Below are 72089 nucleotides of genomic sequence, written 5' to 3'. Positions count from 1 at the left end.
GTAGGGAATTGAAGAATGCAGGTGAACAGAGGGATCTGGGAATAACTGTTCACAGTTCCCTGAAGGTGGAATCTCATGTAGATGGGGTGGTAAATAAAGCTTTTGGTGTGCTGGCCTTTATAAATCAGAGCATTGAGTATAGAAGTTGGGATGTAATGTTAAAATTGTACAAGGCATTGGTGTAGCCAATTCTGGAGTATGGTGTACAATTTTGGTCGCCTAATTATAGGAAGGATGTCAACAAAATAGAGAGAGTACAGAGGAGATTTACTAGAATGTTGCCTGGGTTTCAGCAACTAAGTTACAGAGAAAGGTTGAATAAGTTAGGTCTTTATTCTTTGGAGCGCAGAAGGTTAAGGGGGGACTTGATAGAGGTATTTAAAATGATGGGAAGGATAGACAGAGTTGATGTGGACAAGCTTTTCCCATTGAGAATAGGGAAGTTTCAAACAAGAGGACATGACTTCAGAATTAAGGGACAGAAGTTTAGGGGTAACATGAGGGGGAACTTCTTTACTCAGAGAGTGGTAGCTGTGTGGAATGAGTTTCCAGTAGAAGTGGTGGAGGCAGGTTCGATTTTATCATTTAAAAATAAATTGGATAGGAATATGGACGGGAAAGGAATGGAGGGGTATGGTCTGAGTGCAGGTAGATGGGACTAGGGGCAAATAAGTGTTCGGCACGGACTAGAAGGGCCGAGATGGCCTGTTTCCGTGCTGTAATTGTTATATGGTTACATGGTTAATATCTTCTTCATTTGACCTCAACTGAGTGTTACGACAATATTTACTTAGCGAGGTCATAGATCACCTTGCAAGAAGCTCTAGCCATCATGGTTAGAGTGAAAAGGGTTTTTTTTTTTTTGAATTGAGAAGAGCTATCTATCATCTTATGTATTGATCTCAGGTGGATTTACCCACTCTGGTCTCAGAGCCGGTGATTCCAACCACGGCAGCCTCTTGAATGCAGAGATGTTCGAGTTTACTGAGACCAATGTGATGAAACAATTGGGTCTGGTTTAGGTTTTTAGTTCAGAGTCAATGCCGAAGGCAGACCAAACATCTTAAACAGATTGGTCAGATACAGTGAGAAATCATGTGAAATAATCACTGAATTGTATTTTAAATGAATGACCCTGCATGTTATACTGTTTAGTTTGGAGATACAACCAGATAGTCCACTGTACCTGCATGTTATACTGTTTAGTTTGGAGATACAACCAGTTAGTCACTGAGTTCGCACCGACCAGCGATTTTATTATTTTCCTATTTGTCAATTTGTGCCCGATTATTTGGTAGCCAATCAACCGCTGTCTCTAAGGGGGGTTGCGTCCAATCACCAACCAGCTTGCCTTACATTTCCCGTCCAATAAGCAATTCGGGTTCCTCCCGTCCAATCAACCGCTGTCTCCAAGTGCATTGTGTCCAATCACATAATGCAGTTTTATGGTAATTAGCAGCTACGGTGAAGGTTGGAAGCCAGTGGAGCTACTGACAGGCAAACGGGAGGAAGCAGGAGAGATTCACACAGTGTAGAATCCATAGCACCTAGTGTACAATTTCATAATATATACAAAATAACTGGGCTGACACACCTTGGCTGGGAACCTGGGGCCCACCAAAATTGTTCCCAATTGGGCCCCGCACATCCTAAGGCCGGCCCTGCCCCCCTTACCTAACCTAACCCCATTGAGATAATAATCTGTCCCCTTGTTTTTACCGCCAAAATGGAGAACCTCACATTTATCTATATTATACTGCATCTGCCACGCATCTGCCCACTCACTCAACCTGTCCAGGTCACCCTGCAACCTCCTAACAACCTCTTCACAGTTCACACAGCCACCCAGCTTTGTGTCATCCGCAAACTTGCTAGTGTTGCTCCTAATTCCCTCTTCCAAATCATTAATATATATGGTAAACTGTTGTGGCCCCAACACCGAGCCTTGCGACACTCCACTCGCCACTGCCTGCCATTCTGAAAAGGACCGTTCACTCCTACTCTTTGCTTCCGGTCTGCCAACCAATTTTCTATCCATGTCAACACCCTACCACCAATACCATGTGCTCTAATTTTAGTCACCAGTCTCCCGTGCGGGACCATATCATAGGCTTTCTGAAAGCCTAGATACACTACATCCACTGGCACCCCTTCATCCATTTTACTTGTCACATCCTCAAAAAATTCCAGAAGATTAGTCAAGCATGATTTCCCTTTCATAAATCCACGTTGACTTGGACTAATCCTTTTACTGCTCTCCAAATGCCCCATTATTACCTCTTTAATAATTGACTCCAGCATCTTTCCCCACCACCGAAGTCAGGCTAACTGGTCTGTAATTCCCCGTTTTCTCAATCTCGCTACTTTCTTGAAAAGTGGGATAACATTAGCTATCCTCCAATCCACAGGAACTGATCCTGAATCTATTGAACATTGGAAAATGATCACCAATGCGTCCACTATTTCGAGAGCCACCTCCCTGAGGACCCTGGGATGTAGACCATCAGGCCCAGGGGATTTATCATCCTTCAGTCCCATTAGCCTACCCAATACTATTTCTCGCCTAATGCAAATTTCTTTCAGTTCCTCTATCCCCTTAGATCCTCTGTCCTCCAGTACATCTGGGAGATTGTTTGTGTCTTACTTCGTGAAGACAGATCCGAAGTACCTGTTCAACTCTTCTGCCATTTCCTTGTTGCCCATAATAATTTCACCCGTGACTGCCTTCAAGGGAACCACATTTGACTTTGCTACTCTTTTTCCCTGAACATATCTAAAGAAGCTTTTACTGCCCTTCTTTATATTCCTGGCCAGCTTCCCTTCGCACTTCATCTTTTCAGCCCGTATTGCCCGTTTTGTTTCCTTCTGTTGTCCTATGAAAGTTTCCCAATCCTCTGGCTTCCGGCTACTCTTTGCTGTGTTATACATCTTTTCTTTTAGTTTTATTCTATCCCTAACTTCTCTTGTCAGCCACGGTTGCCTCCTACTCCCCTTAGAATCTTTCTTCCTTTTTGGAATGAAATGATCCTGCGTCTTCCGGATTATGCCCAGAAATTCCTGCCATTGCTGTTCCACCGTCAATCCTGCTAGGATCCCTTTCCAGTCTACCTTGGCCAGCACCCCTCTCATGCCTTCATTGTCCCCTTTGTTCAACTGCATCACTGACACTTCCGATTTAACCTTCTCCTTCCCAAATTGCAGATTAAAACTAATCATAATATGATCACTACCTCCAAGCGGTTCCTTTACCTCGAGTTCTCTTATCATATCTGGTTCATTGGACAACACTAAATCCAGAATTGCCTTTTTTCTGGTCGGCTCCATTACAAGCTGCTCTAAGAATCCAATCCAGGTGTTAAATTCGGGGCAAAGCCTCCCCCAGCGGGGAATAGCAAGTGACTGAAGAATCGGTCAGCGAGATGTTTGCAACCAGCCAGCATGGCGATATTAGCTTTAAAATAGTTATGGATAAGGACATGGCGGGTCCAAGTCCAAGTTCGGTAATGGGCCGAGGCCAGCATTGGTGGTATTAGACAGGAACATGTTAGGACATGTGCAAATCCCTCAATGACAATTTATCCCCTGTCTGACCCCGGAGAAAAAACGAAAGCTCGAGATCGGAGCAGTTAATGAAGGAATCTTGAGGATAGTTCATGTTACTGACCCAGCAACGCACGTGACAATAGTTATTTAGTTTAGTTTAGTTTAGTCTAGTCTAGTTTTGTTTAGTAATGCAGCATGGAGACATGTCCTTTGACCCACCGAATCCAGGCTGACCACTGATCAGATTAGTTTTATATAATGACACGTTTGAATTGCATCTTGTGAGTAGGGAAAGGATGAGAAAGTGAGATTATATAGACCAATGTGACCGGGTGATCAGTGAACTCGGTGGGACGAGGAGCCTGTTTCTGTGTTTCATTATTAACCTAAACTAAACTATTGTCAGTAGAAGGACCTCGATCGGAAACGTCACCTATCTGTGTTCTCCAGAGAAGTTGCCTGAGCCGCTGAGTACCTCGAGTGTACTGTGTCCATTAAACTATTGTGATGTATGGTGCTGGGTCTGTCAAGTTCCTGTCAGTTATTAGACACAACAATGCTGGAGTAACTCAGCGGGACAGGCAGCATCTCTGGAGTTTCAGGGTCGAGACCCTTCTTCAGACCCCACCCATCACACATAAACGCCACCCATTCCTTCTCTCCAGAGATGCTGCCTGTCCCACTGAGTTACTCCAGCTGTTTGTTTCTATCTTTGGTTTAAACCGGCATCTGCAGTTCCTTCTTACACATCCTGTCTGTTACTGACTGATATATTCAGTTTATATTTCCCTACAGCGATGCTGTTTGTGTGGGCAATGCCGTGCGGAAATGATTCTCAGCAGCAGCAGCTCTGATATAATCTTTGCAACTCTGCCGTGGCAGCTAGCCAGGGGTTTCATGAAACATCCTGCGACCAGTGAAACGCTTGAAGAAATGGTAAATATTCAACATTAATGTCCCGCACCGGGTAAAACCGTTCGATCCAGATACACGACCATGAAGATACTTTATAGATGTCGACATGGTGTATAATAATCTGTAATATCAGCGTGGAGTGTGCCTCTCACTGACTGAGGGGCGACAGGAATTGTGTTGCCAGTTTCATGTTGTTTTCTACTGACAGGAAGCACCTGTAATTGTGGTCTTTCCCCGACTCGTGTTACACTTGCCTGCACTCCTGAAACATTCTCACCTTGAGTAAACTCCACCCCGTGTTTTGTTTATTTCCGAGGCATTGACATTAAACTTAAAGCCCATCCAGTAATAATGAGCAGAAGGATAAAACATACCCCCCACTGGAGAGCTGGGGTCGCTTGCTACACAGTACCATCCCTTTACATCCAAAATCATTGCCAGTTATTATGGAGCATTTTGGATGTGAAGGGGAGCTCAGGTCAACGATTAGTTCATATGGATCTGTAGCATGACCGGTTCTATCTTCCCATGCCTAGTTTTATCCAAATAACTTCCTATTTGTACAAACAAAGTACAGTAAAAAAGCACAAAAAACAGAGAAGGTTCACCAGACTGATTCCTGGGATGTCAGGACTTTCATATGAAGAAAGACTGGATAGACTCGGCTTGTACTCGCTAGAATTTAGAAGATTGAGGGGGGACCTTAGAGAAACTTACAAAATTCTTAATGGGATGGACAGGCTAGATGCAGGAAGATTGTTCCCAATGTTGGGGAAGTCCAGAACAAGGGGCCACAGTTTAAGGATAAGGGGGAAATCTTTTAGGACCGAAATGAGGAAAACATTTTTCACACAGAGATTGGTGAATCTGTGGAATTCTCTGCCACAGAAGGTAGTTGAGGCCAATTCATTGGCTATATTTAAGAGGGAGTTAGATGTGGCCCTTGTGGCTAAAGGATCAGGGGTTATGGAGAGAAGGCAGGTACAGGATACTGAGTTGGATGATCAGACATGATCTTATTGAATGGCGGTGCAGGCTCGAAGGGCCGGATGGCCTACTCCTGCAACTATTTTCTATGTTTCTATGATACACAATGCTGGAGTAACTCAGCGGGTCAGGCAGCATCTGTGGAGAGGGTGACAGGGAGACAAGTTACAAGGTGACTGGGTGACAAGGAGACAAGAGACAGGGTGACAGGGTGACAGGGTGACAGGGAGACAAGGAGACAGGGAGACAGGGTGACAGGGAGACAGGGTGACAAGGGACAGGGTGACAGGGTGACAGGGTGACAAGGGACAGGGTGACAGGGAGACAAGGGACAGGGTGACAGGGTGACAGGGTGACAAGGGACAGGGAGACAGGGTGATGGGGTGACAGGGTGACAAGGGACAGGGTGACAGGGTGACAGGGTGACAGGGTGACAAGGGACAGGGTGACAGGGTGACAGGGAGACAGGGAGACAGGGTGACAGGGTGACAAGGGACAGGGTGACAGGGTGACAGGGTGACAGGGAGACAAGGGACAGGGTGACAGGGCGACAAGGGACAGGGTGACAGGGCGACAAGGGACAGGGTGACAGGGTGACAAGGGACAGGGCGACAGGGCGACAAGGGACAGGGTGACAAGGGACAGGGTGACAAGGGACAGGGTGACAGGGTGACAGGGAGACAGGGAGACAGGGAGACAAGGGACAGGGTGACAGGGTGACAGGGTGACAAGGGACAGGGTGACAGGGAGACAAGGGACAGGGTGACAAGGGACAGGGAGACAGAGGGACAGGGTGACAGGGAGACAAGGGACAGGGTGACAGGGTGACAAGGGACAGGGTGACAGGGAGACAAGGGACAGGGTGACAGGGAGACAGGGTGACAGGGTGACAAGGGACAGGGTGACAGGGTGACAAGGGACAGGGTGACAAGGGATAGGGTGACAGGGTGACAAGGGACAGGGTGACAGGGTGACAAGGGACAGGGTGACAGGGTGACAGGGAGACAATAGACAGGGTGACAGGGTGACAAGGGACAGGGTGACAAGGGACAGGGTGACAAGGGACAGGGTGACAGGGTGACAGGGAGACAGGGTGACAAGGGACAGGGTGACAAGGGACAGGGAGACAAGGGACAGGGAGACAGGGAGACAAGGGACAGGGTGACAGGGAGACAAGGGACAGGGTGACAGGGAGACAATAGACAGGGTGACAGGGTGACAAGGGACAGGGAGACAAGGGACAGGGTGACAGGGAGACAAGGGACAGGGTGACATGGTGACAAGGGACAGGGTGACAAGGGACAGGGAGACAGGGTGACAAGGGACAGGGTGACAAGGGACAGGGTGACAGGGAGACAAGGGACAGGGTGACATGGTGACAAGGGACAGGGTGACAAGGGACAGGGTGACATGGTGACAAGGGACAGGGTGACAAGGAGACAGGGTGACAGGGTGACAAGGGACAGGGTGACAGGGTGACAAGGGACAGGGAGACAAGGGACAGGGAGACAGGGAGACAAGGGACAGGGTGACAGGGTGACAGGGAGACAAGGGACAGGGTGACAGGGAGACAGGGAGACAAGGGGCAGGGTGACAGGGTGACAGGGAGACAAGGGACAGGGTGACAAGGGACAGTGAGACAGGGAGACAAGGGACAGGGTGACAGGGAGACAGGGAGACAAGGGACAGGGTGACAGGGAGACAAGGGACAGGGTGACAGGGAGACAAGGGACAGGGTAATCCGCTACCCGCCAATCCTCAGGAACTACTCCAGAATCTAAAGAGTTTTGAAAGATTATTACTAATGCATCCACTATTTCTGGAGCTACTTCCTTAAGTACTCTGGGATGCAGCCTATCTGGCCCTGGGGATTTATCGGCCTTTAATCCATTCAATTTACCCAACACCACTTCCCGGCTAACCTGGATTTCACTCAATTCCTCCAACTCCTTTGACCCGCGGTCCCCTGCTATTTCCGGCAGATTATTTATGTCTTCCTTAGTGAAGACGGAACCAAAGTAGTTATTAAATTGGTCCGCCATATCCTTGTTCCCCATGATCAACTCACCTGTTTCTGACTGCAAGAGACCTACATTTGTTTTAACTAATCTCTTTCTTTTCACATATCTATAAAATCTTTTGCAGTCAGTTTTTACGTTCCCTGCCAGTTTTCTTTCATAATCTATTTTTCCTTTCCTAATTAAGCCCTTTGTCCTCCTCTGCTGGTCTCTGAATTTCTCCCAGTCCTCCGGTATGCTGCTTTTTCTGGCTAATTTGTACGCATCATCCTTCGCTTTGATTAGCGACCATCCAATCCTCAGGAACTACTCCAGAATCTAAAGAGTTTTGAAAAATTATCACTAATGCATCCACTATTTCTGGGGCTACTTCCTTATGTATTCTGGGATGCAGCCTATCTGGCCACCAGCAATGGACTGAATACATCACGGGGGAGAAACAAGAGAGACACCAAATGCTGGAGTAACTCAGCGGGACAGGCAGCGTCTCTGGAGAGAAGAAATGGGTGACGATTCGAGTTGAGACCCTTCTTCAGACTGGTCAGGAGCGCGGGAAATACATAGATAGGGAAGTGTAAGGTGTGAAAATGGGACAAAGGGGATGGAGACCAAAGAAAATGTAGAATAGAACATTGTTAGCTGGAAGAAGGGAACAACAAAGCAATCAGAGATAAAATGTAGTCGGAGATAGAGACTGGTTGGAGAACTGGGAATGGGAAAGGATGGAGAGAGAGAGAGGGAAAGCAAGGGTTACTTGAAGTTAGAGAAGTCAATGTTCATACCGCTGGATGTAAGCTGCCCAAGCGAAATATGAGGTGCTGTTCCTCCAATTTGCTCTGGGGCTCACTCTGACAATGGAGGAGGCCCAGGACAGAAAGGTCAATGTGGGAATGGGAGGGGGAGATAAAGTGTTTCGCAACCGGGAGATCAGGGAGGTTTAGGCAGACTGAGCAGAGGTATTATAGACCGCCAAATGGGGAGCAAGAATAGGAAGAGCCAATATGTAAGCAGATAACAGATATTAGTAGTAAGCACAAGGTAGTGATTGAGAGGAGAGTGGGGGAGAGGAGAGGGGGGGAAGGAGAGGGGGGGAGAGGAGAGGGGGGAGAGAAGAGGGAGAGGAGAGGGGGGGAGAGGAGGGGGGGGGGAGGAGAGGGAGGGAGAGGAGAGGAGGGGGGAGAGGAGGGGGGAGAGGAGAGGGGGAGAGGAGGGGAGAGAGAGGGGGGGGGGAGAGGAGGGGGGGAGGGGAGAGAGGTGGGAGGAGAGAGAGGGCGAGGAGGAGAGAGGGGGAGAGGAGAGAGGGGGGAGAGGAGAGAGTGGGGAGAGGAGAGAGGAGAGGGGGGGCGAGAGGAGAGGGGGAGAGGAAAGGGAGGAGAGGAGGGTAGGAGAGGAGGGGGGGCAGAAGAGGGGGAGAGGTGAGGGAGGGGGGAGGAGAGAGAGGGGGGAGAGGAGAGAGGGGAGAGAGGAGAGGGGGGAGAGAGAGAAGAGAGGGGAGAGAGGAGAGGGGGGGCGAGAGGAGAGGGGGGGGAGAGGAGAGGGGGGGGAGAGAGAAAGAGAGGGATAGGGAGAGAGAGAGGTGGGGAGAGAGAGGAGGGGAGAGAGAGAGTGCCTTTATAATTCAACCCAAACAACCATTTACAGGCAGTTCTTTTTTACTTCAAACTAACTATATTTTCATTTTCAAACCAAATTAAGTTTATTCACAGTGCTGTAGACATTTGTTCAGTGTCATTCAGAGCTCAGAGTGACAGGGACTAATTGACAGACTTCCTGGTTTTATAGTTTTTTCCCGTGCACCAGTTCCTCAGCCACACGTTCAGGTCCTGTATCTCCCTGTTCCTGCTCTCGCCAGCACGAGGAACTGGAAGCAAACCGGAGATAACAACCCTGGAGGTCCTGCATTTCAGCATTTTTCCGAGCTCTTTAAAGTCACGCTGCAGAATATTAATCCTCTTCTTTCCGACATCGTTTGTGCCGACATGCACTACCACTTCCGGATGTTCACCTTCGCCCTTGAGGATTTTCTGCACTCTGTCCGTGACATCCTGGATCCTGGCACCTGGAAGGCAGCACACCATCCTCGCATCCCGTCTGTTGCCACAGAAACCCCTGTCCATACCTCTCACAATGGAGTCTCCCACTACAATGGCGTTGCCTGCCTTAGGCCTTTTTGGTTTTGGCTCAACAGCCCTATTCGCATCACAAGCCAGTCCACCGCCCAGTGTAAACACCTCTTCTGTCCCGACAGCTTCTAAGTGGGTGAACCTGTTCACAAGAGGTACAACACCCGGGGACGTTGGCATTCCATGCTTCCCTCCCGTTCTCACTGTCTCCCACCTTCTCTCTTCCAGTACCTTAGGTGTAACAATCTTACTGTAGGACTTGTCGAGGAACGACTTTGTTTCTCGGACGAACCGGAGGTCATCCACTTGCTTCTCCAGTTTCCCAACACGGCCCTTCAGGAGCTCTACCTGGATGCACTTCGTGTGGCTGAGGAACTGGTGCACGGGGCAGGGATTTAGATTCTTAGATCACTGGGATCTGTTTTGGGGTAAGGGGGAACTGTACAAAAGGGACGGATTGCATCTTAACAGGTGTGGGACCAGCATTCTGGCAGGCAGGTTTGCCACTGCTACATGGGTGGTTTTAAACTGAATAAGGGGGGTGGGGTGTCGAATGGGCTAGTGGAGGATGGAGTTAAAGGGAAAGGGTTTCTTAAATGTGTGAGCGTAGAGACAGAGGGGTGTAAAATGAGGGTAGAAGCAATAGGTAGCAAGGTGAAAAGTAAAAGTGGCAGGCAGACAAAACCAGGGCAAAAATCAAAAAGGGCCACTTTTCAACATAATTGTATAAGGCGTAAGAGTGTTGTAAAAACAAGCCTGAAGGCTTTGTGTCTCAATGCAAGGAGCATTCGTAATAAGGTGGATGAGTTGAATGTGCAGATAGCTATTAATGACTATGATATAGTTGGGATCACGGAGACATGGCTCCAGGGTGACCAAGGCTGGGAGCTGAACATCCAGGGATATTCAATATTTAGGAGGGATAGAGAGAAAGGAAAAGGAGGTGGGGTAGCGTTGCTGATTAGAGAGGAGATTAACGCAATGGAAAGGAAGGACATTAGTTTGGAGGATGTGGAATCGGTATGGGTAGAGCTGCGAAACACTAAGGGGCAGAAAAAGCTGGTGGGTGTTGTGTACAGGCCACCTAACAGTAGTAGTGAAGTTGGAGATGGTATCAAACAGGAAATTAGAAATGCGTGCGACAAAGGCAAAACCGTTATAATGGGTGACTTCAATCTACATATAGATTGGGTGAATCAAATTGGCTGGGGTGCTGAGGAAGAGGATTTCTTGGAATGTATGCGGGATAGTTATCTAAATCAACATGTAGAGGAACCAACGAGAGAGCAGGCTATTTTAGACTGGGTATTGAGTAATGAGGAAGGGTTAGTTAGCAGTCTTGTTGTACGTGCCCCCTTGGGCAAGAGTGACCATAATATGGTTGAGTTCTTCATTAGGATGGAGAGTGACATTATTAATTCAGAAACAATGGTTCTGAACTTAAAGAAAGGTAACTTTGAGGGTATGAGACGTGAATTGGCCAAGATTGACTGGCAATTAATTCTAAAAGGGTTGACGGTGGATATGCAATGGAAGACATTTAAAGACTGCATGGATGAACTACAAAAATTGTTCATCCCAGTTTGGCAAAAGAATAAATCAGGGAAGGTAGTATATCCGTGGATAACAAGGGAAATCAGGAATAGTATCAAAGCGAAGGATGATGCGTACAAATTAGCCAGAAAAAGCAGCATACCGGAGGACTGGGAGAAATTCAGAGACCAGCAGAGGAGGACAAAGGGCTTAATTAGGAAAGGAAAAATAGATTATGAAAGAAAACTGGCAGGGAACATACAAACTGACTGCAAAGGTTTTTATAGATATGTGAAAAGAAAGAGATTAGTTAAAACAAATGTAGGTCTCTTGCAGTCAGAAACAGGTGAGTTGATCATGGGGAACAAGGATATGGCGGACCAATTGAATAACTACTTTGGTTCCGTCTTCACTAAGGAAGACATAAATAATCTGCCGGAAATAGCAGGGGACCGGGGGTCAAAGGAGTTGGAGGAATTGAGTGAAATCCAGGTTAGCCGGGAAGTGGTGTTGGGTAAATTGAATGGATTAAAGGCCGATAAATCCCCAGGGCCAGATAGGCTGCATCCCAGAGTACTTAAGGAAGTAGCTCCAGAAATAGTGGATGCATTAGTAATAATCTTTCAAAACTCTTTAGATTCTGGAGTAGTTCCTGAGGATTGGCGGGTAGCAAACGTAACCCCACTTTTTAAGAAGGGAGGGAGAGAGAAAACGGGGAATTACAGACCAGTTAGTCTAACATCGGTAGTGGGGAAACTGCTAGAGTCAGTTATTAAAGATGGGATAGCAGCACATTTGGAAAGTGGTGAAATCATTGGACAAAGTCAGCATGGATTTACAAAAGGTAAATCATGTCTGACGAATCTTATAGAATTTTTCGAGGATGTAACTAGTAGCGTGGATAGGGGAGAACCAGTGGATGTGGTGTATCTGGACTTCCAGAAGGCTTTCGACATGGTCCCACAGAAGAGATTAGTATACAAACTTAAAGCACATGGCATTCGGGGTTCAGTATTGATGTGGATAGAGAATTGGCTGGCAAACAGGAAGCAAAGAGTAGGAGTACACGGGTCCTTTTCACAATGGCAGGCAGTGACTAGTGGGGTACCGCAAGGCTCAGTGCTGGGACCCCAGCTATTTACATTATACATTAATGATCTGGATGAGGGAATTGAAGGCAATATCTCCAAGTTTGCGGATGACACTAAGCTGGGGGGCAGTGTTAGCTGTGAGGAGGATGCTAGGAGACTGCAAGGTGACTTGGATCGGCTGGGTGAGTGGGCAAATGTTTGGCAGATGCAGTATAATGTGGATAAATGTGAGGTTATCCATTTTGGTGGCAAAAACAGGAAAGCAGACTATTATCTAAATGGTGGCCGACTAGGAAAAGGGGAGATGCAGCGAGACCTGGGTGTCATGGTACACCAGTCATTGAAAGTAGGCATGCAGGTGCAGCAGGCAGTGAAGAAAGCGAATGGTATGTTAGCTTTCATAGCAAAAGGATTTGAGTATAGGAGCAGGGAGGTTCTACTGCAGTTGTACAGGGTCTTGGTGAGACCACACCTGGAGTATTGCGTACAGTTTTGGTCTCCAAATCAAGGAAGGACATTATTGCCATAGAGGGAGTGCAGAGAAGGTTCACCAGACTGATTCATGGGATGTCAGGACTGTCTTATGAAGAAAGACTGGATAGACTTGGTTTATACTCTCTAGGATTTAGGAGATTGAGAGGGGATCTTATAGAAACTTATAAAATCCTTAAGGGGTTGGACAGGCTAGATGCAGGAAGATTGCTCCCGATGTTGGGGAAGTCCAGGACAAGGGGTCACAGCTTAAGGATAAGGGGGAAATCCTTTAAAACCGAGATGAGAAGAACTTTCTTCACACAAAAAGTGGTGAATCTCTGGAATACTCTGCCACAGAGTATAGTCGAGGCCAGTTCATTGGCTATATTTAAGAGGGAGTTAGATGTGGCCCTTGTGGCTAAGGGGAACAGAGGGTATGGAGAGAAGGCAGATACGGGATACTGAGTTGGATGATCAGCCATGATCATATTGAATGGCGGTGCAGGCTCGAAGGGCCGAATGGCCTACTCCTGCACCTAATTTCTATGTTTCTATGTTTCTATGTTTTCCCTGCCTCCAGCGGGGGAAGCAGAGAGAATGGGGAATTTTGTAAAAACACTAATATCTCTGTCATTTATTGACCTTTTTAAAAAAAAAAATTTTTTTATTAGAAGTCCATCAAATTACAGTAATACACATCAGATATATCTTATTACATTTGTTGTACCACTTCGTTTTTCGAGCTTTAAAAAAGGTAGAAATAAAAGAAGTATGGAAAGTGAGCAAAAGTCGTGAAGGTGCAGGAAAGTGTTGGGAAAAGAAAGCCCCTTAGAGAAGAAGTTAGAGAAGGAAGTAAAGAAATGAAATAGACCCTAGAAAGAAAAGAAAAAAAAAGGAAAAACAATCGCTCTATTATAACACAAAACTCCGCAAAAAAGAATATACCAACCGTGTTTTTTTTTACCCCCCCCCCACCGTTACCAGATCCTGGTACCATTTATTTTTTAAATTACTATTGCACCTTAGTGATTGATTGATTATACCTTTAATAATCCTTTACAGGAAATTACAGTGCCACGACAGCTTCAAGACAGACATAACACCACACATTTCCTAAAATAGCTTCCATACTTAACGAGTTAAAATACAAGTTAAAATACAATTAATGAAAAAAAGTGCAGTTATTTTTGCGCATTATATAACCTTATAGCAGCTGGTAAACAAGACTTCCTATGTCTCTCAGTTTTGCACATTGGTGCAATCAGTCTCTGACTGAAGATGCTGCTCTTGATCACCTTCAGGGCATGGAGTGGGTGAGTGGGGTTGGTCATTATTGAACCCAGTTTGTTCAGAGTTCTGGCCTCTGCCACCTGCTGGACCGTTCGTTGCTCAGCCCCGACCACTGAGCCGGCCTTTCTGATCAGCTTGTCCAGTCTGTTTTTGTCCGCTATGCGGGCGCCATCTCCCCAATAGGCCACAGCAAAAAACAGAGCACTGGCCACCACTGAATGGTAGACACTGCACCGTAGGGGTTGGCAGATGTTAAATGACCTCAGCCTCCTTAAAAAATACAGTCGGCTTGTAATAGGTCCATAAATGCAGACCACGTCTTTTGGAAGTGGTCTGCTTTGCCTGCTAGGAGGAGTCACATCTCTTCCAAGTGTAATGTTTCGAACATGTTTGAAATCCACATTTTTATTGTTGGTATTGGAGCATTTTTCCAGAATTTGAGTATAAGCTTTTTCCCCATTATTAGCCCGTAATTAAGTAAGTTCTTTTGCTTACTTAATTACGTGCTAATAATGGGGAAAAAGCTTATACTCAAATTCTGGAAAAAAGCTCCAATACCAACAATAAAAATGTGGATTTCAAACATGTTCGAAACATTACACTTGGAAGAGATAGTTCGGGGTTACCTTCCGACATTCCAAAAATGATCCACTCTGCTTTTGGTACAAGTTTTATTTTAATTAATTTTGTGAAGATTTCAAATATTTTGTTCCAGAATTTTTGGATTTTTATACAAAAAACAAAAGAGTGCGCTATGGTAGCTTCTTGTGACCGACATTTATCACAAATGGGTGAGACGTTAGGGAAAAGTTTATTTATTTTGGTTTTTGAATAGTATAGTCTACGTAATGTTTTGAATTGAATTAGAGTATGTCGTACGTTGATCGAGCATTTATGCACATATAGTAAGTGTTTATCCCAGCTCTCTTTTGAAAATTTTATAGTTAGTTCTTGTTCCCAGTCTCTTCTAATACCATCAGTTGTATGTATTTCTATATTTAAAATAGTGTTGTATAAGTATGATATTAGATTTCCTGATTCAGCCTTTGTCTTCATGGCTTCGACCAATAAGTCTGGGGACATGTTATGATAGTCTTTTGTGTATTTTCTCAGATAGTCACGGATTTGAAGAAATTTAAAATATTGATTATTTTTCAAATTATATTTCAGTTGTAATTGTTGAAATGATAATAATTTTCCTAATTCATACAAGTCTCCGAGCGTTTTGATTCCCATTCTTTCCCATTGTGTAAATGATGTTTCTATAATTGAAGGTTTAAACGACGGGTTATTGACTATTGGCATTAAAAGAGATAGATTTCTTAATTTTAGATTCTGTTTTATTTGTTTCCAAGTTCTAATTGTACTATGTATAATTGGATTTTTATTGTAATTTTTGTTATTCAGATTCATTGGTGAGAGGAAAGTCGCTCCTGTATTACACGGAGAGCAGTCCTCTCTCTCCATTACAATCCAGTTTACCTGCTGGGCAGAGTTGTCCAGCAGGTGAATCATATTTTTAATATTTACTGCCCAATTATAGTACATAAAATTAGGGAGCGCTAGACCACCCATCTCTTTTGGTTTACTAAGTTGTGCTCTTTGTATTCTGTGGGATTTATAATCCCATATAAAATTTGTGATGTCTGAGTCTAGTTTTTTGAAAAACTTTTTTGGAAGGTATATCGGAATTGATTGAAATAAATATAGGATTTGTGGTAAAATGATCATTTTTATAGCATTTATTCGACTTATTTAGTTTCTTAAGTAAGGGGCTATAATTGGCGTTAAACATAGCGTGATAATTTCTAGTGATTTCAATTCCCAAATATTTGAATTATTCTGTGGCTATTTTAAAGGGGAATTTCAAGAGATGTGTTGAGTCATTCGGGTTTTATCGACATAATTTCACTTTTGTTCCAGTTTATTCTGTATCCTGAGAAAGATCCAAAGTCCTCAATTAGATTTAATATGTTTGGTATACTGATTTGGGGTTTTGTGATATACAGTAGTACATCGTCTGCATATAAAGATATTATGTTATTTGAATATTTTGTATTATAACCGTGACTATCCGGGTGTGTTCTGATGCCGTGTCAAATTATACCATGCATGACACAGTCATGTCACACACAAGCACCACTTGTCATGCATGTGGTAAATACCCGAGTGTGGAATATAGTCACAATGTTACAGCTCCATATTTACAGCGACAGTTCAAGTTCAAGTTCAAGAGAGTTTATTGTCATGTGTCCCTGATAGGATAATGAAATTCTTGTTTTGCTTCAGCACAACAGAATATAGTAGGCATTTACTACAAAACAGATCAGTGTGCCCATATACCATTATATAAATATATACACACATGAAAAAATAAACTGATAAAGTGCAAATAACAGATAATGGGCTATTAATGTTCAGAGTTTTGTCCGAGCCAGGTTTAATAGCCTGATGGCTGTGGGGAAGTAGCTATTCCTGAACCTGGACGTTGCAGTCTTCAGGCTCCTGTACCTTCTACCTGAAGGCAGCAGGGAGATGAGTGTGTGGCCAGGAAGGTGTGGGTCTTTGATGATACTGCCAGCCTTTTTGAGGCAGCAACTGCAATAAATCCCCTCGATGGAAGTGAGGTCAGAGCCGATGATGGACTGGGCAGTGTTTACTACTTTTTGTAGTCTTTTCCTCTCCAGGGCGCTCAAATTGCCGAACCAAGCCATGATGCAACCGGTCAGCATGCTCTCGACTGTGCACCTGTAGAAGTTAGAGATAGTCTTCCTTGACAAACCGACTCTCCATAATCTTCTCAGGAAGTAGAGGCGCTGATGAGCTTTCTTGATAATTGCATCAGTGTTCTCGGACCAGGAAAGATCTTCAGAGATGTGCACACCCAGGAATTTGAAGCTCTTGACCCTTTCAACCATCGACCCGTTGATATAAACGGGGCTGTGGGTCCCCCTCCTACTCCTTCCAAAGTCCACAATCAGGCCAAAAGTGCAAATACAAAAAATGCAAGGTCTGCAGTGAGGTAGGTTGGAAGATTGGGACTACACCCTAACTTATGGCAGGACTGTTCAATATTTTAATAACATGGTGGGCAGCACGGTGGCACAGCGGTAGAGTTGCTGCCTTACAGCGTTTGCGTCACCAGAGATCTGGATTCGATCCTGACTACGGGTGCTGTCTGTACGGAGTTTGCACGTTCTCCTCGTGACCTACGTGAGTTTTCTCCGAGATCTCCGGTTTCTTCCCACACTCCAACACGTACAGGTTTGTAGATTAATTGGTTTGGCGGATGTGTAAATTGTCCCTAGTGTGGATAGGATAGTGTTAATGTGCGGTGATCGCTGGTCAGCGCGGACTCGGTGGGACGAAGGGCCTGTTTCCGCGCTGTATCTCTAAACTAAAGAGCCAGGAAGAAGCTGTTTGTGAATCTGGTGGCGGGCGACTTTAAACTGTTGTATCTTCTGCCCGACGGGAGGAGAGGGAATGACCGGGGTGGGAGTGGTCCTTGATGATGTCAGCTGATTTCCCGAGGCAGCGTGAGGTGTAGATGGAGTCAATGATGGGGAGTGTGGTGTGTGTGGGAGTGGGCTACATCTACAATGGTGGGGAGTGTGGTGTGTGTGGGAGTGGGCTACATCTACAATGGTGGGGAGTGTGGTATGTGTGTGGGACTGGGCTACATCTACAATGGCGGGGAGTGTGGTGTGTGTGGGACTGGGCTACATCTACAATGGTGGGGAGTGTGGTGTGTGTGCGACTGGGCTACATCTACAATGGTGGGGAGTGTGGACTGTGTGGGACTGGGCTGCATACACAACTGTGCAATTTCCTGTGGACTTGGGCAGGGCTGTTACTAAACCAAGCTGTTATGCAACAGGATAAGATGCTATCACTTCTGATTTCCTCATGACTATGAAGAAACCCGCTGGCTGTCAGTGAAAGCCCGACAATCTCATTCCCTCAAATCCCACTTCATTCCCTCTTCTACACTTTCCCATCATCTCCCCCCTGATCCTCCTCCCACCACCCACCTTCAGGGCAATGTTCAGTTTATTGTCACGTGTACCGAGCTACAGTGAAAAGCTGTTGTTGTGTGCTGACCAGTCAGCGGAAAGACAATACATGATTACAATCGAGCCGTCCACAGTGTACAGATACAGGATAAGGGAATAGCGTTTAGTGCAGGGTAAAGCCAGCAACGCCCGATCAAAGATAGTCCAAGGTTACGGATCTGAGAGTCAATAGACAATAGGTGCAGGAGGAGGCCATTCGGCCCTTCGAGCCAGCACCGCCATTTAATGTGATAATGGCTGATCGTCCCCAATCAGTACCCCGTTCCTGCCTTCTCCCCATATCCCCTGACTCCGCTATTTTTAAGAACCCTATCCAGCTCTCTCTTGAAAGTATCCAGAGAACCTGAGGCAGAGAATTCCACAGACTCACCATTCTCTGTGAGAAAAAGTGTTTCCTCGTCTCCGTTCTAAATGGCTTACTCCTTATTCTTAAACTGTGGCCCCTGGTTCTAGACTCCCCCAACATCGGGGACATGTTTCCTGCCTCTAGTGTGTCCAAACCCTTAATAATCTTATATGTTTATAAGATCGGAGGAGTTTAAAAAGATCATAGTTGAAGTAAGATATGTTGCCGTTGGAGCAGAGATATAAGAGTGTGGAGCGATTGTAATATGTGATTGTAGATGTGCTGGTGTGGCCGGCACCCAAATAGTCGCCTGTGTCGGGCACCATCTTGTCAGCAGAATGTACATTTAACCCCCACGTCTATGGGTCGAGGAAGGAAACTGGAATCCGGAGGAAAGAGCGTTATTGTTATCGTGTAAAACTCTGTCAAACTGTGAGACACAAACTGTTCTGCATCATGTCAGTGTAGGCCCCCCCCCCCCCCTCGGTCATGTCTGACCATGGGTGATGCATCCTAGTTGGTGGCTGCTTGCTCCAAGCCTCGGCTGAACCAGCGTCGCTTGCGGCTGCAGGAGTGACAGTCCCTGTGGCAAAGGTCACGCGTGTGTGTCTGTGTGTGTGTGTGTGTGTGTGTGTGTGTGTGTGTGTGTGTGTGTGTGTGTGTGTGTGTGTGTGTGTGTGTGTGTGTGTGTGTGTGTGTGTGTGGGGTTGGGTGTCTGTGTGTTTGTGTCTGTGACTGTGTGTGTGTGTGTGTGTCTGGTTTGTTGAAGTTGCCGTGCTCCTTTCTGCGCACCTGCTTGTCTGTCGCTGCCTTCATCAGTTTCTCTTCCCACCCACCCCCCACCCCGTTTAAAAAAAAATGTATTTAAGAGGACATGACTTCAGAATTAAGGGACAGAAGTTTAGGGGTAACATGAGGGGGAACCTCTTTACTCAGAGAGTGGTAGCGGTGGTGGAGGCAGGTTCGTTGGTATCATTTAAAAATATATTGGATAGGCATTATGGATGAGAAGGGAATGGAGGGTTATGGTATGAGTGCAGGCAGGTGGGACTAAGGGAAATAATTGTTCGGCACGGACTTGTAGGGCCGAGATGGCCTGTTAAATGGTTATATGGTCTTTATTAATAGCAAATGTACAAGAGTAGAACAAACAGCGTATAACATTATACAGTTATTGTACAGCTTCAATTTTGACTTTTTTGCTTTGAATTTGAAGAAAATAAAATAAAAGAACAAGAACAAGAGAGAGAAGAAGTGAGAGGAGCAAAGATAAGACCCCTAGACTACCAGTGTAGTGTGGCCAAAGAGTGAGTAAATGAAAGAGAGAAGAGAGAAATAGAAAAAAAAGAACGAACAGAAAGAGAGAGAAAAGTGGGAATATACCTGCCTCTCGTCCCTCCTCACCCACCTCACCCAACCCATAGTTGGATTTAAATCCAAAGTTAAGTTGTGCCGTACTCCCTGTAAGAAATCGGTAAGTGTGTCCATGTCTTGGAAAAATGATCTGGTTTTTCTGCCAAGACAAGTCTAATATTTTCACGATGTAGTGTCTCGGACATGTTTGTAATCCACATCTTCACAGTAGGGACTGTTGTGTGTTTCCAAAATTTAAGTATTTGTTTTTTCGCCGTTATCAGGCTCTCTTCCCCCGTTTTGAGATGTTGGTTCAGGGTAGCTCTCCACTTGGTGGGGCCGGCTGCAAGATTCTCTCTCCCAGGACTCAACATCGATGCTGAGCGCCCGCCTTCATATCTCATTCTGTGTACTGCGACATGATTGCCCCTCAGCCTCCAGCGCTGCAGGGAAAACAATCCAACCCGTGTCCAACCTCTCCTTATCGCCGACGCTCTCTAATCTGCGCAGCATCCCGGTAAATGTCCTGCCCGCTCCCTCCCCAAAGCCTCCACATCCTTCCCGTAATGGGGTGGCCAGAACTGAACACAAAACTCCCAATGTAACTTAGCTAAAGTTTGATAAATCTGCATCATGAGTCCCTGAATGATACACTCGATGCCCCGCCCGTTGAAGGCAAGCTCACCGCCTGCTTTCTCACCCACCTTCAGGGAGTTGTGGACTGGAACCCCAACATACCCTCTGTACAACAATGCTGGATTGAGTCCTCACCCCCACTGTCAGACGACAACTGCAACCGTGCCCTGCCACAGAGGGCAGTGGAGGCCAATTCACTGGGTGTTTTCGAGAGAGAGTTAAGCCTCTGTCCCACTTGCGTGTCCTTGGCACGCCAATTATGCGACCTCGTGGTCGCGTTGAGGTGCGACGGTCCCACGAAGGTCGCACGCGACTTCATTCGACCGCACAGCCGTCTGGAGCACGTGACGTCATTTGAAGATGAACACACAATGCAGGAGTATCTCAGCGGGACCGGCAGTATCTTTGGAGAGAAGCAATGGGTGATGTTCAGTCTGAAAGAAGGGTCTTGACCCGAAATGCCACCCATTGCTTCTCTCCAGAGATGCTGCCGGTCCCGCTGAGTTACTCCAGCATTTTGTGTCTATCTTCACAGTAGATGTGGGGGCGGATCCGGACCGCAACGGCCGTGAGCCCCAGGCCGAGCTCGGCGATTGTTTGCCTGCTTCTGCTGCTGTTGCAGGTGAGACGTTGCGTCGCGCCAAGGTCTTGGGCCTGTCCCACTTTGGCCGTCAGTAACGCGACAGGCCAGTGGCGCGCAAAGATTTCGTTCGCTACAAAAATGTCGGAGCCCCGCGCAACTACATACCCCTCCGCGCTTCTCAGTGGGACTGGCCCCGCGCGGCCAAACGATTCCCGTGCGCCTCAACCCGACCACGAGGTCATGTAATTTGCGTGCCAAGGACACGTAAATGGGACAGGGCCATAAGATTTAGCTCTTGGTAGGTATGTTGCAAAGCCTACCTGAAGCGTCGTTGAAAATCTGCCGCTGCGGTGTGCGCGATTTTGGCGCCGTTTAGAGGGGGGCGGGTTTAAAACGCGATTTTCTCTAGGCTGTTCAAATCGAAGATGTTCAGCCTAGTTAATTATTAACGAAAAATCGCTGGAAGACCCCGTCGCAAAAGCTATTATTAGTTTTAAAGGCCTCGTATAATAGTTATAGTAGTTTAAAAATCCATCTCTAAACCCGCGACCGCCAGCAACCGCAAGGTCTCATAAAGCAAATAATTGAAGTTAGACTGTATATTTTTACATTAAAAAGGGCTTCTAAAGATCCCTTTATACAAAGTTTAATATTGCGAGTAGCTCAATTTGGGCCCATTATATCCCGCAGTATTTTTCTGGGCATTTGGGGCACAAATCTACCGCAATGTGAACGTTCTAAACCAGCGCGTTCCACAGGGACCCACTGGAAAGCTGATTTAAATGGGCATTTATTTACAGCAATTGAACACTAAATTCCTTCCATTTGGTCTATAAATTAATGTAAATGAGATTTAAAAATCATGTTTTATTGTGAATTATTTGTGAATATTATTTGGACATTTAGGCTATTTAAAAATGTTAATCATTTATTAAGAAATGGATAGATGTTTAGATCTAGTAATTGAAGTCTGAAATTAGCTACAATTAGGTAACTAACTAATTATATGCTTTAATTTCAGGTCATCCAAGTAAGATTATTTTATGTTTGTTTCAGAATGCTTCAATCTATGATAACTGAAAATTTCATTCAGTTCTCTTAATTTTTAAGAAAGTTATGGGCTTTTGACTGTTCACGATCACAGCTTTTTTGTTATGTCCATAGAAAATCAATAGGGAACAAGATGCTCATTTCCGAGTATGAAAATGGCCATAACTTTTTAAATACTTGAGATATGAAAGTGAATTAGGTGTCAAATTAAACTTATTTTTATGCTTTATCTGATGGGATAAATTACAGATTTGATTTTTAAAATCTCAAAATTTTGTAACATTGCTACTCTTGGGGCTAAAGAAATCAAGGGACATGGGTAACAATGGCCTAATTCTGCTCCTACTGAAGCACTCATGAACTTAAGGGGGAGGTTGGGGGCAACGTTTCCACACAGAGGGTGGTCTGTATCTGGCACGAGCTGCCAGAGGAAGGTCCAGACGTGGATGCTATTCTGACTTTTAACAGATAGATGGATAGGAAGATTTAGAGAGAAATGGCCCAGATGCAGGGCGACTCGGTCAGCATGGGCCTGATGGGCCGAAGGGCCTGTGTCTGTGTTGCCCTTCCTACAATGCCTAAAGAAGGGTCCCGACCCGAAACATCACCCATCCATGTTCACCAAACATGCCACCTGATCCACTGGGTTACTCCAGCACTTTGTGTATTTTACTGCTAACCAGCATCTGCAGTTCCTAGTGTCCACTGAATGAGAATGGTGATCTTTTCTCGGTGACAGCCTGCAGAGTTGATTGTCTCCGCGGCAGAGCTGAAGGGACTTGGGTAAATAGCTGGGGGCAGCCAGGCAGGCTCTCACAGTTCAGTCTTTGCCGGGCGTTTGATGACTGCTTTGTTTATTGCAGGGCCAGCAGGCACGGATCGCACTGCTCTATCTGCCGCTGCTGAAGGTGCTGTTTGACAATGTGCAGCGGCTCAAACTCAAGGACCTGACTTCCCTCAGCCTGACCTTCTCTAACGCCGTAAGTGTGAACTTGTGGACACTTTCAAGAGAGAGCTAGATAGGGCTCTTAAAGATAGCGGAGTCAGGGGATATGGGGAGAAGGCAGGAACGGGGTACTGATTGGGGATGATCAGCCATGATCACATTGAATGGCTCGAAGGGCTGAATGGTCTACTCCTGCACCTATTGTCTATTGGGGTGGGGGATGGGGGTGGGGTGTAGGTGGGGATGTGGGGTGGGGGTGGGGTGTGGTGGGGGTGGGGTGTAGTGGGGGTGGGGTTCGGGCTGGGGTGTGGGTGGGGATGGGGTTGAGGTGGGGGTGGGGTGCGGTGGGGATGGGGGGTGGTGGGGGGGGGAGTGGGGCTGGGGTGTAGGTGAGGCTGGGGTGTAGGGTGGGGATGTGGGTTGGGTGTGGGGGTTGTGGTGGGGGTGGGGGTGGGGTTGGGGTGGGGTGGGGTGTGGTGGGGATGGGGGTTGGGTGTGGGGGTGGGGTCGTTTGGGGGTGGGTGGGGGTGGGCTGTTGAGAGACGCCAAAGAGATTTGATATTTGAAACGTGGAAATTAAAAACACTTCCAGAGGCAGAGAACTGAAGAGGAGGGAGGGGGGGGGGGGGTGATGGTGGGTTCGGTGTACTAGATGCATTTTCCACTTACGATATTTTGGATTAACGATGGGTTTATTGTAGTAGCAGTCACATACGGGGCAAGGGCGGTCCTGTACAGGACAAACCAATTTAGCCCAATATACAGGATGTCCCTGCTAATGCGGGACAGTTGGCAACCCTAAGCGCCAGACACCGGGTTTGATCCCAACTACGGCTGCTGTGTTTACGGAGTTTGTACGTTCTCCCTGTTACTGCGTGGGTTTTCTCCGAGATCTTTGGCTTCCTCCCACACTCTAAAGACATGCAGATTTGTTGGTTCATTGGCTTGGTGTAAATGTAAATTGTCCCTAGTGGGTGTAGGATAGTGTTAATGTGCGGGGATCGCTGGTTGGTGCGCTCCCGGTGGGATGAAGGGCCTGTTTATCTGGTTTTTTTTCATGTCTGGCCTTTGTCCATCCATTTACCTATCACAGCCCTCCTCACCTGAGTTCACCTGTTACCTGACGCACTTTTATCACATTTCTTTTTCCTCTCCCCCCACGGACTAGAGGGGTCGAGATGGCCTGTTTCCGTGCTGTAATTGTTATATGGTTAAATTGTTATATGAGTCCCGACCCAAAACGTCACCTATCCATGTTCTCCACAGATGCTGCCTGACCCGCTGAGTTACTCCAGCACTCTGTGAAACGTCACCTATCCATGTTCTCCACAGATGCTGCCTGACCCGCTGAGTTACTCCAGCACTCTGTGAAACGTCACCTATCCATGTTCTCCACAGATGCTGTCTGACCCGCTGAGTTACTCCAGCACTCTGTGAAACGTCACCTATCCATGTTCTCCACAGATGCTGCCCGACCCGCTGAGTTACTCCAGCACTCTGTGAAACGTCACCTATCCATGTTCTCCACAGATGCTGCCTGACCCGCTGAGTTACTCCAGCACTCTATGAAACGTCACATAGAAACATATAACATAGAAATTAGGTGCAGGAGTAGGCCATTCGGCCCTTCGAGCCTGCACCGCCATTCAATATGATCATGGCTGATCATCCAACTCAGTATCCCATACCTGCCTTCTCTCCATACCCTCTGATCCCCTTAGCCACAAGGGCCACATCTAACTCCCTCTTAAATATAGCCAATGAACTGGCCTCGACTACCCTCTGTGGCAGAGAGTTCCAGAGATTCACCACTCTCTGTGTGAAAAAAGTTCTTCTCATCTCGGTTTTAAAGGATTTCCCCCTTATCCTTAAGCTGTGACCCCTTGTCCTGGACTTCCCCAACATCGGGAGCAATCTTCCTGCATCTAGCCTGTCTAACCCCTTAAGAATTTTGTAAGTTTCTATAAGATCCCCTCTCAATCTCCTAAATTCTAGAGAGTATAAACCAAGTCTATCCAGTCTTTCTTCATAAGACAGTCCTGACATCCCAGGAATCAGTCTGGTGAACCTTCTCTGCACTCCCTCTATGGCAATAATGTCCTTCCTCAGATTTGGAGACCAGAACTGCTGTAGCTTTGGGAGCAACAACAGCAGCAGGAGTTTAGCAAGAGTTACGACTGATTGGCTCTAGCCCAAGTGGGAGGAGAGAAGTGAGTCAGTGCTGGGAAAACAGTTGAAAACTGAGGCATTTGGTTTGTAAATTGGTAAATCAGGCAATTTATCAGTCAATTTAAGCAAGACTGCTCTTAGCGAGCAGCAGTGAGTGAGCGGCCTTGTGAGGAAAGTGCCATGTGAGAAAAGTGTGAGTCTTTGGCTCGAGAGTCTTCGGAGAGGAGACGAAAGAAGGAGATGTCAGGCAAGCTGATTCAGTGCGATGCTTGCAGTATGTGGGAGGTCACCTATCCATGTTCTCCACAGATGCTGCCTGACCCGCTGAGTTACTCCAGCACTCTGTGCCCGTGTTTGTAAAACCAGCACCAGTGCCTTGTATCTCCCACATGAGAATGGTGACATTTTCGTCCTGACAATGAGCAGAGCTGTGGGAACCTGTTGCAATAATATATTCTGATTGGGCTGAGGTAAATAGTTGGGGTGAAACTCACCAGTAAAGAGTGAGCTGTCTGTCAACTGTGGTTGCAACACTCACAGAGAGCCTGAACAGGCATGCTGGTGAATAGTCTGCTGTGATGGATCAAGTGTATTAGAGAATGTCAACATGCTGCTGAATTGTGGCCAACATGTTCACTCCAAAGACGTACATGTTTGTTGGCTGAATGCCGGAATGACTCAGCGGGTCAGGCAGCATTTATGGAGAAAAGGAATATTGGCTGTATGAAGAAGGGTCCTGGCCCGAAACGTCATTAGTGTTAGGAGGAGAGTTAGGCCATTCGGCCCATCAAGTCTACTCTACCATTCAATCATGGCTGATCTATCTCTCCCTCCCGGGATGGTGGGGCTGTCATATGCTGTGAGAATGGAGCAGCTGGGCTTGTAAACTCTGGAGTTTAGAAGGATGAGAGGGTATCTCATTGAAACATATAAGATTATTAAGGGCTTGGACACGCTAGAGGCAGGAATGTTCCCGATGTTGGGGGAGTCCAGAACCAGGGGCCACACACAGTTTAAGAATAAGGAGTAAGCCATTTAAAACGGAGACGAGGAAACACTTTTTCACACAGAGAGCGGTGAGTCTGTGGAATTCTCTGCCTCAGAGGGCGATGGAGGCCGGTTCTCTGGATGCTTTCAAGAGAGAGCTAGAGAGGGCTCATAGAAATAGCGGAGTCAGGGGATATAGGGAGAAGGCAGGAACGGGGTACTGATTGGGGATGATCAGCCATGATCACATTGAATGGCAGTGCTGACTCGAAGGGCCAAATGGCCTCCTCCTGCACCTATTGTCTATTGTCCTAACGCATTCTCCCGCCTTCTCCTCGAAACCTCTAACTCCCGTAATTGTAAATTGTCCGTGTGTGTGTGTGTGTGTGTGTGTGTGTGTGTGTGTGCTCGTGCGCGTGCGTGCGCGAGCGCGTGTGTGTGTGTGTGTGTGTGTGTGTGTGTGTGTGTGTGCGTGTGTGTGTGTGTGTGTGTGTGATAGTGTGTGTGTGTGTGTGTGATAGTGTTAGTGTACGGGGTGATCGCTGGTCAGCGCGGGCTCGGTGGGCCGAAGGGCCTGTTTCCGCGCTGTATCTCTAAACTAAACTTCCATTTTGTACAAAGCAGAGTGCTCGAGATGAGCTGCCCTTCAATATCTCGTCAACAATCAACGGGTCCGCTGCCCGCAGATCGGCCATCTTCACCGACAAAGAGTTAACATCCGCAGGTACAACTTACAGTCGCGCAGCACGGAGACTGGCCCTTCAGCCCAACTCATCCATGCTGTCCAAGACACACTACCTATGCTAGTCCTATTTACCAGCGTTTTGTTGGTGAGGGCATCAGGGGTTACAGGGAGAAGGCAGGAGAATGGGATTGAGAGGGAAAAATAGATCAGCCGTGATTGAATGGCAGAATAGACTCGATGGGCTGAATGGCCTTACTCTGCTCCGATGACTTGTGGTTTTATGATTGGCGTCACTCCCTCGGAATGCTCGCGCTCTGCCTCAAGGTTCAAACTACAAGTGTCGGCTGTTAGATGTCAGAGTCAGACAGCACCAGAACAGGCCCTTCTGCCCATCTTGCCCATTCCCACCACCATGCCCCCTCCAAGCTGGTCCCATTTGCCTGTATTTGCCTCATATCCATCGGGATAGAGATTCCATGATGTTGCCCATGTTCTCCATGTTGGGCGAGTCCAGAACCAGGGGTCACAGTTTAGGAATAAGGGGTCGGCCATTTAGGACTGAGATGAGGAAAAACTTCTTCACCCAGAGAGTTGTGAATCTGTGGAATTCTCTGCCACAGAAGGCAGTGGAGGCCGATTCACTGGATGTTTTCAAGAGAGAGTTAGATTTAGCTCTTGGGGCTAAAGGAATCAGGGAATATGGGGAGAAAGCAGGAACAGTGTACTGATTGTGGATGATCAGCCATGATCACATTGAATGGCAGTGCTGGTTTAAAGGGCCGAATGGCCTACTCCTGCACCTATTGCCTATGTTTTTGTGTTCGGGTTATCTGCGAAGGAGGGAGTGGTTTTACGGAGGTTTTATGTCCGTCTGGTTCCCATTGATATTCTGCCGTGTCTCGGGCACTGAGTCTGCATTGTGTTTCTGTCAACAGGTTACGGTACCTCGTTGGGATTGCTGCTGAAACATGATGATTCTCGCAGCTCCCTGAGCACAGAGACGGGCGCGGGCACGCCGGAGAGAGCCGAGGATCGCCGCGATTCCGTGGACTTTGTAAAATAAACTCCTTCAATTTGTCTAAAGGGCATTTAAAAAAAAAATCTGTTCTTCATACATTGAGTTGTAAAAGAGGGATACTTTTCCTATCATTACCCAGTCTGGAGCACCAGAGTAGGTGCCCCCTATAGTACTAGAATGTAGACACACAGAGTGCTGGAGTAACTCAGCGGGTCAGGCAGCATCTGTGGACAACATGGATAGGTGACGTTTCACAGAGTGCTGGAGTAACTCAGCGGGTCAGGCAGCATCTATGGAGAACATGGTTTGGCGATGCTTCAGGTCAGGATCCCTCTTCAGACCCGACCTAAAACGTCACCTATCCATATTCTTCACAGATGCTGCTTGATCCGTTGAGTTGCTCTTTTTTTTTAAACCAGCGCCTGCAGTTCCTTATTTCTCCTAGAGTGGTTATAGATTAATGGCAAAAGTATCTCTCTTTTACAAAAGAACACACACTAAGTGCTGTAGTAACTTTGCAGTTCAAGCAGCACCTCTGGGGAACATGGGTAGGTGATATTTTGTGTTGGGACCCTTCTTCCAACCCTTCTGCAGCCTGAAGATGGGTCCCAACCTGAAACATCACCCATGCATGTTCTCCAAAGATGCTGCCTGGCCCGTTGGCTTCCTCCAGCACTTAGTGTGTGAATTTCTAGTGCTAGGGTGTGGTGGATAGGCTACTGTCCACCTTAATGTGCATTTTCAATTTGGTTACATCCAGCTTTAGAGAAGGTATGAGGATGTCAAGTAACATGTCTCTGTTACTTGACATCCTCATGTCAAGTAAAAGTAATCCTCAAGGTGAACATCCGGAAGTGGTAGTGCATGTCGGCACAAACGATGTCGGAAAGAAGGGGATGAATATTCTGCAGCGTGACTTTAGAGAGCTCGGAAAAATGCTGAAAAGCAGGACCTCCAGGGTTGTTATCTCCGGTTTGCTTCCAGTTCCTCGTGCTGGCGAGAGCAGGAACAGGGAGATACGGGACCTGAACGTGTGGCTGAGGAACTGGCGCACGGGGCAGGGATTTAGATTCTTAGATCACTGGGATCTGTTTTGGGGTAAGGGGGACGGATTCCATCTTAACAGGTGTGGGACCAGCATTCTGGCAGGCAGGTTTGCCACTGCTACACGGGTGGTTTTAAACTGAATAAGGGGGGTGGGGTGTCGAATGGGCTAGTGGAGGATGGAGTTAAAGGGAAAGGGTTTCTTAAATGTGTGAGCGTAGAGACAGAGGGGTGTAAAATGAGGGTAGAAGTAATAGGTAGCAAGGTGAAAAGTAAAAGTGGCAGGCCGGAAAATCCAGGGCAAAAATCAAAAAGGGCCACTTTTCAACAAAATTGTATAAGGGGTAAGAGTGTTGTAAAAACAAGCCTGAAGGCTTTGTGTCTCAATGCAAGGAGCATTCGTAATAAGGTGGATGAGTTGAATGTGCAGATAGCTATTAATGACTATGATATAGTTGGGATCACGGAGACATGGCTCCAGGGTGACCAAGGCTGGGAGCTGAACATCCAGGGATATTCAATATTCAGGAGGGATAGAGAGAAAGGAAAAGGAGGTGGGGTAGCATTGCTGATTAGAGAGGAGATTAACGTAATGGAAAGGAAGGACATTAGTTTGCAGGATGTGGAATCGGTATGGGTAGAGCTGTGAAACACTAAGGGGCAGAAAACGCTGGTGGGTGTTGTGTACAGGCCACCTAACAGTAGTAGTGAAGTTGGAGATGGTATCAAACAGGAAATTAGAAATGCATGCGACAAAGGCAAAACCGTTATAATGGGTGACTTCAATCTACATATAGATTGGGTGAATCAAATTGGCAGGGGTGCTGAGGAAGAGGATTTTTTGGAATGTATGCGGGATAGTTATCTAAATCAACATGTAGAGGAACCAACGAGAGAGCAGGCTATTTTAGACTGGGTATTGAGTAATGAGGAAGGGTTAGTTAGCAGTCTTGTTGTACGTGCCCCCTTGGGCAAGAGTGACCATAATATGGTTGAGTTCTTCATTAGGATGGAGAGTGACATTGTTAATTCAGAAACAATGGTTCTGAACTTAAAGAAAGGTAACTTTGAGGGTATGAGACGTGAATTGGCCAAGATTGACTGGCAATTAATTCTAAAAGGGTTGACGGTGGATATGCAATGGAAGACATTTAAAGACTGCATGGATGAACTACAAAAATTGTTCATCCCAGTTTGGCAAAAGAATAAATCAGGGAAGGTAGTGCATCCGTGGATAACAAGGGAAATCAGGGATAGTATCAAAGCGAAGGATGATGCGTACAAATTAGCCAGAAAAAGCAGCATACCGGAGGACTGGGAGAAATTCAGAGACCAGCAGAGGAGGACAAAGGGCTTAATTAGGAAAGGAAAAATAGATTATGAAAGAAAACTGGCAGGGAACATAAAAACTGACTGCAAAAGTTTTTATAGATATGTGAAAAGAAAGAGATTAGTTAAAACAAATGTAGGTCCCTTGCAGTCAGAAACGGGTGAGTTGATCATGGGGAACAAGGATATGGCGGACCAATTGAATAACTACTTTGGTTCCGTCTTCACTAAGGAAGACATAAATAATCTGCCGGAAATAGCAGGGGACCGCGGGTCAAAGGAGTTGGAGGAATTGAGTGAAATCCAGGTTAGCCGGGAAGTGGTGTTGGGTAAATTAAATGGATTAAAGGCCGATAAATCCCCAGGGCCAGATAGGCTGCATCCCAGAGTACTTAAGGAAGTAGCTCCAGAAATAGTGGATGCATTAGTAATAATCTTTCAAAACTCTTTAGATTCTGGAGTAGTTCCTGAGGATTGGCGGGTAGCAAACGTAACCCCACTTTTTAAGAAGGGAGGGAGAGAGAAAACGGGGAATTACAGACCAGTTAGTCTAACATCGGTAGTGGGGAAACTGCTAGAGTCAGTTATTAAAGATGGGATAGCAGCACATTTGGAAAGTGGTGAAATCATTGGACAAAGTCAGCATGGATTTACAAAAGGTAAATCATGTCTGACGAATCTTATAGAATTTTTCGAGGATGTAACTAGTAGCGTGGATAGGGGAGAACCAGTGGATGTGGTGTATCTGGACTTCCAGAAGGCTTTCGACAAGGTCCCACATAAGAGATTAGTTTACAAACTTAAAGCACACGGCATTGGGGGTTCAGTATTGATGTGGATAGAGAACTGGCTGGCAAACAGGAAGCAAAGAGTAGGAGTAAACGGGTCCTTTTCACAATGGCAGGCAGTGACTAGTGGGGTACCGCAAGGCTCAGTGCTGGGACCCCAGCTATTTACAATATATATTAATGATCTGGATGAGGGAATTGAAGGCAATATCTCCAAGTTTGCGGATGACACTAAGCTGGGGGGCAGTGTTAGCTGTGAGGAGGATGCTAGGAGACTGCAAGGTGACTTGGATAGGCTGGGTGAGTGGGCAAATGTTTGGCAGATGCAGTATAATGTGGATAAATGTGAGGTTATCCATTTTGGTGGCAAAAACATGAAAGCAGACTATTATCTAAATGGTGGCCGACTAGGAAAAGGGGAGAATGCAGCGAGACCTGGGTGTCATGGTACACCAGTCATTGAAAGTGGGCATGCAGGTGCAGCAGGCAGTGAAGAAAGCGAATGGTATGTTAGCTTTCATAGCAAAAGGATTTGAGTATAGGAGCAGGGAGGTTCTACTGCAGTTGTACAGGGTCTTGGTGAGACCACACCTGGAGTATTGCGTACAGTTTTGGTCTCCAAATCTGAGGAAGGACATTATTGCCATAGAGGGAGTGCAGAGAAGGTTCACCAGACTGATTCCTGGGATGTCAGGACTGTCTTATGAAGAAAGACTGGATAGACTTGGTTTATACTCTCTAGAATTTAGGAGATTGAGAGGGGATCTTATAGAAACTTACAAAATTCTTAAGGGGTTGGACAGGCTAGATGCAGGAAGATTGCTCCCGATGTTGGGGAAGTCCAGGACAAGGGGTCACAGCTTAAGGATAAGGGGGAAATCCTTTAAAACCGAGATGAGAAGAACTTTTTTCACACAGAGAGTGGTGAATCTCTGGAACTCCCTGCCACAGAGGGTAGTCGAGGCCAGTTCATTGGCTATATTTAAGAGGGAGTTAGATGTGGCCCTTGTGGCTAAGGGGATCAGAGGGTATGGAGAGAAGGCAGGTACGGGATACTGAGTTGGATGATCAGCCATGATCATATTGAATGGCGGTGCAGGCTCGAAGGGCCGAATGGCCTACTCCTGCACCTAATTTCTATGTTTCTATGTGGAAATGCAGGAAATGCTCTGTGGGTCGGGCAGCGTTTGTGGAGGGAGAAACAGCAGTGGTTCCAGCATGATGAAACATTAACTCACTCTCTCACTCCAAGGTGTTGTCCGGTCCGCTGAGTTAATCCCCATGGCCCAGTAATATTCTGTGGATCTGGAGTGAAAGGTAGAGGCTGGGAAAGGCTGGGATTATTTTCCCTGAAGCGTAGGTGGATGAGGTGAGGCCTGATTGAGGTTTGCAAAATCACGAGGGCAGAGATAAGATGGATGGCCACAAACATTTCCCCAGAGCAGGGAGGTCTAGGCTCAGGGTCAGGTTTATTATGGTCATGTATACAGGGATACAGTGAGCAACTGTTTTGCGTGCTGTACAATCTGATTAGATGATGCTATACATAACCCCAATCAAGTCCACCCATCAGTCCAGTTGCTGGATAATCGGTTGTGGACTTCAATAGTCTTTCCGCTGACTGGCCAGCAGGCAACAAAATAGCTTTTCACTGTGCCTCGGAACACGTCTGAGTAATAAACTCAACTCAACTAACGCAGACCAGTGGCGAAACGGTGGCACAGCGGTAGAGTTGCTGCCTCACAGCGCCAGAGACCCGGGTTCAATCCCGACTACGGGTGCTGTCTGTACGGAGTTTGTACGCTCTCCCCGTGACCTGCGTGGTTTTCTCCGAGATCTTCGGTTTCCTCCCACACTCCAAAGACGTACAGTTTGTAGGTTAATTGGTTTGGTATTAGTGTAAATTAGACAATAGGCAATAGGTGCAGGAGGAGGCCATTCGGCCCTTCGAGCCAGCACCGCCATTCAATGTGATCATGGCTGATCATCCCCAAATAGTCTCTAGTGTGTGTAGGATAGTGCTGATGTGCGGGGATCGCTGGTCGGCGCGGGCTCGCTGGGCCGAAGGGCCTGTTTCCGCGCTGTATCTCTAAACTAAACCATCAATTTAATTCTCTGGCACTTATCCGTTGTCTACCTCTCTTGCAGACTGGACAAAGGAGAGCATCAGCAGGGGGCAGGGCACCCACTTATTGCAAGTTCAGTCAACAGGAAATCAGAAGTCTCCTCATGTGTTTCCTTCACATCATTAAAACAATGTCAGAAGGTAGGTGTGTCCTTCTGCGGAGATCGCCCTCTCCAACCGCATGCCCCGGAGTAACAGTAGATCGCAAGTAGACCGCGTATAAGAAAGAACTGCAGGTGCTGGTTTAAATCCAAGGTAGACACAAAATGCTGGAGTAACTTTAGCAGGTCAGACAGCGTCTCTGGAGAGAAGGAATGGGCGATGTTTCGGGTCGAGACCCTTCAGACTGACCTGAAACGTCGCCCATTTCTTCTCTCCAGAGATGCTGCTGTTCACAAGTTGATGGGATCTTGCCCTATTGACCTTGGCACAAGACCCCATCGGCTCTGACCTCCCTTCCATCGAGGGGATCTATCGCAGTCGCTGCCTCAAAAAGGCTGGCAGTATCATCAAGGATCCACACCATCCTGGCCACACACTCATCTCCCTGCTACCTTCAGGTAGAAGGTACAGGAGCCTGAAGACTGCAACGTCCAGGTTCAGGAATAGCTACTTCCCCACAGCCATCAGGCTATTAAACTTGGCTCGGACAAAACTCTGAACATTAATAGCCCATTATCTGTTTATTTGCACATTATCAGTTTATTTATTCATGTGTGTATATGTTTATATAATGGTATATGGACACACTGATCTGTTCTGTATTCATGCCTACTATGTTCTGTTGTGCTGAAGCAAAACAAGAATTTCATTGTCCTATCAGGGACACATGACAATAAACTTTCTTCAATCTTGAATCTTGAGCTACGAGAAACACTTCTAACGGCTGCAACAGTGAAGGCAGCAAAAATAATTACACTGGCCACAGTGAAGTGAACAGCAGCGCTGGAAACTCCTCTCTAACCAGTTGGAGCCATCCCGTGCAATTATGGAACATACTTTGTGTGTGATGTGATTCCCTCACCGATTCTGGCAGCAGGCCAACCCCGTGTACAAAGGGCATGTTGAAAGTTCGTTTGCCTTGCGTAAACAACACTCAGTTTCCCGGACTATTTCCTAACTTCTTGTGTTGACCCTCAGTTCCCTGGCCTTCACCGATCCAGTACGGGAATAGTCGGCCAGCACACTCAGCGATGTGGAGTTTGTGTTTAGTTTATTGTCACGTGTACCGAGGTGCAGTTGTTGCGTGCTATCCAGTCAGCGCAAAGACTGCTCAAGTTTATCTGCTGACCGGGCTAGCGTGCAACAAAGGTTTTTTGGTACCGTTTAGGTTCGTTAATGTCACATGTACAGTGAAAAGTTTAAGAAAGAACTGCAGATGCTGGAAAAATCGAAGGTAGACAAAAAAGCTGGAGAAACTCAGCGGGTGAGGCAGCATCGATGGAGCAAAGGAATAGGTGACGATTCGGGTCGAGACCCTTCCGTCTGAAGAAGTTTCTCCAGCACTTTTGTCTACCTTCCTTTTATCATAGATAATAGACAATAGGTGCAGGAGGAGGCCATTCGGCCCTTCGAGCCAGCACCGCCATTCATTGTGATTATGGCTGATCGGCCCCAATCAATAACCCGTGCCTGCCTCCTCCCCATATCCCTTGACTCCACTAGCCCCTAGAGCTCTATCTAACTCTGTCTTAAATCCATCCAGTGACTTGGCCTCCACTGCCCTCTGTGGCAGGGAATTCCAAGGGAGAAATTCCGAGCATGCCCAACCTCTCTCTCTGGCTCAGGCCTGCAACTCCTAGCAACATCCTCGTGAATCTTCCTTGTATTCATTCCGCTGAACGACATCCTTCCTTCCGGTAGCAGGGTGACCAACGCTGAACACAATGCTTACTCCCAATGATGCCGCGCCAACATCTTGTGCAACTGTGATTTATGTCAAATGTGCTGGCAACAGAATAATGAAACCCTTGCTCGCTGCATCTTAACACCCCCCCCATTAACACCACAGCCCTCACATAAATGTGATAGAGTCAAGAATACAATGAGATAATAATCTGTAACATTAGGCAAAACAACACCATATTAGTTCAAAACAAAGTCCGTAGGGCATCCAAGGCCACTTAATACCTACGCCTGTATTTATTGGTGTTGACACGAGGAACTGGTGCTGGAATCTTGAGCAAAAGAGGAAGTGCTCTCTGCAGGTCAGGCAGCTCCTGTAGGAGTATGGATAGGTGGCGATCTGGGTCGGGACCTTTCTTCAGACAGATCGATCAGTCTATGTATGGAATTGGTTGTGAGTGTGGAATGAGCAGTCCTATGAATAAGGACTCCGACCTGAAATGTCGCCTGTCCATTTCCTCTCCAGATGCTGCCTGACTCGCTGAGTTCCTCCAGCACTTTGAGCTTTTCTCAGTTATTGATGCAAGGCTGTTCTAAAATGATGTTATTTTATTTCCAGACGCATTATTGCCGTATTGGAACAAGATGGCCCCTCAAGAACTAATGGAATATCTCTCACTTTTGGAGTAATTACAATTCTGGGGGGTTTTGAGGAAGCAAGGGTGTGTAAATATTTAGTTTGGTTTAGAGATACAGCATGGAAACAGGCCCTTCAGCCCACCGAGCCAACACCAAGCAGCAATCACTCGTACACTAGTTACATCCAACACACTAGGGTCAATTTACAGATGTCAATTAACCTGTAAACCTGCACGTCTTTGGAGAGACAATAGACAATAGGTGCAGGAGGAGGCCATTCGGCCCTTCGAGCCAGCACTGCCATTCAATGTGATCATGGCTGATCATCCCCAATCAGTACCCCGTTCCTGCCTTCTCCCCATATCCCCTGACTCCGCTATCTTTAAGAGCCCTATCTAGCTCTCTCTTAAAAGTATCCAGAGAACCGGCCTCCATTGCCCTCTGAGGCCGAGAATTCCACAGACTCACCACTCTCTGTGAGAAAAAGTGTTTCCTCGTCTCCGTTCTAGATGGCTTACTCCTTATTCTTAAACTGTGGCCCCTGGTTCTAGACTCCTTCAACATCGGGAACATGTTTCCTGCCTCTAGCGTGTCCAATCCCTTAATAATCTTATATGTTTCAATGAGATGCCCTCTCATCCTTCTAAACTCCAGAGTGTACAAGCCCAGCCGCTCCATTCTCTCAGCATATGACAGTCCCGCCATCCCGGGGATTAACCTGGTGAACCTATGATGCACTCCCTCAATAGCAAGAATGTCCTTCCTCAAATTAGGGAACCAAAACTGCACACAATACTCCAGGTGTGGTCTCACTAGGGCCCTGTACAACTGCAGAAGGATCTCTTTGCTCCTAAGAGTGGGGAATTAACCAGAGCACCCTGAGAATACCCGCACGGTCACGGGGAAAACGTGCAAACTCCATACAGACGGCACCCTTGGTCAGGATCGAACCGGGGTGTCGTGCATTGTGGCAGCAACTCTACCGCCATGGCACCCCCTCACTTTAATCTCAGTTGCATGTGTAGAAACATAGAAAGTAGGTTCAGGAGTAGGCCATTCGGCCCTTCGAGCCTGCACCGCCATTCATTGTGATCATGGCTGATCATCCAACTCAGTATCCCGTACCTGCCTTCTCTCCATACCCCCTGATCCCTTTAGCCACAAGGGCCACATCTAACTCCCTCTTAAATATAGCCAATGAACTGGCCTCAACTACCTTCTGTGGCAGAGAATTCCACAGATTCACCACTGTGAAAAAAAACATGTTTTTCTCATCTTGGTCCTAAAAGATTTCCCCCTTATCCTTAAACTGTGACCCCTTGTTCTGGACTTCCCCAACATCGGGAACAATCTTCCTGCATCTAGCCTGTCCAACCTCTTAAGAATTTTGTTCTCCCTGTGGCCCCGGCACCTGGGCTCAATCCTTGATCTCACCTGTGCTGCCTGCACCTTGAATGGGTGCTGTGGAATTGCCTGGATCACCCTGGGGTGCTCTGCTCTCCTCCCACCTGTCAGGGTGGGCTCACAGGAGTGGGTGACTGGGAAAGAGAGGGAGAGGTTGGAATTTGAGAGTCTAAAACTAGAGGGCATAGGGGGAGAGAGAGCATGAGGGGAGGTCATTTAAGAATGAGGTGAGAAAAAGTATTTTTCACCCAGAAAGTTGTGAATTTATGGAATTCCCTGCCACAGAGGGCAGTGGAGGCCAAGTCACTGGATGGATTTAAGAGAGAGTTAGATAGAGCTCTAGGGGCTAGTGGAGTCAAGGGATACGGGGAGAAGGCAGGCACGGGTTATTGATAGGGGACGATCAGCCATGATCACAATGAATGGCGGTGCTGGCTCGAAGGGCAGAATGGCCTCCTCCTGCACCTATTTTCTATGGTTCTATGAGGGGCAATGTTTATAAGAAGCGCTAAGGACAAGTTTGTCACAGAGGGTGGTGGGTGCCAGGGGTACTTGTGGCAGGAACTATCACAACATTCTAAAGACATTTGGACAGGTACATGGATAGGAAAGGTTTAGAGGGATATGGGCCAAATGCTGATTGGGATTAGTTTGGCTGGCATGGATGGGTTGGGCTGAAGGGCCTGTTTCCGGGCTCTGTCACACTGTGACTTTACTTTTGCGATGTCATTTTGAGAACAAAAACGTGTGAAAGATAATGTGAACATAAACCAAACGCTGACTGTTCTGCTCCTGCAGGATCTGCCTTCATCAGTTCCGATACGTGGGCTGCAGATCCATCGCAAGGTACCAGGTCACGGGGTCACTGCGTGGGGGAGGGGGGGAGGGGGGGGAGGGGTGGGGAGGGTGGGGGAGAGGGGGGGTGGGGGGGAGAAGGGGGGGTGGGGGGGAGGGGGGGCAGGGGAGGAGGGTTGGGGGGGAGAGGGGGTGGGGGAGAGAGGGGGTGGGGGAGGGTGGTGACTCCTAGGCTTGGTCATTTCAGAAGGGTGGTCCCACTGCATCAGGCTCTTGAACACTACAAACACCAACTAAACTAGGAACTATGAAGTGTAGATGCAAGGAACTGCAGATTCTGGTTTACAAAAACAGAGATAAAGTGCTGGAGTAACTCAGTGGGTCAGGCATCATCTCCGGAGAATGTGGATGGGTCGGGTCGGGTCGGGACTAGACTATCTTCATTGCACTGTTTTTTGGGGGGTTTGGAATAATATTGGGTTTTTCAAGTTATTGAATATTTTTGTTCTATATTATCTGTGAGTATTGTGTTTACCGGCCCGTTGTGCTGCCGTGAGTAAGAATGACTTTGTTCTAATTTTTGGTTCATGTGACAATTAAACGATCTTGACGTCTCAGATGCTGCCTGACCCGCTGAGTTCCTCCAGCAGTCTTTTAGTTTTGACTAGAGTGGATTAAATCTGAGATGTATCACATCCATAGATCAGAGCAGAGTAGACCCTTCAACATCTGCAGTGAGATGCTGCAGATGTTCTACCAATGGGTGGTGGCCAGTGCCATCATCTTCACTGCCGTGTGCCGGGGCAGCAGGGCAAAGGCCACGGAGCCCAATAGAATTAACAAACTCATCAGGAAGGCTGGCTCCATCATGGGGGCGGAGTTGGATTCATGGGAGTGTGAGATTCAAAAATCACAAATGCTCTTGAGACAAATTCAGACAAAGAAGTGTTTTTATTAATTTCATATTCTGCCGAATAGGTGCCTCTCCGCTGATGTCCCCTAGAGGCACACCGAGGATCGGGATGTCTTCTATCTTTATACATTTCTTTTCATTATTATCACATTCTCATCTCTCCCCATTGAGCTTCTTCCAATCATAACATAAAGCCCAGATTCCCACGAGAACGTCGTGGAACGCCCACCCAACATCAAAGACATCTCCCCTATCATGCATCGCATGTGCATTTAAATTAGGCATCTTGTCATAGTGGGTGTGTGTACATATTCATGGAATCTCATCAAGCATGCGCAGTTGAACGTGACTTCGTGTCCCTCTCCCCTTTGTTCTAATTTATCTTCTATCTCCTGCTGAAGTCTTTCTATTGCTACTTTTTATCTAGAATTTCTCTCTGTTCTTTATATCGTTACTTTCTATTCTACTAGCAGTCTGGCTTCTGCTGACACCTTATTTCTTTCTATGTTATTTTTCTATCCCTAGTCTAAATCAACCATGTCTGTTAACTCTTTCCTCACAATCCATCCTTTTCTTTTTTGCTACGCACCCTTGATTTACACTATCTCCTTTTCTAATGCTAGCAGAAGATTCTTCACCTCACTATCCTCCTCTCGTTGGTGATACTGTGTTCTGAAGGCCATTATGGTGGCAGCACTGTTCTTCATCAGGGCTGTTTCTATCAATCGCTTAGCCAATCCCCGTACGCAGTGAATGATACAACATCCGAACAAACATAATAACCCCACCATGACTATCACTGATGTTAGGGCTGATGTAAAGATGTGCTTCCATTTCCCAAACCAGGAGTCTAGAAACCCCCCGGTCCAGGAGGTGTCTACTCCAGAGTTCTCAGCCAATTCGATAGACAGAGAGGTGAGACCTGCTAGGGCTCTTGATACTGACCCATCCAGAGCAGTGTTGTTGGGGATGAATGTGCAACATTGTTCGCCAAACATTACACACACCCCTCCCTTCTCAGCCAGTAGCATGTCCAAGGCCATGCGATTTTGCCAGGCCATTTGGCTGGTAGCTGTCAGTTGTTCCGCTAATCCTTCAACTGCATCTCGAGTGTAATTTATAAAGCGTTGTTGATTGTAGTATAAGTAGTTGATCCAGTCCACATTTTTATTAACTGTGGACCACCAGAAGAGTATGGACTCAAAGCCCGCAGCTATCTGATTTCTGGCTTTAAATTCATCGGGTACCCCTCTTGGCACCCCTATCGCATCTATATAGATGTGTGTGTCGAATGATCCTTTCACCTTTCTCTTTTGTCGTCGGCTTCCTTTATCGAGTTCTACAGCATGTTCTACTGCTATGGTGAAGGGCATCATCAGTTGTATGACGGTACCCGTCCATGACCCTGGTAACCGGGGCCACAGGCTATTCTCCCCGCACCACCACCAGACATCGGCTCTACTGACTATCTGCTTTTTCAGCCAGGAGCTATTGAACAGTGGCCCCTGTTCCTCAGCCGTTATATTATTCGTCTTATTGCAGTTGAACACCTCCCCCATGTCCTGTCCCTCTGGGTTATTTCTTGTATAGCACTCAAACCCCTCCTCCCCAAAAGGAATGGTAAATGGAGGAGGTCGAGGGTCTTCCCTTCGGCCCTTCGTATTGTTGTTGCTGGCCGGAAATAGGTAATGATAACTCTGGCATATCACATTCTTTGGTAAGAGGGGATTCGTGAATAGCTGTAGTATACATGTCATAGCCCTAGGTGTTCTATCCCAATTCAGGGGAAATGGTACAGGGACCAGCTGAGGCCTAGCTCCAGCGCAGGCGTAACAATTGGTTCGTTGCATACTTCTGGCTGTGTACATCATCCAGGCAAGCCAGGTGTTGGCTCCTTTTCCCCCTGTTGGTATTCCTTTCTTATATAAATGCCTTAATCCTGTTTCTCCTGCTACTATCATTATCTTCAGATCCTTAGACTCATTTTCCCTGGTGACATTGCTGACTACTGGTGTTGCTGGTGTTGCCCCGGGATCCCTATTCTGACTGTCATCTATCTTGAACACCTCTCCCCTATCCTCGTATCTTCCCATCTTCCCATCTCACTTTACTTCTATCTCAAACTTCAGACATGCGTCCTTCCCTGTTGTATCTGCACATATCCAATACCTACCACTTTCCTGTATTTGGACACTCTGTATGCTCACATATATGCGTCCTGGCAATTTCTCGTTCGGGTTTTGATATACTCTCCACCTATCAGTTTGATAGGTGGTCCGATGCCACCCATATTTTGATGAAGTAAACACCGCGTGCCAATCTTTACAGGGATGGGTGCATACATACATTCTATAGCCGCACCACCATTTTCCTTTACATACATTAAATGGGATGGTGGTAGACCTTCTATTCTGTGGTATTGTGATTTTTATGCATGTTACATTACTTACAAGTTGGGTAACCACCCAACACACGACCCACCAACACGAAATCTTCATTTTTCCTGCGGGTTCTTGGTAAATATTAAAGTCAATGGTTCTTCTCCTTTGCGCACAGTCCACAGGCTGATATCGTCTGGTGGGGCCTCCACAGGACCCTTAACTCGACTTGCGTGTGTCCACCCTTTCTCTTTTGTTCGTACTGCTGTCTCGGTGATTAGTAACACCAGGTAGGGTCCAGTCCACTTAGGGTGCAGCTTTTCTTCTTTCCACGTTTTTATTAATACCCAGTCTCCAGCCTTGACTGAGTGAATCGGAAAGTCCAGTGGTGGGCTCTGGGCCAGCAATCCTTTAATTTTTAGTTCTGCAAGAGATTGGGACACTGCCAGTAAATAGTTCCTCAGGAACACATCGTTCCCTTGTATTGTTGGGACTCCTTCTATCTTCCCTAAGTATGGGAGCCCGAATAACATTTCATATGGTGATATCCCTATGTCTTTTCGAGGTGCCGTTCGGATTCTCAACAGGGCTATCGGGAGGCACTTAGGACAGGGGAGTCCCGTTTCCTCTATCAACTTGGTGATTTGGGTCTTTAAGGTGCCATTTATTCTTTCCACCTTTCCTGAGCTCTGGGGATGCCATGGTGTATGCAATTTCCATTCTATTCCCAGTGCTTCACATATCATTTCATGTGTTTTGGAGGCAAAATGGGTCCCTCTATCTGAGTCTATTGTTTCCACAATCCCATACTGGGTATAATTTGTTCTAATAATATCTTGGCTACCGCCTGTGAGGTGGCAGTTACCGTGGGGAATGCCTCTACCCATCTGGTGAAATGGTCCACTACCACTAACAGGTACTTCCATGTTCGTACCCGGGGCAGCTCGGTAAAATCTATCTGTATTCTTTGGAAGGGCCTAACTGCTAATGGTTGTCCTCCTCCTGGAACTGCTCTCATGATTTTCTTATTTATTCGCTGACATATTACACAGCCCCTTATGACTTGTTTGGCCATGGTAAACATCCCACAGCAAGCGTAGGTTCTGAGGAGGGTGTCACAGAGGGCTTGTGTTCCCCAATGGCTTTGTCCATGTAATCTCCCTAATAACTCCCTCATTAATTCTTTGTTCAATAGCTACTTTCCATTTGGTGTCCACCATTTCCCATTTGAAGTACGCTGAGCTCCCATTTCTTTCATGTTTTCCTGTTCTTTCTCACTAAAGATAGGTATCTTTTCCTCTGGTTCCCTTAAAGGTATTAGTGACTTCATTTCTACCATCTGTTCTGTGGCTGCTCTTTTTGCAACCCCAACCACTGCCCTATTTCCTCTGGCCTCCAGGGTGTTACCTTTCTGATGCCCTGCCACATGTGCTATGGCTATTTGTTCTGGTTTTTGCAAGGCTTCCAGTGTCTGTCCTACCAATTGCTCATGCGCTAATTCTTTACCCCGAGTTGTTATCATTCCTCGCTCTTTCCAGATCTTCTCAAAGGTGTGTACTACTCCAAAAGCGTATTTTGAATCGGTATATACTGTTCCTTCCTTCCCCTCCAATAATTCTAAAGCTCTCATTAATGCATATAATTCACAAGATTGAGCTGACCAACTACCAGGCAGCCTGCCGCTTTCAATTTCCTCCATCGTTTCCCTGTTCATTGCACCGTACCCACTATGTCTTTTTCCATCTATGCACCTGGAGGATCCATCTATAAACCACCGGCTGCCCTCAGCCAGAGGTTGCTCTTCTAAGTCTTCTCTACTTTTTGTCTGTAAATCTATTATTTCACTACAGCAGTGTACTGGGCCCTCTTCCTTGTCACCCTGTTTCTCCGCTGGATACAGGAATTGGGACGGGTTAAGGTTCTTATCCGTAATTATCATCAAATCGTCTTTTTCCATCAGGATGGCCTCATACTTCAAAAGTCTAGTCTGTTAACCATCTGTTGGATTTCTGAGTGAGTATGGTTCTTACTGTGTGTGGTGTAGAAACAACCAGAGTGCCTCTAAAGGTTAATTTCCTACTCTCTTCCACCAATATTGCGGTAGCTGCTACCGCTTGTATGCATCCCGGCCATCCCCTGGAGACTGGATCTAATATTTTCGAGAGGAAGGCCACTGGCTGTCGATTTCCCCCTCTTTTCTGGGTGAGTACCCCTAATGCCACCCCCTTGTCTGAATTTACAAACAGGTGGAAAGGTCGTTCTACTGAGGGCAGAGCCAACACGGGAGCAGTAATCAAACTGTTCTTTAATTTCCCAAATTCCAACTCCTGTTCTGGGGTCCACTGAACTTTGTCTTTTTCTTCTCCCAATTTATCATACAGGAATTTCACTTGTCTGGAGTAATCATCTATCCACAGTCGACAGTATCCTATCAATCCCAGGAATTTTCGGTTCTCTTTCTTATTCTTTGGTAGTGGTACTCCCGTGATCCCAGCTATCCTTTCAGGGTTGATTCGTCTCTTTCCTCCACTTATCAGATGTCCCAGATATTTTACCTCTTGTTTCACAAATTGAAGCTTGTTACGGGACACTCTTAACCCCTTCCTTCCCAAGAAGTTTAACAGGCTTATTGTGGCGTCCCTTACTTCATCTTCTCTCTCTCCTGACAAAAGGAGGTCATCCACATACTGTAATAGTTGCGTTTCCCCGTGTCCTGGGAAATCCTCCAATACCTGCTCTAAAATTTGTCCGAATAAATTTGGTGATTCTGTAAAACCTTGAGGGAGCACCGCCCACCGGAATTGTTGCTTTCGCCCGGTTTTTAGGTTTTCCCACTCAAAGGCGAATAAGTCTCTACTCTCTGTTGCCAGCGGACAGCTCCAGAAGGCATCCTTTAAATCTACCACACTAAACCATTTGTGGCTTGGGGGTATCCGTCCCATGATGGTGTAAGGGTTAGGCACTACCGGGTGTCGGGCTTGGACCACCTTGTTCAGTTCCCTCAAGTCCTGTACGAGTCTAAACGTCCCGTCGGTCTTTCTGACTGGTAGGATCGGAGTATTGTAGGGGGACATACATGGTTCCAATAACCCGTCCTCTAATAAATTCTCAATGATTGGTTGTAAGCCTTTTCGTCCCTCGGTTGAAATGGGGTACTGTCTTACTCGTACTGTGTCTGTGTCTCTCTCTCTCTCTGTCTCTCTCTCTCTCTCTCTCTCTCTCTCTCTCGACGCTGAATAGATTCAGGACTGGACATGGCCCCTGCTTGGCCAGCCTTCACAAATGGGGCAGCAGCCCAACCCCACGGTGTGCTTGTGGCACTCCCTTACAACATATCATTGAAGCATGCCTTCAACAAAGACTCAAAGGAGGACTTGTCACCCTTCATACAGCAGATCAAGAGGCAACTGCTTGGCTAAAGGACTTTGCATTCGCTAAATAAATAAAATCTCTCTCTCTCTCTGTCTGGCTGTCTCTGTGTCTGTCTCTCTCTCTCTCTCTCTCTCTTTCTCTCTGTATCTGGCTCTCTCTGTGTCTCTGTGTCTGTCTCTCTCTCTCTCTCTCTCTCTCTGTCTGTGTTTCTCAACTTGTATGTCTACCATAAAACAACATAAAAGCTGGTCATGTTTCATCAATTAACTTATTTCCAGTTAACTTTACTGACAAGAAATCTAAAAGAACATCAAGAAACGATTTTTACAACTTCTCTTTTTCAGGTTACCAGGATACAAAGAGTTCATTTTTGCAGCTTGTTCGCAATCCCCCACGGCCCAAACACAGTGGGAATTCCCACCTCCGCCATGGGGGCGTCTGTGTTCAATTTTACAACTTGCTCATTTCAACCATTTGTTCCAAACCGGTTTTCAAACAAATTACTTCGTTTCATTCTTACTTCAAATAGATTATTCAATAATATTTTCTCCCTGCCTGCACTGTTGTCCCCGGCCTTTGCCGTCTTCTATCACATCCCCTTTCGCGGCCTCTGCCGTCTTCTTATCTGCTACTTTCGGGAGTAACTCCCTTATCATCCTGTCTCAGGAATTTTCCTGTCTCTATCTGTTCCTTATTTGCTGTTTTTCTACTGCCTGCAACATAATCTTTACTACTTGTTTTTCCCTTCTGTGAAAAGGAATTGATCTAACTGTTCTTGTCAGGCCTAAAGGATTGATCTAACTGTTCTTGTCAGACCTAAAGGATCTTCAAGGAGGCTATTTAACAAACCCCCTTCCCCCTCAGGGTCCTCTCCTAGGTACCTCCCTCAGGGGTCTAATTTCTACCGAACTTCTTATCTTCCCCTTCTGACCTTTGACTCCCCGTCCTGTTGGCCGGGTGATCTTCGTCCACCCCGGCCCCTGTCTTCTCTTTCCCTTGGGTATTTTGGCCCCCTCCGGCTCTGCATTTTCTGTGGGTATCTCCTGCCCATATGCAGCTCTGCATTTTCCGTGGGTACTTCCTGCCCATATGCAGCTCTGCATTTTCCCCAACTGACTATAACTTATCATTGTTGGCTTCTCCAACACCTGGGTATTTCCTGTCCTCCAGGGTCCAGCATTTGCCCCAACGGACTATTGGGCAGAATGCGGGGATTTGACCCACAGCCTTTTCCCCTCCCTTCTGGGTTTGCCTTGCAGCCCCCTGAATCCTTCAGGGCGTTAACCACAAGGTCTTATATTCTTAATACCGTGTTCATCGTACCGTGTTCATCATTCTCAATAGCCCAGGAAGTACTTAATAGTCATTTTCCTACCTGGGTTCCATGCACTGGAATTGCTCGATTGATTTTTCGCGATTTCCAACTACTCCCACTTCTTTGTCGAGTCTCTGTGTGGTCCGGATACTACTGCTTAAACAGCTGACAGCAAGCAAGGAGTCTGAGACCGCTGAACTCAGCAGGGTGCACCTTCCCTTCGTCCGTCTACTCCCGTCAGCTGTCCAGAGTATTGGATCTCGGAAACGAGTCCCCAAGTTGTGAGATTCAAAAATCACAAATGCTCTTGAGACAAATTCAGACAAAGAAGTGTTTTTATTAATTTCATATTCTGCAGAATAGGTGCCTCTCCGCTGATGTCCCCTAGAGGCACACCGAGGATCGGGATGTCTTCTATCTTTATAAATTTATTTTCATTATTATCACATTCTCATCTCTCCCCATTGAGCTTCTTCCAATCATAACATAAAGCCCAGATTCCCATGAGAACGTCGTGGAACGCCCACCCAACATCAAAGACACCTCCCCTATCATGCATCGCATGTGCATTTAAATTAGGCATCTTGTCATAGTGGGTGTGTGTACATATTCATGGTATCTCATCAAGCATGCGTAGTTGAGCGTGACTTCGTGTCCCTCTCCCCTTTGTTCTAATTTATCTTCTATCTCCTGCTGAAGTCTTTCTATTGCTACTTTTTATCTAGAATTTCTCTCTGTTCTTTATATCGTTACTTTCTATTTCACTAGCAGTCTGGCTTCTGCTGACACCTTATTTCTTTCTATGTTATTTTTCTATCCCTAGTCTAAATCAACCATGTCTGTTAACTCTTTCCTCAACGGAGGTTGGTCTTGGAGGGGAGGATGCTCCTCAAACTGTGGAGCATCCTGGACAATACAGCTCACCCCCTCCATGACACACTGGGCAACCTGAGGAGCACTTTCAGCAACAGACTGGTTCCACCAAGATGCAGCACAGAACGCCACAGGAGATCCTTCTTCCCTGTGGCTATCAAACTGTACAACTCCTCCCCCTTCTGTCGTGGGGTCGACTGAGACTGATCCCCCCCCCCCCCCCCCCCCAATCTTTGCAAATCCCCAGTCCTTTCCACTGGTCACTTTAATTTCATGTTTCATGTATGTTGCGTTTTAAGGCTGTTGGCAGATCACCTTCCCTCCTGGGATCAATAAAGTTCTTCATGATGCTTTGCTTTGTTAAAAGGATCTTTGTTGAGTGGGGAGGGGTGTGAAGTGCGTCATATGCTGAGAGAATGGAGCATCTGGGCTTGTACACTCTGGAGTTTAGAAGGATGAGAGGGTATCTTATTGAAACATATAAGATTATTTAGGGCTTGGACACGCTAGAGGCAGGAAACATGTTCCCGATGTTAGGGGAGTCCAGAACCAGGGGCCACAGTTTAAGAATAAGGGGTAAGCCATTTAGAACGGAGATGAGGAAACACTTTTTCTCACAGAGACTGGTGAGTCTGTGGAATTCTCTGCCTTAGGTGGAGGCCGGTTCTCTGGATACTTTCAAGAGAGAGCTAGATAGGGCTCTTAAAAACAGCAGATTCAGGGGTTATGGGGAGAAGGCAGGAACGGGGTACTGATTGGGGATGATCAGCCATGATCACATTGAATGGCGGTGCTGGCTCGAAGGGCTGACTTGCCTACTCCTGCACCTATTGTCTATTGTCTATTGTGCTTGAAGGACCCAAGAGGCCCAGGGCTCCAAGTTCTCTGTGGCTGAGAGGAAGACACAGACGATGCCAGCTCTCCGCAGCCGGCCAGCGTCAGTGCACGCCAGACTCCAGCAGGTCGGGCACATGGACAGCTCGTTCACCCTCAACCACAGTACGTACACACATCCCCACCTCCGTCTCCTCACCCTCCTTACGCCCGGCATGGAGGGGGGACCTCACTGGAACTTACAAGTAGCGAAAGGCCTGGATAGTTCAGTTCAGTTCAGTCTATTGTCACGTGTACTGAGGTACAGTGAAAAGCTTTTGTTGTGTTCTAACCAGGCAGCAGAAAGACAATACATGATTACAATCGAGCCATTCACAGTGTGCATATAAATAAATCATGTTTAGTTTAAGGTGAAGTCCGATCAAGGATGGCCTGAGGGTCACCAATGAGAGAGTTGGTAGCTCGGGACTGCTCTCATTGCCTGGTTATAGCTGCGAGAGACTGTCCCTGAATCAGGATAGAGTGGATGTGGAGAGAATGTTTCCACTAGTGAGAGGGTCTCGGGCACAGACCCTAACCTCACAATAAAAGAACATATCTTGAGAAAGGAGATGAGAAGGAATTTCTTTGTAGATGTCACTCTCTGACATTGTTACATGTGGTCGGAGCACCAAGGCAAATTCCTTGTATGTGAATATTTATTCATTCATTGATTCATCCATTCAGATGTAGTCCAGTCCATTGAACAGACTGGACTCCTGACCATTGCCACTTCACGCTGCCCGAGTTAAAGCCACAAACGTAATCAAGGACCACTCAAGGTTCATTCCCTCTTCTCCCCTCTCCCATCAGGCTGGAGATACAGAAGCTTGCAAGCGCGCACCACCACACTCAGGAACAGCTTCTTCCCGGCTGATATCAGACGCGTGAACAGTGCTGCTATGAGTGTAGTTCCCATCCCCCAACCTACCTCATTGCAGATGCTGCACTTCTCTCTGTAACTGCGATGGTGTAACGCTGCACGCTGCTCACAGATATGCTTCTCTCTGCTCCACCTGTTATACCAGTGTATAGTTTGATCTACACGGATAGCACACAAACAAAGCTTCTCAGTGGCACGGTGGTGTAGCGGTAGAGTTGTTGCCTCGCAGAGCTAGAGACCCAGGTTCGATCCTGACCAAGGGTGCTGCCTGTATGGAGTTTGCACGTTCTCCCCGTGAACTGTGTGGGTTTTCTCCAGGGGCTCCGGTTTCCTTCCACACTTGAAAGATGTACAGGGTTGTCGGCTAATTGGCTTGGTGTATGTGTAAATTGTCCCTAGTGTGTGTAGGATAGTGTTAATGTGCGGGGATCGCTGGTCGGAACGGATTGGTGGGCCGAAGGGCCTGTTTCCACGCTGAATCTCTAAACTAAACTAACCTAAACCTGACAATACGGCTCCAAAGCCAATGCAAGATGGTCTGTGTGTGTGCGCTGATCTGAGATGTCTTTCTGTTCTGGTTGGTGCAGGTGCTGGGATCAGTGAGGTGGAGGTCAGTCACCAGTCTCTGGTGGAGGGGAACCTGGCCACTGAGGTGTCACTGACTGTGCTCGACTCAGTCTCCTGCTTCATCCACAACTTCAAGGTCAGTGTTGTCTGGTCTGCTCTACTCTTCACTCTGACCATCGCCATTCAGCTGCAGTGTGCGGGCGACACGCTGAGCATGGAGCGGGCGGGGGGAGGGGGGGGAACCCACAGGTTGGACAATACACAATAGGTGCAGGAGTAAGCCATTCGGCCCTTCGAGCTAGCACCGCCATTCAATGATCATCCACAATCAGTACCCCGTTCCTGCCTTCTCCCCATACTCCCTGACTCCGCTATCTTTAAGAGCCCTATCCAGCTCTCTCTTGAAAGTATCCAGAGAACCGGCCTCCATCGCCCTCTGAGGCAGACAATTCCACAGACTCACAGCTCTCTGTGAGAAAAAGTGTTTCCTCGACTCCATTCTAAATGGCTTACCCCTTATTCTTAAACTGTGTGTGGCCCCTGGTTCTGGACTCCCCCAACATCGGGAACATGTTTCCTGCCTCTAGCGTGTCCAAACCCTTAAATATGTTATATGTTTCAATAAGATATCCTCTCATCCTAAACTCCAGAGTGTACAAGCCCAGCCGCTCCATTCTCTCAGCATATGACAGTCCCGCCATCCCGGGAATTAACCTGGTGAACCTACGCTGTCTGGGAGGGGGGGGTGAGGGGGGAGGAGGGGCGGTTGAGAGCAAGGGTGAGGGGGGTAGGTGAGATGCCTTCTAGACCTCTGTCCACAGTTAAAGAAGACGGGGTAAGAATCACAATGTTGACTGTCTCATGTTCCATGGGCGCTGCCTGACCAGCTGAGTCTCCCCAGCGTGTTGTGTTTGTGTTCAACATTGTCTGCAGGACAGTTTTGATGTTCGGTTTTGAGTTTAGAAGGATGAGAGGGCACCTCATTGATACTAAGCGAATAGTGAAAGGCTTGGATAGAGTGGATGTTGAGAGAGGATGTTTCCATTGGTGAGATAGTCTAGAACCAGAGGTCACAGTCTCAAAATAAATGGACATATCTTTAGGAAAGAGATGAGGAGAAATGTCTTTAGTCAGAGTGTGGTGAATTTGTGGGATTCATTGCCACAGACGACTGTGGAAGTCACCAATTATATTTTTAAGACGGAGATTGATAGATTCTTGATTAGTGCGGGTGTCAGGGGTTATGGGGAGAAGGCAGGAGAATGGGGTTGAGAGGGAGAGATTGATCAGCCATGGTTGAATGGTGGAATAGACTTGATGGGCTGAATGGCCTAATTCTGCTCCTATCACTTATGAACCCATCCCGATGTTGGGGGAGTCCAGAACCAGGGGTCACACAATTTAAGAATAAAGGGTGGGCCATTTAGGACTGAGATGAGGAAAAGCATTTTCTCCCAGAGAGTTGGGAATCTGTGGAATTCTCTGCCGCAGAGGGCAGTGGAGGACGATTCACTGGATGTTTTCAAGAGAGAGTTAGATTTAACTCTTAGGGCTAAAGGAATCAAGGGATATGGGAGAAGGCAGGAACGGGGTACTGAGTGTGGATGATCAGCCATGATCACATTGAATGGTGGTACTGGCTCGAAGGGCTGAATGGCCTACTCCTGCACCTATTTCTCTATGTTTTCTTCTACTGTATGTGCTTGTGTTGTGTTGTGTGGAGGGGTGGGGTGGCAGAGTGCTCAGGGTTACAGGTTAAGGGTGTGTGGATGGATCTCCTGCCACCGTTGGGCTGATGGTGAATCTTCTCTTCCTGCAGAACCAGCTGATCCAGGATGATGGCCACAACCTGCTGATGAAGAAAGTGTTTGACATCCTGCTGCTGCTCACCGGCGGCCAGTCCGAAACCGCCATGAGACACACCTTCGCCTCTCTACGGGCTTTCATCAGCAAGGTAATCCCACCGGCCCCCACACATTCCCCGCAAGATAAACGCCGACATCCTTCATCGGAGGCAGAGAGAGATCAGCCGTGTTTGAAAGGGCCGAATGGCTTAAATCTACTCCTATAAACTTGTGAACTTGTGAACATTTGTCCACACAGTGGGAGCTGAGGGTCAGAGTGCAAGCTGGGGTCAGGGGTCAATAGACAATAGGTGCAGGAGTAGGCCATTCGGCCCTTCGAGCCAGCACCGCCATTCAATGTGATCACGGCTGATCATCCCCAATCAGTATCCCTTTCCTGCCTTCTCCCCATATCCCCTGACTCTGCTATTTTTAAGAGCCCTATCTAGCTCTCTCTTGAAGGTATCCAGAGAACCGGACTCCACCGCCCTCTGAGGCAGAGAATTCCACAGACTCACCACTCTCTGTGAGAAAAAGTGTTTCCTCGTCTCCGTTCAAAATGGCTTACCCCTTATTCTTAAACTGTGGCCCCTGGTTCTGGACGCCCCCAACATTGGGAACATGTTTCCTGCCTCTAGCGTGTCCAAACCCTTAATAATCTTATATGTTTCAATAAGATATCCTCTCATCCTTCTAAACTCCAGAGTATACAGAGTATATAAGCTGCTCCATTCTCTCAGCATATGACAGTCCCGCCATCCTGTGAATTACCTGAGGGGTAATGTTTTCAGACTAAGGGTGATGGGTGGATGGAATGAGCTGATGAAGGAGGCAGTTGAGACAGGGATGATTGCAATATTTGAGCATGGGATAGATTAGGTTTAAAGGGATATGGGCCAAATGCAGGTAGGTGTGAGCAGTGTAGATAGGCCCTGTCGGCCGGTGTGGGCAAATTGGCCGAGAGGCCTGTTTCTACACTGTACAAGACTATGACTCTATGATTAAAACGGAGCCATCCACAGTGTACAGAAACATGATGAAGGGAATGATAATGGGTAAAGTGAGAAATGCTGCTGTCGTGGTTGAGCTATGAAAGTGTGGAGCGATTGTGACTATAGGTCCACTTCTGGGACCAGCGCATGGGGAGTCGCCTGGGCCCGGCCCCATCCCTGGATACAGTTGTGTGCAGGTCAGTGTCGTGCAGTGTTCAGGAGCTTGCTGGTTGTTGGGAAGAAGCTGTTCTTCAACCTGGAGGTCACTGTTTTCAGGCTCCTGTACCTTCCTCCCCATGGTAGCAGCGAGATCAATATCAATATCAGTTTTATTCGTCGCATGAGTGCAAATGAAATGAATTTGCCAGCAGCGGTACAATAAAAAAGTAACACAAACACAATAAAAAATTTAACACAAACATCCACCACCGCATTCATCACTGTGATGGAAGGCACAAAATTTGGCCAGTCCTCCTCCATTTCCCCCGTGGTCGGGACCTCAACCCTCCGCAGTCGCCGCTGCGGGCGTCCAGAGGTTTAAACAAGGTAAAAGTCCAGACAAAGTCCAGGTAAGTTCAGATTTGGTGCTGCCCCACCGGAGACCGTGGCTTCAAGTTTGTGTAGGCCGCAGGCCGGCGGTCGAAGATTTAAAGTTCCCACCACGCCGCAGCCAGAAGTACTGCAGACCGCAAAACCGGCGGTCAGAGCTCCTCTCCAGGGGTCCCCGGCGAGGGACCCCACACCTGATGGTCAGTCCCCGCCGCGCCCGCGGTAGAAGTAGGCCGCGGGAGCGTGGGCGATGAGAGCGTGGCCAGTGGTAACATAACTTGTAAAACTAGTGCAAAGTGCATTGAGTTATTAATAGGAGAAATATCTAATGATCCCGACAGTCTGTTAGCCTGGCATCACCAATGTGCTGAGAGTCGGGGTTTGTGTGTAAGTTATGTCTGAGCCAATGTGTGTTGCTGCTGTAAGTAACCGTACTAGTGCATAAGACTCTACAATCTACCTGACTTCACTGATATATGTGGCGTGTTACAGCAGTATTTCTTGCTGTCATTTGATTTATTTCTCTCCACCATCCCTCCTTTCCCCCCCAGTTCCCAGCCACGTTTTTTAAAGGCAGGGACAGTGTCTGTGCTACATTTTGCTACAAAATCTTGAAAGGCTGCACCTCGAAGCTGAACTCGACTCGCAGTGAAGCCTCCGCGCTCCTCTACCTGCTGATGAGGAACAACTTTGAGTACACCAAGAGGAAGACCTTCCTGAGAACACACCTACAGGTATGTGCTGGCCAGCTGTATCGCTACACTGCCCCCTCGTCCTGCAACCTCTGCACTCGCCATCTTCCCCTCACCTACACCCGTTTTCATCATGCTAGCATCATATTTTTTTGATGCTATACATAAATACAATCAAGTCAAACTCACCTTTGAATCGACCAAGTCTGTGCCGACCAGCGACCCCCACACACTAACCCTACCCTACACACACTAGGGACAATTTACAACATCCACTAAAGCCAATTTAACCTACAAACCTGTACGTCTTTGGAGTGTGGGAGGAAACCGGAGCAGAGAAAACCCACGCAGGTCACATACAGGGAGAACGTGCAAACTCCATACAGACAGCACCCGTAGTCGGGATCGAACCAGTGTCGCTGGCGCTGTGAGGCAGCAGCTCTACCGCTGCGCCACCAGTGCAGAATATTGTTCTCAGCATTGTAGCGCATCAGTTCCACAGACAAAGTCCAATGTCCACAATGGGGTAGAGGTGAATCAGACAGCACCCTAGCTTATGGAAGGACCGTTCAGAAGCCTGATAACAGAGGGGAAGAAGCTGTTCCTGAGTCTGGTGGTGTGTGCTTTCAGCAGAGAGGAGGATTAAGGAACTTTGGCTTTACATAGAAACATAGACAATAGGTGCAGGAGGAGGCCATTCGGCCCTTTGAGCCAGCACCGCCATTTATTGTGATCATGGCTGATCGTCCCCTATCAATAACCCGTGCCTGCCTTCTCCTCTCCCCATATCCCTTGACTCCACTAGCCCCTAGAGCTCTATCTAACTCTCTCTTAAATCCATCCAGTGATTTGGCCTCCACTGTGGCAGGGAATTCCATAAATTCACAACTCTCTGGGTGAAAAAGTTTTTTCTCACCTCAGTCTTAAATGACCTCCCCTTTATTCTAAGACTGTGTGGCCTCTGGTTCTGGACTCGCCCAACATTGGGAACATTTTTCCTGCATTTAGTTTGTCCAATCCTTTTATAATTTTATTTGTTTCCATTTCAGATCATAATTGCGGTGAGCCGACTAATCGCTGATGTTGTGTTCACCGGAGGATCCCGCTTCCAGGACTCTCTGGCCATCATCAATAACTTTGCCAACAGTGACAAGGCTCTCAAGGTAGGAAGTTACCCACCCAGTGCTGGAGCCGCCCAGAGGGTCAGCTCACCACTATAGAGGGCATCCACACAAAGTGTCCAACAGGCAGCTGTTCATAACTCAGGGGGGCTTTATACCTTGGAGCGCAGGGGGCTGGGGTGTGATCTTATAGAGGTGTATAGACTCATGAGGGGAATAGATAGAGTGAATACACACAGTCATTTACTCAGTGTAGGTGAATCACAAACCAGCGAGCATGGGTTTCAAATGAGAGGGGAAAGAATTTATAGGAATCTGAAGAAGGGTCTCGACCCGAAACGTCATCTATTCCTTCGCTCCATAGATGCTGCCTCACGCGCTGAGTTTCTCCAGCATTTTTGTCCACCATAGAAATCTGAGGGGTAACATTTCTATTCAGAGGGCGGTGGGTGTATGGAACGAGCTGTTTGAGGAGGTCGGAGAAGCAGGGACTCTAACAACATTTAAAAGACACTTCATTTTTAAGGAGGAACTGTTTGGTTTTTTTTGCCCTGACATTTAATAGGCACTTTTGTCTACCTTTAAAAGGCACTTGGACAGGTGGATGGATAGGAAAGGTTTTGAGGGTTATGGACAAGATGCAGGCAAATGGGACTTGCTTAGATGGGCCGGCATGGACGAGTTGGGCCGAAGGGCCTTTTTCTGTGCTGTGTGATTATGACCTGTCATGATGATTGTTTAAGATAGAACTGCAGATGCTGGAAAAATCAAAGGTGGACAAAAATGCTGGAGAAACTCAGCGGGTGCGGCAGCATCTATGGAGCGAGGGAATAGGTGAAGTTTTGGGTCAAGACCCTTCTTCAGACTGGGGGGGGGGGGGGGGAGAAGAAAGGAAGAGGCGGAGACAGTGGGCTGTGGGAGAGCTGGGAAGGGGAGGGGAAAGAGGGAGAAAGCAGGGACTACCTGAAATTGGAAATTGAAACCTCTGGGGTGTAAACTTCCCAAGCAAAATATGAGTTGCTGCTCCCCCAATTTGCCGTGGGGCTCACTCTGGCCATGGAGGAGGCCCAGGACAGAAAGGTTGGATTCAGAATGACGTCAGTGGACAGAAGGAGCCATGTATAGGTTTGGTGGCGAAGTGCGGTGGGGTGGTGGAGTTAGGGGGAGAGGGACGTAGAGTCCACAGGAGAAAGTGGGTGAGAGCAGCAGCTGAGAGTGTGGTCGGTTCAGGCAAGCGAGCGAGAGAGAAGGTGAGATCCCACACCACAGTGGGAAGTGTGGAAAAGAGGAATAGCTGGTGGGAAACCTGGAAAGGTTGTGTGCGGAGAGATGAGGAGCGTGCAGTTCCACCACACCCCCCTCCACACACGGGACATGTTCCCTCGTTAAGCAGGTGGATGCAATGGAAAATACGGAAGTCTTGTTGAGAAAGCATGGCTTTGGGTTGTTGCTTTCAAACATGAGACTCCCTCTCGAGCTCCTCCATGTCTCTGATGCTGTAACCCAAAACGTCATCTGTCCATGTTCTCCACAGATGCTGCCTGACCCGCTGAGTTACTACAGCACTCTGTGAAACGTCACCTATCCATGTTCTCCACAGATGCTGCCTGACCCGCTGAGTTACTCCAGCACTCTGTGAAACGTCACCTATCCATGTTCTCCACAGATGCTGCCTGACCCGCTGAGTTACTCCAGCACTCTGTGAAACGTCACCTATCCATGTTCTCCACAGATGCTGCCTGATCCGCTGAGTTACTCCAGCACTTTTTTTTTTGTTCAGGATACTGACATCTTCGTTTAGTTTAGTTTACTGTCACAAAGTTTAAGGGGGATGTGAGAGGCAAGTTTTGTTTTACACTGAGAGTGTTTAGTTTAGTTCAGTTTAGTTTATTGTCACGTGTATCGAGGTACTGTGGAAAGCTTTTTGTTGCTTGCCATCCAGTCAGCGGGAAGACTATACATGATTAAGAGTCAAGAGTGTTTTATTGTCATGTGTCCCAGATAGAACAATGACATTCTTGCTTACTGCAGCACAACACAATATGTAAACATAGTATAATATGACAAACGAGAGATAGAAAAGAAAATCTCAATCACACACACACACACACACAGACGCACACACACAGACACTCACACACACACACACACACACACACACACACACACACACACACACACACACACACACACACACACACACACACACACACACACACACACACACACACAGACCACACACACACACACACACACACACACACGCACACACACACAGACACACACACACACACACACACACACACAGACACTCACACACACACACACACACACACACACACACACAGACGCACACACACACACACACACACAGACTCACACACACACACACACACACACACACACACACACACACACACACACACACACACACACACAGACACACACACACACACACACACACACACACACACACACACACACACACCACACACACACACACACACACACACACACACACACACACACACACACACACACACACATACACACACATACACACACACACACACACACACACACACACACACACACACACACACACACACACACACTCAAAAAACAAACAAAACTGTGTAATGATAATAATAGTCTATTGTAGTTCAGAGCCTATATGAGGTTGTTGTGTATGGTGGCCTGATGGCTGTGGGGAAGTATCTGTTCCTGAACCTGGATGTTACAGTTTTCAGGCTCCTGTACCTTCTTCCCGAAGGCAACGGTGAGATGAATGTGAGGCCAGGATGGTGTGGGTCTCTGATGATGTTGCCCGCCTTTTTGAGGCAACGAACATCAATTGAGCCGTCCAGTGTAGAGATACAGGATAATGGGAATGACATTTAGTGCAAGGTAAAGTCTGATGTAAGATAGTCCGAAGGTCTCCAATGAGGTAGATTCTGCAGCTTCTTGTGTCTCCAATAAAAGGCTGTCTCTCACAATGCTCAATCAGCTGCATGTCTTTGTACCTCGGAAGGTTCAATGGCAACATTTAGACAATAAACAATAGGTGCAGGAGTAGGCCATTCGGCCCTTCCGGCCAGCACGGCCATTCAATGTGATCATGGCTGATCATCCCCAATCAGTACCCCGTTCCTGCCTTCTCCCCATATCCCCTGACTCCGTTATCTTTAAGAGCCCTATCTAGCTCTCTCTTGAAAGTATCCAGAGAACCTGCCTCCACCGCCTCTGAGGCAGAGAATTCCACAGACATTTGTCCCTTTGAATATCATTGAATGATAACTAAACAATGGTGTTGGTTGTTGATCAAGTGTGAGAGGTGAGATGATAGTTATGATGTGTTTAGTTTAATTTAGAGATACAGCGCGGAAACAGGCCCTTCGTCCCACCGAGTCTGTACCGACCAGCGACCCCCGCACACTAACACTACCCTACACACACTAGGGACAGCTTTTACATTTACAGCCCCAAGCCAATTAACCTGCAAACCTGTACGTCATTGGAGTGTGGGAGGAAATTGAAGATCTTGGAGAAAACCCATGGGCAGAACGTGCAAACTCCGCACAGACTGTTTTATGGAAGTGTTTCAGTGCCTCGTGTCTTTGCTTCTTCCACAGTCGACCGCCTTCCCGGGCGAGGTGAAGGATCTAACCAAGAGGATCCGCACGGTGCTGATGGCCACAGCCCAGATGAAGGAGCACGAGAAGGACTCTGAGATGCTGGTTGACCATCAGTACAGTTTGGCCAAGTCCTACGCCAGCACGCCGGAGCTCAGGAAGACCTGGCTGGGCAGCATGGCCAAAATCCACACGAAGAATGGAGACCTCTCTGAGGTGAATAACGTCCAGGTTCATGGGTTCAAGTCCTGGTCCGGAATCTGCCGAATTTTAATTAGGCGCCAAAATAACACCAAAGTAAATAATGCGTACCTCATATTTCAGCACCTCATATTTCAGCACCTCATATTTCAGCACCTCATATTTCAGCACCTCATATTTCGCTTGGGCAGTTTACACCCCAGCGGTATGAACATTGATTTCTCCAATTTCAGGTAGTCCCTGCTTTCTCCCTCCTTCCCCTCCCCTTCCCAGCTCTCCCACAGCCCACTGTCTCAGCTTCCTTTCTTCCCGCCCCCCCCCCACCCCCACCCCCACATCAGTCTGAAGAAGGGTCTCGACCCGAAACGTCATCTATTCCTTCTCTCCATAGATGCTGCCTCACCCGCTGAGATTCTCCAGCATTTTTGCCTACCAGTAAATAACGTGTATATGTCAGTAGAAGTTAACCTTGTAGCTAATGGGTCATGGCAAGAACCCAACCGTCATCCAAGAGGGAGAAGCTGCCAGAATTGGGTGTGGTGGGCCGAAGGGCCAGTCGGCTTGCACAACCCCATGGCATGGGGGGGGGGGGGGGTCAGTAGCGATCAACTGTTGGCCCAGCTGGGAGGGAGGAATGTGGACAGACAGCCCTTGGCATCTCCCACGTCCTGCTGGAAGTCAGTCAACCTGAGAAGAATGTGAAAGATGGGGGTGTGGACACCGGCGGCAAGGTTACACAACACCTCCGAGGCAGGAAGTACATTTGTGACAAGTTTAGTTTCTGTTTATGGTCATGTGTACCAAAGTGCAATGCGAAACGTTTTTGTTGTGTGCTATCCTGTCGGGGGGGGGGGGGGGGGGGGGGGGGGGGCTATACGTGGATACTTTCAAGAGAGAGCTAGATAGTATCCAGAGAACCTCCACCGCCCTCTGAGGCAGAGAATTCCACAGACTCACAACTCTCTGTGTGAAAAAGTGTTTCCTCATCTCCATTCTAAATGGAGCCATTTGAGCCGCGAGGACAGGTTTTAACATCGCCCGGGGGGTATCGCCTCAGCGCAGAAGGAGAAGAGGAGGGAAGAGACTGCAGCCCTAAGACTTTTGCCTCCATCACAGTGAGGAGATGTTGGGTGGACTCACTGTGGTGGATGTTAATATGTGTTTATTGTTGTTTTTTATTGTATTGTATTATATGTAATGACTGCTTAAATTTCGTTCAGACTTCGGTCTGGATGACAAATAAAAGGAATTCAATTCAATTCAAATGACTTACCCCTTATTCTTAAACTGTGTTCCCTGGTTCTGGACTCCCCCAACATCGGGAACATGTTTCCTGCCTCTAGCGTGCCCAAACGCTTAATAATCTTATATGTTTCATGATTCAAGTGAGTTTATTGTCATGTGTCCCAGGTAGGACAATGAAATTCTTCCTTTGCTTCAGCACAACAGAATATAGAAGGCATGAATACAGAACGTATCAGTGTGTCCATATACCATTATATAAATATATACACACATGAATGAATAAACAGATAAAGTGTAAATGAACAGATAATGGTCTATTAGTGTTCAGAGTTTTGTTTCAGTTGAGTGTAATAACCTGATGGCTGTGGGGGAGTAGCTATTCCTGAACCTGGTCGTTGCAGTCTTCCGGCTCCTGTACCTTCTACCTGAAGGTAGCAGGGAGATGAGAGTGTGGCCAGGATGGTGTGGGTCTTTGATGATACTGCCAGGCTTTTTGAGGCAGCGACTGTGATAGATCCCCTCGATGGAAGGAAGGTCAGAGCCGATGATGGACTGGGCAGTGTTTACTTTTTGTAGTCTTTTCCTCTCCAGGGCGCTTTAGTTGCCGAACCAAGCCACGATGCAACCGGTCAGCATGCTCTCTACTGTGCACCTGTAGAAGTTAGAGAGAGTCCTCCTTGACATACCGATTCTCCGTAATCTTCTCAGGAAGTAGAGGCGCTGATGTGCTTTCTTTATGATTGCATCAGTTTTAATAAGATGCCCTCTCATCCTTCTAAACTCCAGAGTGTACAATCGCAGCCACTCCATTCTCTCAGCATATGACAGTCCCGCCATCCCGGGAATTAACCTCGTAAACCTACGCTGCACTCCATACGTCCTCAATAATCCTTTGGTTAGGATTCATTTGGAGTATCGCGAGCGGTTCTGGTCTCCCCACTACAGGCAGGGTGTGGAGAGCGGGCAAAGATGGTGTCAATCTGCCCCGTGTGGTGGTAAGTATTTGCCACAAGGAGGGGGCTTGGATTTAGCAGCACGGAATATTCAGTGGAGACAGCGGCAAGTGCGGAGAGACTACACTTTTCCCGTTCACCTGGCACGGACCTTCACAGCTGATGCCCGGATATCGAGTTGGTACTAACACGTTGTTGAACGAGCCGTCTCTCACCCTCTCTCTGTCTCTCTCCTCTCGTTGCAGGCAGTGATGTGTTTCGTTCACGTGGCAGCCGTGGTCGCTGAATACCTCCACAGGAAAAGTAAGCTCCGGATTCTATTTCTAAACCCAGCTCTGCGGTTAAGGGCCTGTCCCACTTGGCGATTTTTTCCCCGGTGACTCCTGACGTCATATCAGGATCGCCAAAAGATTTTGAACATTTCACAATCCAGCAGCGAAAAAAAAAACGTCGCAACGTTGAGGAAACACCACGCGTTAATACGCCAATTTCACTGACCTGAAACGTCAGTCAATGATGCCAGCAGTCGCCAAAAAAATCGCTAAGTGGGACAGGCCCTTTAACCATTGAAGGGAAGATCGGGGAGAGGCTCAGACTCCCTTGCCCGGAGTTGGGGAATCGAGAACCAGAGGACATGGGTTTAAAGTGAGGGGGAAAAGATTTAACAGGAATCTGAGGGGGTAATTTTCTCACACAGAGGGTGGTGTGTGTGTGGAACAGGCTGCCAGAGGAGGTAGTTGAGGCTGGGACTATCCCAACGTTTAAGAAACAGTTAGACAGGTACATGGATAGGACAGGTTTGGAGGGATATGGACCAAATGCAGGCAGGTAGGACAAGTACAGCTGGGACATGTTGGCCGGTGTGGGCAAGTTGGGCCGAAGGGCCTGTTTCCATGCTGTATCACTCTATGACTCTGTTAGTGCTACATTATTCACAGTTGTGTGTCTGACTGACTGATCATTGGAAGTGTCTCTCCATTACTGCGGGGAATCCCGAGCAGGAGTTGTGTTCTTTTACTGGTCTAAGTAAGTAAGTAAGTTTATTGGCCAAATATTCACATACAAGGAATTTGCCTTGGTGCTCCACCCACAAGTAACAACATGACAAACAGTGACAGTTACGAATGACTCAGAAAACACTAAACATTAATAATAATAAGACATTAATGATAAAACACCATTGATCAAGCATGTGAACCATCAAAATACCAGAGTAAAGGGAGGCTACAGATTTTTGACTGTCGAGTAGAGCAACCACTCGTGGATAAAAGCTGTTTTTATGTCTGGCTGTGGCAGCTTTGACAATCCGGAGTCGCCTTCCAGAGGGAAATGATTCAAAGAGTTTGTAGCCAGGGTGAGAGGGGTCAGAGATGATCTTGCCCGCTCACTTCCTGGCCCTTGCAGTGTACAGTTCATCAATGGAGGGAAGGTTGCAGCCAATAACCTTCTCTGCTGATCGGACGATTCGCTGCAGCCTCCAGGTGTCGTGCTTGGTAGCTGAGCCAAACCAGACCATGATGGAGAAGGTGAGGACAGACTCTACGATGGCCGTGTAGAATTGGACCATCATTGCCTGTGGCAGATTGTGCTTCCTCAGCTGCTGCAGGAAGTACATCCTCTGTTTTGCCTTTTTGACTGTGGAGTCGATGGTAGTCCCCCCCACTTAAGGTCCTTGGAGATGATGGTTCCCAGGAACATAACATAGCTGGGTGAGTCGCTGGCAATGGCACCATCTATTGCTAATCCCTATTGGCCTCTGAAGGCAGTGTGGGTGAGCACTCTCGACAGAGCACTCTATTTCCTGAAATACAATTCCAAATTACCTGCAATTTGATGGTATTTTGTGGCCTGGTGAACCTTCCCCAACTGTGCACGTGCGGATATACCGGGCCCACGGCGCATGCACGGGGAGACAGTGTCACTACCGCGTCACCGGCCCCATTTGTAATTGTGACGTGGCTGACGGGCCTCTCCCGGCTGCTCGGGCGCGGATGGTCGTACATATACAGGTACAGACTTTTTTCCCGCAAATCATCCGGCTGGCCTGATTGGGCCCCTTCGCGTCTCCCCGCACGTGCGCAGTGGGCCCTGTATCCGTGCGTGGGCAGTTGGGGCGACAGTCGCACATGCGCAGTTGGGGAAGGCTTACCGGGACGGGAAATTTCCCGAAACTTCCCAAAATTATTTTATTTCCCTAAAATTACCCGAAAACAACCAGAATTTCCCAGATTTCAGGCAATTTCCTTCAAAGTGGAAACACTGACTCTGGAACCTCTGGTGCGGTCCGTGGAGGGCTCCAGGGGTCGGTGGACTGTCGGTGATCTATTGGCCTTTTAGATACCTTCAGAAAGGAGTTGAGGTGGAATTCCTCCAGTCAGTGGGTGGGGACTCACTGACTGGAGGAACATTGGCACAGACATCTGTGGGGGACATCAATGGATATTTGAAGGTGGAGATTGATAGAATCGTGATTAGTGCGGGTGTCAGGGGTTACGGGGAGAAGGCAGGACAATGGGGTTAAGAGTGAAAGGTAGATCAGCCATGATTGAATAGCAGCGTAGACTTGATAGGCCGAATGGCCTAATTCTACTACTATCTCTTATGAAATCGGTATGGTGCGTGGCTTGGAGACAAACTTGCAGGTTGTGGTGTAGAGCACATGTAACTCAGCGGGTCAGGCAGCATCTGTGGAGAACATGGATAGGTGACGTTTCACAGAGTGCTGGAGTAACTCAGCGGGTCAGGCAGCTTCTGTGGAGAACATGGATAGGTGACGTTTCACAGAGTGCTGGAGTAACTCAGCGGGTCAGGCAGCATCTGTGGAGAACATGAATAGGTGACGTTTCACAGAGTGCTGGAGTAACTCAGCGGGTCAGGCAGCATCTGTGGAGAACATGGATAGGTGACGTTTCACAGAGTGCTGGAGTAACTCAGCGGGTGCAGCAGCATCTATGGTGCGAAGGAAATAGGCAATGTTTCGGTCCGAAACGTCTGAAGGAGGGTTTTGGCCCGAAACGTTGCCTATTTCCTTCGCTCCATTGATGCTGCTGCACCCGCTGAGTTTCTCCAGCAATTTTGTCTACCTTATTCCTACAATTGATATTGTACACATCAATAAATTCACCCTTCAGCCTCCTGCACTGTAGGGAATAAAGTCCTGACCTGCCTGACCTCTCCCTGTAGCTCAGGCCACGGAGTCTTGGTGACGTCCTCAATAATCTTCTCTGCATATTTTCTGAAACTTGATGGCATCTTTCCAGTTACAAGGGCCCCTATTCTCTGGGCACTTTATATTCCCCAGAATATATATAAAGTCTCTTTGGATTCTCCTGAATCATATTTGTCAGAAGGATCTCGTGCCTTTCTGCCACAGTGCAACTCAAGGACAGGCCCTTCGGCCCACCGAGGCCATGCTGACCAACAATCACCGGTACACACTAGTTCCATCCTACACCATAGGGGCAATTTGAAGAAGTCAATTCGCCTACAAAGCTGCCCGCTTTGGGATGTGGGAGGAAACTGGAGCACACGGAGGAAACCCACGTGGTCACAGGGAGAACATGCAAACTCCTTACGGACAGCACCCGTGGTCAGGATTGAACCTGGGTCTCTGGCGCTGTGAGGCAGCAGCTCTACCAGTTGCACCATTGTGCCATCGCGCTCTACCTGAACATATTCTATGCCCCACCTTTGCCAATCCATGTGCCTATCCATTCTACAATGCAGCTTGTGTATAGACAATAGACATTAGGTGCAGGAGTAGGCCATTAGGCTCTTCGAGCCAGCACCGCCATTCACCGTGATCATGGCTCCTTCTTTCGTGTCCTAATGCTATATAATGGTTTGCCACTGCTGTACACATCGTTGTGCTATTGGAGTGTCAAGTGCAAGGTGTGCAGTAGTACATGGATTATCCAGCAATGGGCATTGCAGTAGGTGTTGTATTGTCTGGGTCTGTCTGCCACAGGCCATAGGTAGTTGTACCCTCCATGTAGCCCCACTTGTGTATTGTCACCCTTGACCACCCGACCCCAGTTCACAGTCGGTTGGGACATCTCCATTTCAGCCAGTGTTGATCAGCACCAGGTGGTAAGCGCCCTGCTGCTGATATGTGTCCATCTTGGTGGAAATAGGGACAGTGGCTAGTCTGATATTTATCACAAGTGGAATCAAATTTAGGAGCAAAGAGGTCCTTCTGCAGTTGTACAGGGCCCTAGTGAGACCACACCTGGAGTTTTGTGTGCAGTTTTGGTTCCCTAATTTGAGGAAGGACATTCTTGCTATTGAGGGGGTGCAGCGTAGGTTTACAAGGTTAATTCCCGGGATGGCGGGACTGTCATATGCTGAGAGAATGGAGCAGCTGGGCTTGTACACTCTGGAGTTTAGAAGGATGAGAGGGCATCTCATTGAAACACATAAGATTGTTAAGGTTTTGGACACGCTAGAGGCAGGAAACATGTTCCAGATGTTTGGGGAGTCCAGAACCAGGGGCCACAGTTTAAGTATAAGGAGTAAACCATTTAGAACGGAGATGAGGAAACACTTTTTCCCATAGAGAGTGGTGAGTCTGTGGAATTCTCAGCCTCAGAGGGCAGTGCAGGCCAGTTCTCTGGATACTTTCAAGCGAGAGCTAGATAGGGCTCTTAAAGATAGCGGAGTCAGGGGATATGGGGAGAAGGCAGGAATGGGGTACTGATTGTGGATGATCAGCCATGATCACATTGAATGGCGGTGCTGGCTCGAAGGGCCGAATGGCCTACTCCTGCACCTGTTGTCTATAGCCCTTCCACATCTGGAGGCGAGCTTCAGTTGGTGCTGTTTCCAATGGGGTGACGCTGGTTAGGAAGCTCTTACGGGATTTTAACCATCTAGGAGGGGGCATGTGTTTGTGTAGTGGGTGTCTTATCGTCTGTCAGCTGTTTCAGACGCTCCGTACTACTCTCTCCTCATGTCTGGGGGAGCGATGCCAGCCAGCAGGTACACGGTGTTTATGTCCGTAGATCGGAGGCAACCAGTGATGCTACATGGCTGATCATCCACAATCAGTACCCCGTTCTTGCCCTCTCCCCATATCCCTTGACTCCGCTTTCTTTTAAGAGCTCTAATGATCTCCACTGTGATTCTGAATCCTCACGGGATGAGAAATGTGCCAATGTCTTTCACCAGGTACAGCTCTCTGTAGATGCAGGTCTTGTCAGAGCTTGCACCAAATCATCTTTGGAGTGAGTGGGTGAATTAGGCAACAAAAAGATACACAACCTGTCAAGATTACCTGCAGACACATGAGAGAGGTTGGGATACAAGTTCCCACAGAAGCCGGAATAATTGTGGCTTTCTCCACACCGCCTTTATTTATTTTTTCATTTTTCAAAATAAAATAGTCAATAGGTGCAGGAGTAGGCCATTCGGCCCTTCGTGCCAGCACTGCCATACAATGTGATCATGACTGATCATCCACAATCAGTACCCCATTCCTGCCTTCTCCCCATATCCCCTGACTCCGCTACCCTTAAGAGCCCTATCTAGCTCTCTCTTGAAAGCATCCAGAGAACCTGCCTCCACCGCTCTCTGAGGCAGAGAATTCCACAGACTCACCACTCTCTGTGTGGAAAAAGTGTTTCCTTATCTCCGTTTTAAATGGCTTACTCCTTATTCTTCAACTGTGGCCCCTGGTCTGGTTCATTTTATTTTTCATTTATTTATAAAGGAATTTAAAATGTTACTGGAACAGAAGTAGTATCAGTAGGTTGCAGAGTGACCTAGGGAGGGGTTGGAATTTGTCACTGTGATTGATAAGGGGATTAGATTGGGTGGACAACAAGTTCCAATTGGAAATTGGCACAGCAAGGTGGGAGTTCATGTTTGATGGGCCAACTGGTGAATCTTCCCATGTGGATCGGCCAACTCATGGCATCCGTGGGAGAAACATTCGAAACTGAATGTACCGTAAAATCCAGAACATTTGAGGAAGGACATCCTTGTGATTGAGGCAGTGCAGCGTAGGTTCACGAGATTGATCCCTGGGATGGCAGGACTGTCATATGAGGAAAGTTTGAAAAGACTAGGCTTGTATTCACTGGAGTTTAGAAGGATGAGGGGGCATCTTATAGAAACATATAAAATTATAAAAGGACTGGACAAGCTAGATGCAGGAAAAATGTTCCCAATGTGGGGCGAGTCCAGAACCAGGGGCCACAATCTTAGAATAGAGGGGAGGTCATTTAAGACTGAGGTGAGAAAAAAACATTTTCACCCAGAGAGTTGTGAAATTGTGGAATTCCCTGCCACAGAGGGCAGTGGAGGCCAAGTCACTGGATGGATTTAAGAGAGAGTTAGATAGAGCTCTAGGGGTTAGTGGAGTCAAGGGATATAGGGAGGAGACAGGCACGGGTTATTGATAGGGGACGATCAACCATGATCACAATGAATGGCAGTGCTGACTCGAAGGGCCGAATGGCTTCCTCCTGCACCTATTTTCTACGTTTCTATGTTTCTAAAACCACAAATGCCTGGAATGTTGGTCAGGGTGGAATTGTTTTCTCTGGATTGTCAGAGATTGAGAGGAGATCTGATGGAAACTCATGGAGGCATAGACATGGTAGACAGTCAGAACATTCTCCCCAGGTTGGAAATATCAAAGTCTAGAGCGTATAGCTTTAAAGTGAGTGTGGCAAAGTTGAAGGGAGATGTGCGGGGCAGAGGGTGTGGGTGCCTGGAACATTCTGCTGGGGATGGTGGTGGAGGCAGATTTGATTGTGAGATTGAAGGAGTGTTTACATAGTCAGAAGGATATGAATGGAATGGAGGGTGATTGATCACGCCCAGGCACATGGCGTTGGTTTATCTTGGCATGGTGTTCCACAGGGACATTTTTGGCCTGGGGACCTGTGGGTGTGTTCTGTGTTGTTCTGTGCTATTTTTAGACATTTTATCAGCAGATAGTTGTGTTTCTAAGAAACCTTCTTTTCTGGAAAATTGCCTTATGAAAACAATTGTGAAAGAGGAGGTAAAGGATTTGCAATGATTAAGATATTCCTCCACACATGGTTTTTTCAAAAACAACAGTCTTTTTAGTAGTGCCAAGTTTATATTAGTTACCGAAATAGACAATAGACAATAGGTGCAGGAGTAGGCCATTCGGCCCTTTGAGCCAGCACCGCCATTCAATGTGATCACGGCTGATCATCCCCAATCAGTACCCCGTTCCTGTCTTCTCCCCATACCCCCTGACTCCGCTATCCTTAAGAGCTCTATCTAGCTCTCTCTTGTAAGTATCCAGAGAACCGGCCTCCACCGCCCTCTGAGGCAGAGAATTCCACAGACTCACAACTCTGTGTGTGAAAAAGTGTTTCCTCATCTCCGTTCTAAATGGCTTACCCCTTATTCTTAAACTATGGCCCCTGGTTCTGGACTACCCCGACATCAGGAACGTTTCCTGCCTCTAGCATGTCCAAACCCTTAATCATCATATGTTTCAATAAGATATCCTCTCATCTTTCTAAATTCCAGATTTTAAAGCCCAGCCGCTCCATTCTCTCAGCATATGACAGTCCCGCCATCCCGGGAATTAACCTTGTGAATCTACGCTGCACTCCCTCAATAGCAAGAATGTCCTTCCTCAAACGCGGAGACCAAAACTGCACACAATACTCCAGGTGTGGTCTCACTAGGGCTCTGTACAACTGCAGAAGGACCTCTTTGCTCCTAAACTCAACTCCTCTTGTTATGAAGTTGGGAGGAGGGAGAGAAGGGGGCAGAATGGGGAATTGGGGGGGGGGGGGGGGTTAGGTGGGGGGGAGAAGGGAGGGAGAGGGAGAGCGAAACAGAGAGGGAGGGAAGTAGAGTGGGAAAAGCGATGTAGAGGGGTGATGTGGGTGAAGGAGGAGATGGGATGGAACGGGAGAGGTGGGGAAGAGTAGGGAGGGGGGAGGGGTAGTGAAGGAGGGGAGTGGAGGAGGGGTTGGATGTGGAGGTGCATAGGAAGGGGGGAGGTGGGAAAGAGTAGGGAGGGGGAGGGGTATGAGGGGGAGAGGGGTAGTGAAGGAGGGGAGTGGAGGAGGGGTTGGATGTGGAGCAGCATAGGAAGGGGAGAGGGGGGGTCAGTGGGGGTATTGAGTGGAAGACATTCTCCCCAGTGTGCTGGTCCATTGTTGATCCTTAGATTGACTCACCATAACTGGCCATTTCTTTGGGGGAGATGAGTGTGGGAACTTGCTGTACTTCGATCGGTTGCCGCTCCCCTGACTTTGGAAGTCCTCCACAGAGGACACCCCATGGGCTACGGACAAACCTGCCTCGACTACCCTCTCTTTCAAGAGAGAGCTAGATAGGGCTCTTGAAGATAGCGGAGTCAGGGGATATGGGGAGAAGGCAGGAACGGGGTACTGATTGGGGATGATCAGCCATGATCACATTGAATGGCGGTGCTGGCTCAAAGGGCCGAATGGCCTCCTCCTGCACCTATTGTCTATTGTCCACTCATCGACATCCATCACTACAATCTCCAAATGGCTGTGAGACACAGAGGTGACTGAACATGTGCTCACACAAGGTCATCTGGAGGTCTTTAGGAAATAGTGAGGGAATGAAAGGAACTCTGGATTTCTTGGGATCGGGGAAAGATGGCTAGTAGTCCTCTTCATAATGAACAGATTCAACATGCAGAGCAAAGAAGTATTTTTAGAGAAAGGATTGTCTTTCACGTGAATTCCACTGTCATTTTTTTTCCAATATTATCATTAATGATGTAAATCCTGGAACACAAGGACTTTATTTCCAGGATAAAAAAATAGAAATTGAAAAGGCAACTGGCATATTAAACTCTGGGGAAAGTAATGGAATGCAACACTACAGGAGAACAGAAATAAAACCAAGAATCGTCCAGTGTTCAGAATGAATGATGATGAATGGGGAATATGATCATTGTACATGGTTCATGTTACAATGACAATAAAGAAACTATTCTATTCTATTCTAAATATGAGAAAAAGATCGAATTAACAATAGGTTTAGGTGGAGGTTTATTCATGTCCCCTGTACTAAGGAACAGTGGAAAGACGATAGACACAAAATGCTGGAGTAACCCACTTTGTTTTGCTTGCTATCCAATCAGATCAGATAATCCTGTACATAAATACAATCAATGGAGCTAGATTTAGCTCTTAGGGCTAACGGAATCAAGAGATATGGGGAGAAAGCAGGAACGGGGTACTGATTTTGGATGATCAGCCATGATCATATTGAATGGCGGTGCTGGCTCGAAGGGCTGCATGGCCTACTCCTGTACCTATTGCCTATGTTCCTAAGTCAAACTCAAGTACAATGTGTTGAACGAAGGGGGAGATACAGAATATAGTTCTCAGCATTGTAGCGCATCAGTTCCAGAGACCAAGTCCAATGTCCACAATGGGGTAGAGGTGAATCGGACAGTACCCTAGCTTATGGAAGGGCCGTTCAGGAGCCTGATAACAGGGGAAGAAGCAGTTGCTGAGTCTGGTGGTGCGCGCTCTTAAGCTTCTGCACCTTCTGCCGGACGGAAGTGGGGAGAAGCAGGAATGACTGGGGTGGGAAATCTATTGATTATATTGACTGCTTTTCCAAGACATCTTGTACAGATGGAGATGATGGCGGGGAGTCGAGTCTGGTATCTTTCAATCAATTGATCGATCGATCGATCAATCAATCAAGCTGGCCGCATCTTGCCGAATTGAATACATAATATTCCTGCTCTGTCTCCATAGCCTAACTAATCCCTTTGCCATGTTAGCAAGTTATTTTCACTTCCATGCCCCCCCCCCCCCCCCCCCCATTATATGTCGACAATGTAGAAATGTATAGTTTTTTGCAATTCCACAAACTAATCCCCACTTGTCACGGTAATTACTTCCTCTAAGTTTCCACCAGATATGAGTTTCACTTTGATGTGACTTGCCTTCTCTAAGTTAGTGCTGAATCTCTCGAATGTGTTCGCATTTGTCTGAGTGTTTGACCACTCTGCTCTCAGCTAACTGGTAACTGTTCCAGGACAAATGATACAATAGTCAGTCTGTAATCTCTCCGAGCCGTCTAAAATAGTCCAATGATCCTGGTCATTTTCCAATACAAGGAGTACGATTCTTAAAGCGAGGGAACTTCAGAAAACCCATGACAACTTGACTTTCTTTAATGTCATGAGACAGAAGACACTGCTTCCTGTCACAGTTCACTCAAAGCTTTCATTGATACTGGAGCTTTGGGGAGAGGTTGTTGACCTTGCTCTTTACTTCCAGTTTTCCTTTGAGCACCCATTCCCTATGGAGGAGGTTGCCACATACGACACAGACAGTTCACCTGGAAAACCTATTTTCCTACAACTATCAGATGGAAAAAAAACTGCCCAACACATCTCATAAGATCATAAGTGATAGGAACAGAATTAGGCCATTTGGCCCATCAAGTGTGTTGCCCCAATCAATCATGGCTGATCTATCGTTCTAATAGTCACCCATTCCTTCTGTCTAGAAATGCTGCCTGACCCGCTGAGTTACTCCAGCATTTTGTGTCTCACTATGGCTAATCTATCTTTCCCTCCTAACCCCATTCATAGAAACATAGAAACATAGAAATTAGGTGCAGGAGTAGGCCATTCGGCCCTTCGAGCCTGCACCGCCATTCAATATGATCATGGCTGATCATCCAACTCAGTATCCCGTACCTGCCTTCTCTCCATACCCTCTGATCCCCTTAGCCACAAGGGCCACATCTAACTCCCTCTTAAATATAGCCAATGAACTGGCCTCGACTACCCTCTGTGGCAGGGAGTTCCAGAGATTCACCACTCTCTGTGTTAAAAAGGTTCTTCTCATCTCGGTTTTAAAGGATTTCCCCCTTATCCTTAAGCTGTGACCCCTTGTCCTGGACTTCCCCAACATCGGGAGCAATCTTCCTGCATCTAGCCTGTCCAACCCCTTAAGAATTTTGTAAGTTTCTATAAGATCCCCGTACACTAGCACTATTAACCGATAAAGCTCTACATCTTTGGAATGTGGGAGGTAACTGGAGATCCTGGAGAAAACCCACACAGTCACAAGAGAGAACGTACAAACTCCGTACAGACAGCACCTGTTGTCAGGATCGAACCTGGGTCTCTAATGCTACTGCTGCACCACAATGCCACTTTGCTGCCCCAAGTCCAATTAACTTCCAATGTTCAACTCAATCTCTTCCCACGCTTCAGAATGGCAGGCAGTGACTAGTGGGGTACCGCAAGGCTCAGTGCTGGGACCCCAGCTATTTACAATATATATTAATGATTTGGACAAGGGAATTGAATGCAACATCTCCAAGTTTACGGATGACACGAAGCTGGGGGGCAGTGTTAGCTTTGAGGAGGATGCTAGGAGGCTGCAAGGTGACTTGGATAGGCTGGGTGAGTGGGCAAATGCATGGCAGATGCAGTATAATGTGGATAAATATGAGGTTATCCACTTTGGTGGCAAAAACAGGAAAGTATATTATCTAAATGGTGGCTGATTAGGAAATGGGGAGATGCAACGAGACCTGGGTGTCATGGTACACCAGTCATTGAAAGTAGGCATGCAGGTGCAGCAGGCAGTGAAGAAAGCGAACGGTATGTTAGCATTCATAGCAAAAGGATTTGAGTATAGGAGCAGTTCACTGGCTATATTTAAGAGGGAGTTAGATGTGACCCTTGTGGCTAAAGGGATCAGGCGGTATGGAGAGAAGGCAGGTACAGGATACTGAGTTGGATGATCAGCCATGATCATATTGAATGGTGGTGCAGGCTCGTAGGGCCGAATGGCCTGCTCCTGCACCTATTGTCTATGTCTCTATGTTTCTATGCTCCCTCCAGGGTCAGTTGTCCGATCACATCGGGGAATGGTGCAAATGACCACTGA

At 47.3% G+C, this 72089-nt stretch overlaps 1 protein-coding gene and 1 long non-coding RNA gene across 2 annotated transcripts in view; one reads left to right on the top strand and one right to left on the bottom strand.

The window, feature by feature from the left end:
• The first annotated feature begins 27067 nt into the window (after positions 1 to 27067).
• On the top strand, positions 27068 to 60572 carry LOC116979344 (dedicator of cytokinesis protein 11-like). Its single transcript, XM_033030949.1, has 12 exons — positions 27068 to 27155; positions 27738 to 27856; positions 33130 to 33247; positions 35571 to 35637; positions 37793 to 37840; positions 47497 to 47639; positions 48984 to 49099; positions 50783 to 50917; positions 52900 to 53082; positions 54090 to 54203; positions 57794 to 58009; positions 60438 to 60572. Exons 1-12 carry the CDS (start codon positions 27068 to 27070, stop codon positions 60570 to 60572), a joined length of 1482 nt encoding a protein of 493 aa, XP_032886840.1.
• Positions 60573 to 62262: 1690 nt separating this feature from the next.
• Positions 62263 to 72089, bottom strand: part of LOC116979283 — a 16100-nt gene continuing 6273 nt past the window's right edge. The window contains exon 3 of the long non-coding RNA XR_004413670.1: positions 62263 to 62451. This is a non-coding gene — a long non-coding RNA (uncharacterized LOC116979283). The remainder of the gene's footprint in view (positions 62452 to 72089) is intronic.

The sequence above is a fragment of the Amblyraja radiata genome, chromosome 12, assembly GCF_010909765.2.
Source record: "Amblyraja radiata isolate CabotCenter1 chromosome 12, sAmbRad1.1.pri, whole genome shotgun sequence".
NCBI lineage: Eukaryota > Metazoa > Chordata > Chondrichthyes > Rajiformes > Rajidae > Amblyraja > Amblyraja radiata.
The sequence above is the reverse complement of the archived record's forward strand: the minus strand, read 5'-3'. Positions and strand labels throughout refer to the sequence as shown.

Bases quoted from the DNA above. Each gene is read 5' to 3' on its own strand.
- LOC116979344 (XM_033030949.1), top strand. From the start codon at position 27,068: ATGACTTGTGGTTTTATGATTGGCGTCACTCCCTCGGAATGCTCGCGC. The intron at 27,857-33,129 runs GTAAAATAAACT...CCTCTCTTGCAG, and splicing joins GCCGCGATTCCGTGGACTTT to ACTGGACAAAGGAGAGCATC. The intron at 49,100-50,782 runs GTCAGTGTTGTC...CTCTTCCTGCAG, and splicing joins GCTTCATCCACAACTTCAAG to AACCAGCTGATCCAGGATGA.